Here is a 69605-nt window from a genome sequence, read left to right on the forward strand (position 1 = left end):
GGCTTCTCTGTGGTTCTCAGTCCGTCTGTTTCAAACGTCATGTCAAAAGGAGGGCTCCCCCAGTTAACTCCTCCATCCAGTCCTCGTGGGGCTTGGGTTGTCTCACATTTTAAAAAAAAATTTATTTGGCAGCTCATAGGGTCTTCAGTTGCAGCATGTGAACTCCTAGTTGCAGTACGTGGGACCTAGTTCCCTGACCAGGGATCAAACCCAGGTCCCCTGCATTGGGAGCATGGAGTCTTAGCCACTACACCACCAGGCAAGTCCCTCACATTTATTTTTGATTTGTCAGCAGTGGTGTTATTCTCCTTTTTGTCTCCCAACTCTAAGTGCAAGGTATAAATATTTTATATCTAAGAGAAAAATTGTGGGATTGTAGATTATGGATAAGTTAGAAATACTAGGAAGTGTAGAGGGGGGACTGGAGTTGAGTGTTTATTCCATGCCATTTCTAGCACTTGGAGAATCCAGCTTAATTTTGTTCCTCTTTTGTGTCCATTTGTGTGAAATGGGGTCTGCTTGTGATTGTAAATTGGTTTTTACTGATAACCATTGGTGGTGAGCATTTCTTTCACTGGGTAATTCATCTTCTGTGAAGTAGTTTCCTCACCTTGAACTCATTTGTATGTCTACTGATTTCTTATGTCTTATTTATATACTGTGGACATTCATCTTTTTTTCATTTCTAGGTATGGCAAATATGTTTTCCTAGATTGTGAGTTATCATTTCTCTCAATTTTTTACTTTTTAAAATTCATTGTTGGGACTTCCCTGGTGGTCAAGTGGCTAAGACTCTGAGCTCCCAATGCAGGCGAGCCAGGTTCTATCCCTGGTCAGGGAACTAGACTCCACATGCCCCAGCTAAGACCCAACACAGCCAAATAAATAAATAAAAAGAAATACTTAAAAAATAAATAAAATTCATTGTTAATTGGAGAATAATTGCTTTACAATGTTGTGTTGCTTTCTGCCTTACAAGAAAGTGAATCAGCCATAAATATACATATATTCCCTCCCTCTTGAGCCTCCCTCCCACCCCCACCCCAATTCTGGGTAATTCTTAACTTTAATAGACTTGGATTGAATTTATCCATCTCTTCCTTTGTAGCTTACTCTTTTTTCCATATATAAGAAAACTCATCCTACACTCAAGTGTTTCCCTGTAGTGTCTCATAGAGTGTCCTGCTTTCTTCTTTCACAGTTAAGTCCACAGTGAATTGGTTATTGTACATGTAGTTATAAGAGAAAAGATTTCTTACTCCCCTGGAGATAGCCAGAGGCTGCTGCCCCATGTGTCAGTAGCCCCTCCCAGCAGCACGTGCCCTGGCATAGATCCTTCTGTGCATTGTGATTTTTTCCATAGGTGTATCTAGCCGTCCCTCTGTTAACGCCATCCTGTCATAATCACTGTAGTTTAAAACATTTCAATGAACATTAGGAAGCATCCCACCACCTTACTCCATAGAAAATCTTGGTTGTTTTTAGAAATTCGTCTTTTATTTCAGTTTTTAGAAGTGGTTTTTAAGTCAAACAAAGCAGAACAAACCAACCCTAAAAGAAACCTTGTTGTGCACTGGAATGGTACTTTCATAAAATTCTTAAATGTTTGGGAGAAGGTGACATCATGGTCTCTTCTGTGGATATGGCTCACCTCTCCATTTCTTTCTTTTTACTATTGTCATTAAACGTTTTGGAATTTATCCACTAAAACATTTTTACAGACATAATTGAGAAAGAAAACTAGAATTAGTAACAATCAGTTTTTACTTTTAATTTAAAAAAAATGTTTTTTTCCTGTGGCATGAGTCTAGCCCTGTTGTTTTGGGTTATTACCCCAGTGCCCTTTTGACTGTCTCTAACCTTCTACCCATTACACTGCCAGTGGTAGCCCTGATGCAGTCCTGGGTGGAGTAAGGAGGGGGCCAAATGAAACAGAGATGTGAGGAAGGCAGGGGTGTCTGGGCTGGGTGGCATTGAGAGAATGGGCTGGATGGCTCATGCTGGGACTCTCACTCATTTGGGGAGCTCATGGGGCAGTGGGGAGGGCTGCCTGGGATGGAGGAGCCAAGTAGGGCACATAGATGTGGGGGGAACACTTGGGCTGAGGGCCAGATGACAGCCTTCTGCTCCTGGGACACACACACACTCAGACACCACTCTCAGAAGAACACTTTGACACACATAGCAATACGCTTCTTCACCTGGACCCTGCCCCCAGCTCCCTGTCTCTCACCCTGCTCTCCTTTTCTATCCCACTTATCCAGCATCTTTCAGGATTTGAAATAGCTCAACTGGAATTTCATCACCTCCACTAGCTTTGTTAGTAGTGATGCTTTCTAAGGCCCACTTCACTTCACATTTCAGGATGTCTGGCTCTAGATGAGTGATCACACCATCGTGATTATCTGGGTCGTGAAGATCTTTTTTGTACAGTTCTTCTGTGTATTCTTGCTACCTCTTAATATCTTCTGCTTCTGTTAGGTCCATACCATTTCTGTCCTTTATTGAGCCCATCTTTGCATGAAATGTTCCCTTGGTATCTCTAATTTTCTTGGAGAGATCTCTAGTCTTTCCCATTCTGTTGTTTTCCTCTATTTCTTTGCATTGATCACTGAAGAAGGTGATAGAATTCCAGTTGAGCTATTTCAAATCCTGAAAGATGATGCTGTGAAAGTGCTGCACTCAATATGCCAGCAAGTTTGGAAAACTCAGCAGTGGCCAAAGGACTGGAAAAGGTCCGTTTTCATTCCAATCCCAAAGAAAGGCAATGCCAAAGAATGCTCAAATTACTGCACAGTTGCACTCATCTCACACGCTAGCAAAGTAATGTTCAAAATTCTTCAAGCCAGGCTTTAGCAATACGTGAACCGAGAACTTCCTGATGTTCAAGCTGGTTTTAGAAAAGGCAGAGGAACTAGAGATCAAATTGCCGACATCTGCTGGATCATGGAAAAAGCAAGAGAGTTCCAGAAAAACATCTATTTGTGCTTTATTGACTATGCCAAAGCCTTTGACTGTGTGGATCACAATAAACTGTGGAAAATTCTGAAAGAGATGGGAATACCAGACCACCTGACCTGCCTCCTGAGAAATCTGTATGCAGGTCAGGAAGCAACAGTTAGAACTGGACATGGAACAACAGACTGGTTCCAGATAGAAAAAGGAGTACATCAAGGCTGTATATTGTCACCCTGCTTATTTAACTTATATGCAGAGTACATCATGAGAAACGCTGGACTGGAAGAAACACAAGCTGGAATCCAAATTGCCGGGAGAAATCTCAATAACCTCAGATATGCAGATGACACCACCCTTATGGCAGAAAGTGAAGAGGAACTAAAAAGCCTCTTGATGAAAGTGAAAGAGGAGAGTGAAAAAGTTGGCTTAAAGCTCAACATTCAGAAAATGAAGATCATGGCATCCGGTCCCATCACTTCATGGGAAATAGATGGGGAAGCAGTGGAAACAGTGTCAGACTTTATTTTTGGGGGCTCCAAAATCACTGCAGATGGTGACTGCAGCCATGAAATTAAAAGATGCTTACTCCTTGGAAGAAAAGTTATGACCAACCTAAGATAGCATATTCAAAAGCAGACACATTACTTTGCCGACTAAGGTCCGTCTTGTCAAGGCTATGCTTTTTCCAGTAGTCATGTATGGATGTGAGAGCTGGACTGTGAAGAAGGCTGAGCGCTGAAGAATTGATGCTTTTGAACTGTGGTGTTGGAGAATACTCTTGAGAGACCCTTGGACTGCAAGGAGATCCAACCAGTCCATTCTGAAGGAGATCAGCCCTGGAATTTCTTTGGAAGGAATGATGTTAAAGCTGAAACTCCAGTACTTTGGTCACCTCATGCGGAGAGTTGACTCATTGGAAAAGACTCTGATTCTGGGAGGGATTGGGGCAGGAGAAGAAGGGGACGACAGAGGATGAGATGGCTGGATGGCATCACGGACTCGATGAACGTGAGTCTGAGTGGACTCCGGGAGTTTGTGATGGACAGGGAGGCCTGGCGTGCTGCAATTCATGGGGTCACAAAGAGTCGGACATGACTGAGCGACTGAACTATCCAGCATAGCCAGATAACATTTATAGTGTTGTTTATGGTCTGTTGTCCTGCTGGAAGGCAAGCTCCAGGAAGGCAGGGTGGTTGGCCTGCCTTGTCCACTGCTATGTGTCCACCTCCTTAGGCTTAAGTGCTCAGTAGGTAAGAACCTGGTGGCTCAGGTGGTAAAGAATCTGTTTGCAATGCAGGAGAATTAGGTTTGATTCCTGGGTCAGGAAGATTCCTTGGAGAAAGGAATGGCAACCTGCTCCAGTATTCTTGCCTGGAAAATTCCATGGGCAGGGGAGTCTGGCGGGCTACAGTCCATGGAGTTGCAAAGAATCGAACACCACTGAGCACAGATGCACGCAGATAAGAACTGAGCGAACAAGTGATCCCTGCAAATCACAGTCAGGTGTGTGCCACCTGGTGCCTACGCAAACATGCCCAGTGGCCCACAATACTGCCACAGATGTTCTCAGACATTGATGTTCTCAGTCACATGCATGCAGGCGCTTGCTCACCCCCAGACCGACATATCCATGCAACACAGAGGTACACGGGACCTTGCTCCCACTCACAGGTTCTTTCAGATTCACGCCCAACTGTCCAGGTTCCGAGGCTTGTCCTCCTGCAGACACACACCAACATGTCCCTCCTCCCCACCCTCTCAGCTTTTAAAAGTTGATTATATTTTTTAAAGATCTGTTTAAACATTTACATTTCATCTGCTTGTTTTGCTTGATCAAAATGCATTGAGATTTGTTTTTATGAGTTTGCAGTCTGCAATATGGTACTGCCAGTGGGCATCTGTGAGTTCTGATAATGTTTTTAAAGTTCATTGATTATTTTTTGCTACGGATCAGTACTTCCTTCCTCTTGTTGCCAGTAATATTCCATTGTGAGTTTAGACTGAATTTGTTTATCCAAGTCAGTTGATGGCCTTCTGAGTTGTTCGCATGTTTTAGCTGTCACAACTCGTGTGTGTGTGTGTGTGTCTGTGTGTATTCGTTTCTGTGTTGCTGTTTTACTTTCACCTCTCTTGGGTAGATAGATAGCTAGAGTGGAATTGCTGTTATATGGTGCTGTGTTAATAATCTTCAGGATTTGCTGGACAGTTTTCCAAAGTGGCTTCACTATTTTACCTTCTCTCCAGCAGTGGTTGAGGGTTCCAAGTTCCTCACATTCTTGCCAACACTTGCTTGTCTGTCTTACAGCTCTCCTGGTGGGTATGAAGAAGTATCTGTGGTTTTTATTTGCATTTCCTTGATGACTGTTGTCCCCCTTTTTTTTTCCCTTTGGCCACACCTCACAGCTTGCGGGATCTTAGTTTCCTGACTAGGGAGCCAACTGAGCAATCAGGCAGGGAAAGCGCTGAGTCCTAACCCCAGGACCGCTAGCAGACTCCCTAATATTCCACATTTTCAGGAGTTTGATTAGCAAACCCCAATTGCAGCCCAAGGTGAGGTAGCCTTGTCTTTGTAGCTGATATAGTGAGAATTTTATCATTTAGATTTCCAGAATATATCTTTGATTAAAATTCTAATTTATAAAAATGATCATTTGCTTTGTATTTCAGAGGTGTGGTGTCAGCCTATATTGTCCTAAAGATAATAATTAGGTGGGGTTTTTTTCTCTCTCTGTTCAAGTTACCTTCGACTCTGTTGCCATCAGATCTTCTGCAGCTCTTCTTTGTGGGGCATCTTCCTTGTACTCTGGGCACTTGGTTATTTATCCAAGAGACCCTGCTGGCTCGACCAATCCCTCAGGAGCCAGGCCTCCCCTTAACCTGTCATTAACTCCACGGTTTTCCCAGGCCCTGGACCCTGACCTGTGTCTGCGCCCTTGGTGTCCACTTGATCTTGATAGAGAGTTGTGTGTATGTTTCTGTCAGATATGAGGGGACCAGACCAGGCTTTTCATATGCTGTTTCAGTCAAAGTGAAAGTTGTTCAGATGCAGCAGTCCTAGAAAATCTGTGTCTACAACCTCCTGACAGTATGCTCCCATTCTTGGAGAATCAAGAAAATGACTTACAAGCAGGCCACATATCCATTTCCAAGTCATCTGAATGATGATTTCATTTTCAGTACTTGTCCAGCCTCATGATCTGCTCTGTTTCATTAAAAACAGTTCTTTTTTTATTATATGTTTATCAGTTATTGCTGTTACACTTTGCTTCAGTGTCCAGCACTCACCATCACTGAGGAACCTGCATTAGATTTGCTGGCATGTGATCATTTCCTGCAAGAGTGTGAGCTCAGGAGTCCTAGGAACTGAGTCCAGTTCCTGCCTGTTGGCCTCCCCATCCTTCCACACTCGGGGGTGAAGGAGGAGCCTTGCTGACACAGAGCATGTGGCTGTTTCAGGACTCAGTGGTCTTTGAAGACGTGGCTGTGAACTTCACCCTGGAGGAGTGGGAACTGTTGGACCCTGCTCAGAGGAAGCTCTACAGAGACGTGATGCTGGAGACCTGCAGGAACCTGGCTACTGTGGGTGAGGACGGCTTCCTTCCTGCACTAAGTCTTTAGCAAACAGTTACTTCTTACAATGTCCTTTCTTACAAGTGATGAGGATGGGAACATTTTGAAAAAAATGGCAAACATGGTCCCCACCTTTTTAGAACCTACCTAGAATAGATGGCTTTTCCATGACAGTGTTACTATACTGAATTGATTTTTATTACTCTTGATCAGAATCCTGAGGCTCCCTAATTTCACAGCTGTGAGCATGGTCTCCATTGTCACCTTGGGGCAGTGAAAGCAGCATAATGGTTTTCACCCTGTGAAAGTTATCCTGTGATCAGTACACACTTGAGATGATCTTGCTGCAGTTAAACCTACACTTAACCTGTCCTCCACCCTCCCCATGAGGAGCATTCTCTAGGAGCATTTTGGCAGCTGTACTCTGTCCCACCTCCCCGGGGCAGCTGGGTCCATGGACTTCATCCAGGGCCTCTGTACCTGCGATCACCAGGGACCACACCTGCTCAGGAGGAGCATGTTCTGGGTCAGGGAGGGATATTTGGATGTACCCGTTAGGAGCACAACTCAGGTCTCTGAGAAGGTGATAGGTGTCATTAACTTGGCTTCCCTCTTGGAGTTTTCATCCATTCTTGTCCACTTGAAGTCTTTTTGGAGCTCCTCTGACAAAGGGATCATTTGGGAAAGTGCGTTTTGCCCAGTTCCTTTCTACTTTACTTCTGTGAGGTACTTATTAGTGAAGAGACTGCCATTTTGACTCATTTTCCCTATGATGGCCATCACTCTCTCCTTGGGTTCAGTGTATATATTAATATAGCTTACAGAACTCAGAAACACGCTTCTTACTAGATCACAGGTTCATTATTAAAGGATATAATTGAGGAACAGCTAGATGTAAGAAATGCATCTAGATTAGAAAAGGAGTTTCCGTGCTTCTCCAGGTGCCAGTCTCACCACATCTCTATGTGTTCACCAACCCAGAAGCTCTCCAAACCTCTTTTTCATGCCTTCATTACATAAGCCTGGTTGATGAAGTCACCGGCCATTGCCAGTTGATTTGATCTCTAGCTGCTCCCCCACCCCCAGAGGTTTTGGAGCTGCTGGGGGATATGGGTGGGACTGAAAGTTTCAACCCTTTAATCACATGGTTGTCTTTATTGGCAATTAGTCCTATACTCAAGTTATTTGCAATAGTTTCTTTCATCAATATAAACTCAATTGGGATGGAAAAGGCTTGTTATGAATCATGGGAAACCTATTTCACCTTTCTGATCCTGAAGCATTTTCTGGAAATGAGCACAAGAGACTACATATTATTCTGTTGCTTTTATTGCTCAGGAAATTCCAAGGGTTTTGAGATCCCTGAGCAGGAAACTGTGGATAAGGACCCAGTTTGAGAAGTACATGTTGGTCATCTCAGTGACCAAATATATGTGTGTGTGTGTGTGTCTGATAGATCACAATATCACACATCGCCTTTCTTCCTTTATAAAATTATTTTATGTTTTTGAATGAGTCTATGGAGAGAAATCTAGATATGATCTCTCTTTCCTTTCCCCCACCATTTCTTTCTCAATGATTTAATTATGCTTCCAATTATTGCAGGTTCTTGCCCTCAAGTTAAGGTCAGTGTATCAAGTCCTCAGTGGGATGTTTTGGAGACTGAACTATGCATTGAACGGGAAGTTGTAAGATTCACAAGAAATGATTCTAGATCTGTTTTGGGAGAAAACTTGGCGTTTCATAACCTACAAGATCAACATCTAACTCAGGAGAGGCGTGTGAGGTGAGTGGCACTCCCACAGGGAGAAGGGGGATGAGGGATCTCAGCAGAGTGTTAGACTCATGTGATGGTAAAGAAAGGTGTAAACTTAGCTAAACAATTGTAAAGTTAGCTAATAAACAATTGTGTACTCAGAAATTTTACAAACAATACTTTTATAAGTGTGCTATAGATACTGAGCATCAGAAACTTAATTCAGTAGGAAACAATGATTAGAAAACCTCATGTAAAGAACACTGAAAGTTATGGCTCTCTTTGAGCCCTCAGCCAGAGCATTAACCTTTGTTGCACGTTGTCACATTGCAGAGAGTGCTGAAAACATGTCCATTCATTGAAAATCACAATATATAGTCAAAATAATAATGAATAACCATATCATTAATCCCTAATAATTCACTTTCTGTTTTGACCAGAAACCATTTGGTGGAAAGTCTCTGTGAAGGTAAAGATCATCAATCTCTAAAAACGCCGAACAGGATTATAGATCTTACTGTGCATGAGAGTTATCAGACTAAAATTCAGCCTCATCAATGCATTACATGTGGAAAAGCCTTCACGGATCATTCTTTCAAGAAGAATCAGCAAAAATCTCACATTGGGCCAAAACCTTATACATGTGAGGAATGTGGACAAACCTGCAGCTGTGTTTTGTGCCTCAGCCCTGCTGGGGAAACAGACTTTATAGAGAAACCTGATAAATGTCAAGATGCTGGGAGAGCATCTAAGAGATGCATGAAGAGTCACAGTAGTAAACAATCTTTAGACTGTAAAAAATCTGGAAAAGCTGTCACTTTTCAGGGACATAAGAGAGGTCAGTATGGCCAGAAAATCTATGTGTGTGATGTGTGTGGGAAATCTTTCAGTTATTATTGCCAACTTAAACGGCACGTGAGAACTCACACTGGAGAGAAACCCTATAAGTGCAAAGAATGTGGGAAAGCTTTTACTGGCATCTCACACTTCCGAGAACATGTCCGAATGCACACTGGAGAGAAGCCCTATGAGTGTAAGCAGTGTGGCAAGGCTTTCAGCTGGTGTACTTACCTTCGGGAACACATGCGAACACACAGTGGAGAAAAGCCCTATGAATGTAAGCAGTGTGGCAAAGCTTTCCCCTATCTCAAATCCTTGCAAGGGCATGTGAGGATACATACAGGAGAGAAGCCTTATGTGTGTAATGATTGTGGGAAATCCTACAGTTGTCCTAAGTACTTCAGAAAACACGTGAAAACACACAGTGGAGTAAAACCGTATGAATGTACAGAATGCAGGAAAGCATTCATCACTTCCTCATCCCTTCGAGAACACATGAAAACACACAGTGAAGAGAAGCCTTATCAGTGCCAGCAGTGTGGGAAAGCCTTCAGGTATCCGAGATCTTTGCAAGGACACATGATAACTCACAGTGAAGAGAAACCGTACGAATGTCAGCAGTGTGAAAAAGCCTACAGGTGTCTCATATCCCTGCAGAGACACATGAAGATGCACACTGGTGAAAAATTCTGAATACGAAGACTGGTGGGAAAGACTTCTCCCTTAAAACCTTATAAATGAAGCAGTCAAGGGGGAGAGACATTATGAATGGAAAGAATGCAGGGAAAGCCTTCAGCACTTTGTTTATTTTGTACTTGAAAACTCAGGGTTGGATGAATTTTTTTAATGGAAATAAATATAGTTTTTCCTTATAAGTGCCTCATCCTGAATAGGGATCCCAGTGTGTTAATTTCTAGTTCATGTTGCTGATCTGAACACTTAAGATGGTAATCATCTCTCTATGTTCCCATCATCTTTACTACTTGTGTTTTGTTACCTTGGACATTAAATAGACAATTATATACTACATGTCTCAGTGTCATTACAATGCCTTTTGAACCCAGAGTGAAAGTGTGTGTGTGTGTTTCATGTGGTATCAGTTTAGATGAAAATATTTTTGATCTTTACTTTGCCAGATGTTCATAGTATGTGATCATAATATTGTTGAAAAGTCTTTTCTCATCCACTGTTATAGATACTGGAATTTCCTGACTCAGTATTTACCTTCCGCTGGAGTCTTTATACTGAAAGGTATATCTTCCATGTTTCTTTTTTGCTAGTGGATACTGTATCTGTGTTCCTCACAGTAGTCAGTAATTTTGGAAGTTCTTGAAAGACCTTCTGTCTTGCCTGGTAATGTTTGTAATTTGGCCTCTGCTCATTGTCCTTCACCTTGGTTAGAAATTGGACACAAAACACTGAGTTAAGAAGAATGACTTGTTGGCAGGGAGATGAAAGCTGCTGTCTAGATGATTCTACTGAACTGTGTTGTCATCTTGGGTAAGGTGGGAAACTGTATATCCAGAGTCCTTCTGTTAGCGATTGTGAGTTAAAGTTCTTGAGAAGAGGAAGATGCATGAAATCTGGAGCTGGAGTGAGGAAGCCATGGTTCTCAGCTCTTCTGTACCCTCAGGAGACAGAGCTGCAGGGCAGCCTGGTGGCCTGAGCTCCAGCACTGCTTTCTCACTTCTGGCTCTGCCTGTGTGGAACAGCCTGAGTCAGACACATGTTTGATGTTAGTTACCTGCTGGGCAGTAGTGTGGACTGTGCTCAGCAGTGTGGACAAGGCCCCTCACCGTGGGTCCTCTTTGGTTTTCAGGTTCACACAGTTCCCTGCATGTTCCTGTGGCTCTTTGGGGTCCACCAGGCCACTTCTTCAGGCTTCCGAAGATCCCTCAGTAATTTTCTCATATCATGTGGCCCTCTTCATGTCCAAGGATTCTTCTAATTACATGATTTCTGTGGGAAGCATCTTGTTCCTCTAATAGGGGATGTTTCCTTCCTCCACCATGGCAGATGTAATACAGCAGCCACAGATGTGGGAAACCTCTTCCCTGGCTGCATTGTTGAGAGGCTGTAATGACACTGCATTTGTTGTTTCGAATACTTCCATAATTGAGATAAGCACTTTTGCATATATTTAGCCCCTGTAAACATCTTCTCTTATAGCTGGCTGCTCTAAATTATAAACCTACTATGTTTAATAGTTTTACATTTTTATATGAACTCTGCTATTTTCTGTTGTCAGATGTTTTCTTCATGTGTATCTGGCTGAGAAACTGACTCACTAGTTTTAGCCATGTCTCAATTTGAAACAAATGAAAAGGGGAATTTATTCCCAATTATAGATTGAGACTGGTTTGACCTGGGCCCCTTTGCTGCAGTGCTTTCAGCTCAACAGACAGCTCCCTGGAACAACAGGATACAGAGAAACTATATGGGAAACTAAAAATAACTGCACATATGAGCAGTTGGGGCAAATTACCAACAAGATACAAAATGAACAAAAACCCAGCTGCCACTTCTGAGGTGTTGGGGTCAAAAGCAAGGTCCTATGCATGATCCCTCCCCAGCACCCACAGGGGGAGAGACCCACTAAGCCACTCTTAGGGCTGACCCCTAAGAGTGACCCACCCTGACCCCTTTTAAGGGACCAGCACACCACCCCTCCAAGATCCAGCAAGGGCACCTGTTACTTGTTTTCACTCCCTGCTTCTGCAGCTGGAGTGCCAGTAATTCAGTCTCTTGCCTGAATTCTTCATCTGGCCTAGCAACTTCTGTTGAAGAGTCCAAGGACCTGAATCAGTAACAAAAATAAAAACATTGAGAAAATTGAATAAAATATGGTCAGAAAGAAAATGGTTAAATATGGCACATACAAAGCAAATGTCAGCAACTAATTACATATTCAAGTATAAACTGGTTCTCCACCAGGAGTAATTCTGCCCCTGGGGGGATGGGGGGGACTTTGGTGGTGTCTATTGTCACCCTGCTTATTTAACTTATATGCAGAGTACATCATGAGAAATGCTGGACTGGAAGAAACAAGCTGGAATCAAGATTGCCGGGAGAAATATCAATAACCTCAGATAGGCAGATGACACCACCCTTACGGCAGAAAGTGAAGAGGAACTAAAAAGCCTGTTGATGAAAGAGGAGAGTGAAAAAGTTGGCTTAAAGCTCAACATTCAGAAAATGAAGATCATGGCATCCGGTCCCATCACTTCATGGGAAATAGATGGGGAAACAGTAGAAACAGTGTCAGACTTTATTTTTGGGGGCTCCAAAATCACTGCAGATGGTGACTGCAGCCATGAAATTAAAAGACGCTTACTCCTTGGAAGGAAAGTTATGACCAACCTAGATACCATATTGAAAAGCAGAGACATTACTTTGCTGACTAAGGTCCATCTAGTCAAGGCTATGGTTTTTCCTGTGGTCATGTATGGATGTGAGAGTTGGACTGAAAAAGGCTGAATGCCGAAGAATTGATGCTTTTGAACTGTGGTGTTGGAGAAGACTCTTGAGTCCCTTGGACTGCAAGGAGATCCAACCAGTCCATTGTGAAGGAGATCAGTCCTGGGATTTCTTTGGAAGGAATGATGCTAAAGGTGAAACTCCAGTACTTTGGCCACCTCGTGCTAAGAGTTTACTCATTGGAAAAGACTCTGATGCTAGGAGAGATTGGGGGCAGGAGGAGAAGGGGACGACAGAGGATGAGATGGCTGGATGGCATCACTGAGTCAATGGACGTGAGTCTGAGTGAACTCCGGGAGTTGGTGATGGACAGGGAGGCCTGGCGTGCTGCGATTCATGGGGTCGCAAAGAGTCAGACAGGACTGAGCGACTGAACTGAACTGAGAGACAGTTTTGAACATCATGACTGACTGGGGAGGGGCTGCTACTGGAGCGTGCCTAGGGGCTGGGATTGCTGCTCCACACCCTACAGTGCACAGGACATTCCCACCAAAAAGCCATCTGGTACCAAATGTTGAATCTAAGAAACCCTGTTGTATAAAAACTGAATCTTAAAAATAACATTGCAAATACTTCCTTGGCAGTCCAGTGGTTAAGACTCCCCACTTACAGCACTTCCAGTGCAGGGGCATGGGTTTGATAACCTGGTCCAGGAACTAAGATCCCACATCCCCCATGTTGCAGATGAATTTAAAAAATAACATTGCAGGAAGAGTGGGGGAGGGGAAACCTGGAAGTAAATATGCACAATAGGACTGTTAACAGCAGTTTTTCAACACATTTAAAAAGAAATCCTATGTACACACAGACTACAAGACAACATGTCAAATTAGAAATGGCTACCTCTAGGCAGGGAGGAGGAGGAATTATCTGTACTGTTTTACAAATGCATGTGACAAATATGGCTGAAAGATAAAATGTGTAATACTTCTCTACACTTCTTTGAGTTGTCTCATTAAAAAGCAAATATGTAAATGGTGATTCATTGAGATTAAAGAATTACTTTGGATCTGAAATAAAATCATTTCTCTTTGAAAATTCACAATAATAAGGGGACTCTCCTGGCAGTCCAACTCCACCCTTCCACTGCAGGTGGCACAAGCTCGATCGCTGGTATGGGAAATAAGATCCCACGTGCTGTCGGGTGTGACCACAGAAGAAAATAATATGATACCTAATAAATATCTGGGGTTTTTCTAGCGGGTTAATGGTAAAGAATCCGCTTGCCAACACAGGAGATCTGGATTCCATCCCTGGCTTGGGAAGATGCCCTGGAGAAGGAAATGGCAACCCACTCCAGTAGTCTTGCCTGGAGTATCCCGTGGAGAGAGGAGTCTGGCGGGCTACAGTCCAAGAGGTCTCAAAGGAGAGGGACACGACTTACTGACTAAACAATGAATGTCTGCTCCACATCATGCATTACTTAAACAGGGTCTCTTGGTATCTGCTGTATTAAGCACTGGGGATAATTCTGAGTGGTAAGTGCAGCCCCATTCAGTATAGGGTGTTAAGAAGCACCCCTGGCTTCCACCCACTAGATGCCAGTAACCCCACCCTACCTGTCATGTGGGAGAAAATGTCTCCAGATAGTGTCAAGCCTGATGGGACAAAATTGCCCCAGGGATGAGAAGTCACTGATCTAGACCATTCATTTGATACTAGTCTTTTCTCTCAAATCCATGGTCAAAACTGCTGTCCTGCTACCTGCACTTAAGGGGGGGTCTAAGACTTTAGTGATATTTAACTTCTATGCAGAGTACATCATGAGAAATGCTGGGCTGGAAGAAACACAAGCTGGAATCAAGATTGCTGGATGAAATATCAATAACCTCAGATATGCAGATGACACCACCCTTATGGCAGAAAGTGAAGAGGAACTAAAAAGCCTCTTGATGAGAGTGAAAGAGAGGAGTGAAAAAGTTGGCTTAAAGCTCAACATTCAGAAAACGAAGATCATGGCATCTGGTCCCATCACTTCATGGGAAATAGATGGGGGAACAGTGGAAACAGTGTCAGACTTTATTTTGGGGGGCTCCAAAATCACTGCAGATGGTGACTGCAGCCATGAAATTAAAAGACGCTTACTCCTTGGAAGGAAAGTTATGACCAACCTAGATAGCATATTCAAAAGCAGAGACATGAGTTTGCCAAAAAAAATCCGTCTAGTCAAGGCTATGGTTTTTCCAGTGGTCAGGTATGGATGTGAGAGATGGACTGTGAAGAAAGCTGAGCGCCGAAGAATTGATGCTTTTGAACTGTGGTATTGGAGAAGACTCTTGAGAGTCCCTTGGACTGCAAGGAGATCCAACCAGTCCATTCTAAAAGAGATCAGCCCTGGGTGTTCTTTGGAAGGAATGATGCTAAAGGTGAAACTCCAGTACTTTGGCCACCTCATGCAAAGAGTTGACTCATTGGAAAAGACTCCTGATGCTGGGAGGGATTGGGGGCAGGAGGAGAAGGGGATGACATAGGATGAGATGGCTGGATGGCATCACCGACTCGATGGACGTGAGTTTGAGTGAACTCGGAGAGATGGTGATGGGCAGGGAGGCGTGGCGTGCTGCGATTCATGAGGTCGCAAAGAGTCGGACACGATTGAGCAACTGAACTGAACTGAAGACTTTAGTATGAGGATGACCACCACGATGACGAACTGACCCTATATAACACTTTACTGAGTACTTCCTAAATGCTGGTACTGTTATGTACGCTCGACATATTCCAACTACAGGCATCTTATCTTTGTGGTTCCCAAGGAAATAGGACCTGAGTCCACGATGCCCTCCAGAGCCGAAGTTAACACATTTGCACGTGGCCTGCTTTGCTCTGAGCCAATGGAAACTACGCTGTATCTGCCTCTCATCTACACGCACACCTCCAAAACCCTAAAGTGGGTCTGATCCGGGTCCTACAGAGGGTCAAACAGTCTCGCGCCCCCAACAAAAGCCACGGGAGTTCACTCCCGTGCCACCAGCCTCCAACTGACTGGCAATTCGAACTTCTAACAGTTCTGCCCTTTGAACTGTGTCCCGCCCTTTGATGCATTCCCGGCGCCGCCTGCCATTCCTCCAGACTCGGCCGGAGCAGACACAGGGCCAGCCTTGAGGTGGAGACAGGAAAATCCTCCCTCAGAGGAGGCAGCCTGGCGGGTGAAATTAAACGCAGCGCCGCCGCCGCCGACTCCCAGAACACCGCTCCTGCTTCCGGCTCCGGGGCTGCTGGTAGCGGAAAAAAGGGCAGGCCCAAGGCTTGGGATTGGTGGAGCCTCTAGGATGGCCGGGCCAACCGTATCCTCCAATCGCCGAGCAGAGAAACTTGACTTGTGGGCAGTTCCTGACTGAGCTGTCATCTCAAATCACAGCTCACTGGGACGCGATAAGGGCCCAGTGCCCGGCCTCGCCCCTCTCCTGCACTGTGGGCGTGGTTATTACCGGAAAGGTGCCGGGCATCTGGCATTATCCCTGAGCGCACTGGTTACACTGATAAGCAATGGCCACTAACAAAAGCAATAACTGTGTATTTCTCCGAACACTTTCTTCATGCTAACACACCCCTATAGAAACATTCCCATTGTTGGAATGTTTCTTCCCCGAAAATCTATTTCTTCCAGACATGGGGTCATATTTTATTTGTTTCTCTACGTTTTACTTTTGTTAATAACAACGTTGGTTGTAATAGGCCATCGTGGTCAGTGGATGGCAACCTAGCTCGTGTTTTCACATTTGTGGCTATTTTGTCTTTTGTACTGGGTGTACGCCGGAAAACAACAAAGCGTGTGGATTCCTAAAAAAAAAAAAAAAAGTGCTTGGAGAAGGAAATGGCAACCCACTCCAGTATTCTTGCCTGGAAAAGTCCATGAACAGAGGAGCCTGGAGGGCTGCAGTCCATGGGGTTATATGACTGAGTACACGGGCATGAGGGTGGAGGGAGATGAGCTGGTAGCAATAAACTGGTAGAACTAAAAAAAAAGTTTTTTTAAAATTGCCCATTAAGCATTTCTGTATTCCAATCTCTGTTCTCTGCATAGGGGAAGAAGAGTAAACAAAGAAAAAAATCCTTGCCCTCATCCTTCTTAGATTCCAGTGGGGAGGGGCAAAAAAATTAACCATATTGCTAAACAGCATATATATAATAGATATATCTCAGTGTCGACAGGAGAGTGGCAGTGAGCACTTGTCTCTTCTGCCTCCCCAGACCCTGCACAGATCTTTGATTCTCATCGCACACAAAGAAGCCTCTACTCTGCCCTAACCACCCCTTCTGAGGACCCAACCCTAGCCTTGTTCCATGTTCTAGGCAGAATGCTTCTGGTACTGGAGGGCTGCCAGAATGACTGAGGTGAGGCTGGGATAGGCCTGGGGACTCTATGGGTAGTTCCTAGCTGTAAGCTTGTCATCTCAGGCACTTAGAGAACCTCAGATATGTGGTGAATGGTGGCCAGTACATTCTGTGGTTGGTTCAATTTACATTAAATTAACAAGCCCCCAAGTCTCCCTCCCACCACACAAGAAAAGTAAATTAACAAGCTCAATTTTGGAAGAATTGGAAATTCTTAAAGGTCTTCCTTTTAAGAGCATATCAGTCTATTCAGAAACAATAACTTCATCATAATATAGCATATACATGTCAGTTCAGAGTGAATCATGGACCTGAATGTAATAGACAAAACTCTTAAACATCTAGAAATATAGGAGACATCTTTATGACTTTGGGTTAGGCAAATATTTCTTAGGTAGGATACAAAATGTGGCATACCTGCAAAACGGGAGACCTGGGTTCGATCCCCTGGAAAGGGGAATGGCAACCCATTCCAGTATTCTTGCCTGGAGAATCCCGTGGATGGAGGAGCCTGGCAGGCTACAGTCCATGGGGTCGCAGAGTCAGAGACAGAGCAACTTCACTTTATACGAATATTTTCAATGGAGAAAAACTGTGACCACAAGAGGGCGCCCTTTCACTAGCAAAACCTCGAAGTACTTTAGGATGAAAGCCTGTTATCCAACCAAATTGGGTCTGCTTAGCTGCTGGCAGTAAAGCCAATTTACTGACCCAGGTTATAATAAAAGAAAGGGCATCATTTATTGCAGGCACCAAGCAAGGCGTCCAGGCAACTAGTGCTGAAAGACCTGAACTCACTCCCCAACGATTTTCAGGGAAATATTTTCGGAGACAGGATGAGAGGGGATTTGTGGATATGTGTGATCATCTGGTGGACATTCTTCTGATTGGTTGGTGATGTAATCAGGAGTCAATATCATCAGCCTTCTGATTCCAGCCAATCTGGATTCTACCCACTTGTGAGTAGCAAGCAGTTAACTTCTTCCACCTGGTAGGGGTTTCAGTCTGAGCAAAACAACTCAAAGGACCTGCCTTAGAATAATAACTATAGCCTTTGAGGAACTTGACTCTTTTTTTTTAAGTCCTTGACTTTGTTTAATGACTAAATCGTTGTTATTTTGTCTTGCTTGACTGTTTTCCTTTCTTTCTGCATTCTCTCACTTCTCTGATTGAATTTATTCTTGGAATTCAAGGAAACTCTAGGAGGTTAAAGGTTTTTTGTTTTGTTTTTTAACAAGAGGCAGGTGGAGGACCTGGGTGGGGAGTGCAGTTGTCCTGGAAGTGTCCCCTCGGGTCCTGCTCTGTTCCAGAAGCACAGAATATACCTCCTGAGTTAAGGGGGGAAATATGCATAATTTTTATATATGTATGTATATATACATAGGCTTCTGAGGTGGCGCTAGAGGTAAAGACCTGCCTGCAATACAGGAGATCTGGGTTCGATCCTTGGATTGGGAAGATCCCCTGGAGAAAAGAATGGCAACCCCTTCCAGTATTTGTGCCTGGAGAATCCCATGGACAGAGGAGCCTAACAGGCAACAGTCTGTGGGGTCCCAAGAGACAGACACGACTGAGCAACTAACACACACATATATACACAGAGAAAATGATAAAGCAAAAGGGGCAAGCTATTAACATTGGGGAAAGTGGGTGAAGGGAATATTCAGAGTTCTTCATCTGATCCTGTAACTTTTTCATAAGCTTGAAATTATACCAAAATAAAAAGTTACCAAGTTATGCCCTAGTTCATACTAGAAAGCATAGATAGCCAACCAGTGATCAAAGAACATAAGTGATAAATTTTAATTGAGACCATTAGCTTTCATTCATTTTCCTGTATCTCTGGTTTGATTGCTGTGTTTTCCAAGAATATAACTGGTGATATAATCTCTTTAAGGAATTTTATTTTTTAAAGATTTATTTTATTTTTGGCTGTGCTGGGTCTTCGTTGCTGCTAGTACGCGGGCTTACTATAGTTGCAGGGGGCAGGGGCTACTCTCTAGTTGTGGTGCACAGGCTTCTCGTTGCAGTGGTGTCTCCTGCTGCGGAGCACGGGCTCTAGGGGTTCAGGTTTCAGTAGTTGCAGCCCATGGGCTCAGTAGCTGTGGTTAGGGGGCTCTACAGCGCAGACTTAGTTGCTCTTAGTTGTGGTGCACAGGCTTAGTTGCTGTGGGATCCTCCTGCACCAGGGGTCAAACCACTGTTCTTGCATTACAAGACAGATTCTTAACCACAGGACCACCAGGGAAGCCCCCTTTAAGGAATTTTATAATAGCTTACTTGCGTTGAAAACAGTGGGTCCCAGATGAAGCTGCTACCCCAAGTCACGTGAAAGCTTTTCTTTTTCATCCCAAATTTTCTTCTCATGTTTATTTCCATAAAGGATAAATTGACACACAGATTGGGTCAGTGATGGGGGACATTCTCCAACATCACGTGGAATTGTCATGTCCCTCACTGAGAACTCCTGGAGAACACAGGCTCTTGCAATGGGATGACCAGACCAGCTGCATCAGCCCCACCCCCACCCCTGGTCTGGCTAGAAGTGCAGATTCTCCAGCTCTACACCAGAACTTCTCACCAGAATCTTCAATGCTAGAGGCGAGCCATCTGTGTTTTAACAACTCTCCCTGGTGAAAAAAGAGAATCACTGACTCAAAGATATGAAGGTAAGTACTCTAAGAAAAGAAAAATAACACAACAGATTCCAAGGAACCCCACTGAGGACCCAGTAGAAGATGCTCATTTGTCATTTGAGATCTTTGGGTTCTCTTTGTTTTATTTTGTGTGTATATTTAATTGAAATCTGGTTAATTTACAATATTATATCAATGTCAGGTTACAGCATCATGCGTGATTTAGTGTTATTGCAGACAACACACCATTAAAAGTTATTACAGAAGAATGGATTTATTTCCTATTTAGAAGCAATGCATCAGCGTACTTCTTTGTGGAACTTTTTTTTTTAAGTATCCTAGATGCTAAATAATAGAAAGATGGATAAACAAATGAACTGAAGGGTCAGGGGTCCACCCACCACAAGGACCCAGACCCATTTGACTCTGTGATTCTGGTGTCCAGCGTCAGAAGATGGGCAGAAATGAGCTTCAACATCAAGGCTGGAGCTGGACAGCCTGGCGGCTGATGAGGACAAGCTGGCATCTGGCCACCAGGAGACTCTTTCTGAGAAGAACAAAATTCCTGCCACCAGGAATCCCCTAATGTAAGAGTTTTTCCCACTGTGAGGATGTGCAGCAACTGGGCCCTCAGGCTCTGCTGGTGGGGAAAGAAGATGGGGCACCCACCTTGGAAAGAGCCTGGTAGCTTCTGAAAAAGTTAAGCAGACACTGATCCTACCATTCCTAGATCATAGGCATCCCCCAGAGACAGATGAAAGCAAATTCCAACACACATACCTGCACACAGATGCTCATAACAGCTTTACTCATGATCACCCCAAACTGGAAACAATGTCCATCTGCAGGTGATTGGATAATCAAAGCAGTCCATTCATGCAGTAGAATAAATAGCATTAGGCCATAAAGAGGAATCAAGTATGGACCCATGCAAAAACGTAGATGAACCTTAAAAAAACATGCTCAGGGAAAGAAGCCAGACACAAAAGATCACAACCTTATAACTACATTTAGATGATATTTCCAGAAAAGGAGATATCTACAGGGACAGAAAGCTATGGACGGGAGCGAAGGAGAGAGCAATTCAAGAGGGAGGACTTTTTGGTGGTGCAGTGGTTAAGGCGCTGCACTTCCAATGCAAGGGGCTCTGTTTTGATTCCTGGTCAGGAGACAAAGACCCCCACATTGCTGTACGGTGCGGCCAAAAAAAATTGTTTTAATTAAAAAAAAAATGACAAGAGGGAAATTTCTGAGGTGACGGAAATTTTCTGAAATTGGGTCGTGGTGATGGTTGTCCAATTGGACCAATTTACTAAAAACCATTGTGGAACCCTATGCTGAAAAACTGGTCAACGCACGTTTTCTAAATTACACTTCAATGAAGTTGTAATAAAAAGTTTTGCCAGGAGAGGGTACCAGAGACCACAAATTCAACTCAGACCCGGCCTGGGGAGGGGGGTCTCCTTTACTGGCTGCCGCCTTCTTTTACCATCTCATAGAGGGAGTGAGCTGGACTCCCGGGGAGATGTTCTGCAGCCTCTCCATGCCGTGGGGTCTCGCTGGAATAAAGTCACCCCCTGCCTTTAGATGACGCCGTGGCAACGAACAACTGACCATCTGGGGGGTTGCCAGGAAGCCCTCAGCAGTCCACCAGCCTTGATCTGGATGAGCCCTAAATTACACCAGGTGGAAGGATGCCCAAGTCTCTTAAGCACGAGTTGGGGGAAGGAGGTGATGTTGAGACATCCCATGGATCACACCCCTTCACTAAGTCCCAGAGTTAGGGTCCTTACAGGAAAAAATATGAATTGGAATGAACTGACACTCTCCTGTTGGCTTCCCTGGTGGCTCAGTGGTAAAGAACCTGCCTGCCCATGCAGGAGATGCTGGTTTGATCACTGGGTGGGGAAGATCCTCTGAAGGAAGAAATGGCAACCCACTCCAGTATTCTTCCCTGGAGAATCCCATGGACAGAGGAGCCTGGTGGGCTATAGTCCATGGGGTCACAGAGAGTTGGACACAACTGAGCAGGCAGGCACTATGATAGATTTTAGTCATAACCTGCCCTCCCCCCACCCCCACCGCCCCGCCACCACACACACAGACACACACACACACACACCTGGGAATGGGACTGTGTTTGGAAATAGCATCTTAGCAGATGAAGTTAGTTCAGATGAGGTCCTACTAGAGGGGGACACTAAATCCAGTGACTGGTGTCCTCATAAGAAGAGAGAAATTTGGGGACTTCCCTGGTGGCTGCTGCTGCTGCTAAGTCGCTTCAGTCGTGTCCAACTCTGTGGCTAAGACTCCACATTCCCAGTGCCGGGGGCCCAGGTTCTATCCCTGGTCAGGGAACGAGATCCCACGCGCTACAATTAAGATTGAAGATCCTATGTGACGCAACTAAGACCTGATGCAGTGAAATAAATAAATACTTAAGAAGAAGAGTGAAATTTGCACACAGATGCTGTGCGAAGACAGAGGCAAAGCTCTAGGGGTGATGCTTCTACAAACCAAGGACACTGAGGAGGCCGGTAAAGCCAGAGGCTGGAGGAAGCAGGAAGGACCCTCCCCAGCAGCCTGCAGAAGGAGCAGGGCCCCAGGCTGCCAAAGCCTTGATTTTGGACTTCCGGCCTCAAGAATGCAAGAGAATACATTTCTGTTGTTTTAAGCCACCCCGTTTGTGGTTATTGGTGACAGCAGCTCCAGGAAACAAATACAAACCTCCTTCCACCAGGTGGCACAAAGCAAACCTGTCAATTCTTAGTAATTTGATCAATTCACTTTTCCTGGGGCCAGGCTAAGATTAAGGGGATTCTTACAGCAGCTGAGAGTGGGGCCAGCTGGGCACATGGGGCTGTGAGCAGACCCTAGCCCAGCCAGTGACCCGGCCATTCTGCTGTTCAGTCACTGTTCTGCTGCTTCTTGGTCCTTCGTCTGTTGCCTGGAGGCGAAGGCCGTCTACCTGCTCCGGTTGGTCACTTGGCCATTGTCTCTGGCCCACAGGGCCCTCTGGAAGGTTCTGGGGATAGCAGAGAGAACATTCGGGGACTGGGGGTTGAAACTTGTCACCACCTCCCTCCGGTCACTCCACCCTGGCCTCTCTCTAGAGACTTCTGTTGGGTCCGCACCCAACCCAGGTGACCCTGGGGCCTCTGGGCAGCCAGGTTGGAGATCTCCAAGGCGCAGGGAATTCCAAAGCTTTGGAAATGCAAACCCACTTTCTCTCAAATGTTCATCAGACCTTGGTTTTCCAAAGAAAATCACAGCAACTCAAGAGCCAAGAAGGAAATCTTTGCTTCCTTCCCTCCTCACTGCTGTGTCATCTGTCCCTTTCCTGAGGGCTCAAGGAGGTTGCGTGCCTGTCAGACAGGCTGGAGCAAGAGGGAACAGTAAAAGGAAGATGCAGAGGTGAGACCACACCAGCCAAAGGGCCCACCATGACCCCAGCCACGGGTGCAGGGGGCTTTCCATGGGTGAGAATAGAAGCGCTGCTATGAAATGCCTCCCATTTCTACATGGACCTAGGAACTTCTCTCTCTCTCTTTTAAAAAATATTTCTTGGGTTGCGCTGGGTCTTAGTTGTGACACTTGGGATTTTTTTAGTTGTGGCAGGCAATCTCTTAGTTGCAGCATGTAGGATCTAGTTCCCTGACCAGGGATCAGACCCGGGCCCTCTGCATCAGGAGTGTGGAGTCTTAACCAATGGACCACCAGAGAAGTCCCAGGAATTTCTCTTGTTTTTTTAAGAATTTCAGATCTATGAAACTAACACAAAATTTAGTAAATTAAATGTTTAGTAAGGAACTAAAGAGCCTCTTGATGAAAGTGAAAGAGGAGAGTGAAAAAGCTGGCTTAAAACTCAACATTCAGAAAACTAAGATCATGGCATCCGGTCCCATCACTTCATGGCAAATAGATGGGGAAACAATGGAAACAGTGACAGACTTTATTTTCTTGGGCCCCAAAATCACTGCAGATGGTGACTGCAGCCATGAAATTAAGACACTTGCTCCTTGGAAGAAAAACTTTGGCCAACCTAGACAGTATATTAAAAAACAAAGACATTACTTTGCCGACAAAGGTCCATCTATCTAGTCAAAGCTGTAGTCATGTATGGATGTGAGAGTTGTACCATGAAGAAAGCTGAGCGCTGAAGAATTAATACTTTTGAACTGTGGTGTTGGAGAAGACTCTTGAGAGTCCCCTGGACCTCAAGAGGATCAAACCAGTCAATCCTAAAGGAAATCAATCCTGACTATTCATTGGAAGGATTTATGCTGAAGCTGAAGCTCTAATACTTTGGCCACCTGATGCGAAGAACTGACTCATTGGAAAAGACCCTGATGCTGGGAAAGACTGAAGGCGGGAGAACGGGACGACAGAGGATGAGATGGCTGGATGGCATCACCGACTCAATGGACATGGGTTTGAGTAAGCTCTGGGAGCTGGTGATGGACAGGGAAGCCTGGTGTGCTGCAGTCCATGGGGTCGCAAAGAGTCGGACACAACTGAGCGACTGAACTGAACACAACACTGTAAATCAGTATGTGCCTAGTCATTTAGTCACGTCCAACTCTTTGCAACCCCATGGACTGTAGCCCACGAGGCTCCTCTGTCCGTAGGGTTTGCCAAGTAAGAATACTGGAGTGCATTGCCATTTCCTTCTCCAGAGGATCTTCCCCACCCAGGACTGAACTCATGTCTTCTGAATTGGCAGGCAGGTTCCTAAGCACTAGTGCCACCTGGCAAGCCCCAATACTGGAGATTTTCTATACTCCAATACAAAATCAAAATTAAACAGAATCTCAGACCTGCACTAAAAAGTGGAACTTTCTAAGACGATGGGAATGTTATAGATCTGCAGAGCGGCCAGTCGTCCCCAGCCAGGTGCGGCTACTGAGCGGTTGACATTGATTCAGCCTGTGGCCCCAGGGGAACTGAGTTTGAAATTTTATCTTGTTTTAATTCATTTTCATTTAAATAACCGCAGGTAACCAGTGGATATCGTGGGAGACAAGACAGCCCCGGATAATAAACTGGTGTGTCCGGCTGACCCTCTACAACCACGGAGAGGAGTGGAGCACGCAGAGGGAGGCAATTAGCAGGCTGGACCATAAATAAAATACACTTCAATTATGGGCCAGTGGAGGGATGGTGGGCAAAAACCTGTATTTGAGGCTTATACATGGCAGCTCTCACTTCGTCCTCCACAAACAAGCCACAGAACCCAATTTGTGTGTTTACATCTTAACCGCTGGGGGCTACACGTCCTAGGATCCGAACCCTCAGTCACCCGTTTCCCTCCCACGTCTACCCCCTCTCCAGGACAAAGCTCGGACTTTGGTAGGGAAGGAGATTTCTCTGGTTTGTGTGAATCCCAAGCCTGCCTACCCCCGCGCCCCTTCACCACCACTCCCCTGGACCCCCCCTTCCCCACCCCAGTGCCTGTGGCCAGGTGCAAACACATGGGAGAATCAGCATTGTGTGAGTTTTGATCACAGCAGGGTTTAGGGCTACGGAGATTACAAGATTAGCTTCAATATAAACCAGATTTGGAGAAAAATAAGAACTGTGTCTGGGGGATGGATGCCTTCCTGAACTGGTGACCTCCAAGCTAGAGTTGAAGGTGAAGTATCCAGCCGGGGGAACAACCCAGGAGGGAACAGCCAGGGCGAAGGTTCTGGGGAGGGTACAAACTTTACCTCTCACTCCCACACTCTGCACTGGCCACTTCCCATCTCAAGCAGGCCATTTCACACCAAAAACAGGACTCCTGAACCTCTCCACACACATCCCACCCTTATCTCTGAGGTCACCCTCAAACCTAGAGTAGAACTAGGCTTCCCTCCTTGGCCTTGAACCTGGAAAAGTGTACCAGTTCCAAGGCCTTCGCAGTTCCTGCCTTTGGTTCTCAGATTTCTCAGAGCCTCAGTCCCCGGGCTTGGAGGGCTGCTGGGAAATTTCGTTGATAAAATGCACAGCCCCAGGCTTGCCTCCTAGGAGGCTGGATAAAAGGGAGCCTTTGAATTTTCCCCAAGAAAGGGGACCGAAGCTTCGTTTGCATTACACGTTATTTAATACTGAGGAGGTGTTTAGCCCGTATCTAAGGATCGAGTGAGAGTGCTTCCCTTCCCCGCCTCACCCTCAGCCAGGAGCCGCTCCAGGGCAGGACGAAAAATTGACGTGGCTTCTCACAAAACAAGAATACACACCTCCCAGTCTCTCCTCAAGCTGCACCTTGTGACCCCAAGCCCCTTGCCTTAACTAAATATCCTCATCCCTGCCGGGAGCCCAAATTGCTTACAACTCTACACGCTGCCCTTCCCCACCTCGGGACCGCAAGGGTTAAGCGCAGGCGCCGGGCCCGCTGATTGACAGCCCTTCCGGCGGCTGAGGAGAGCCGACCAATCAGAGGCGGGAGTTGAGGCCCACGTGGGTAAGCGCCCTTACGATTGGTCAGCGCCGCCGGCGGCCGCCTGCGGAGCCCGATCCCACGTGCAGCTGCTGCTAGTTCATTGACCGGCTTCGTGGTGCAGGTGGCGGCGGGGCGGGGCCGGGGCGGGCAGGGGCGGGGGCGGGGCGGGGCGGGGCGGGGCGGGGCCGGGCCCGATGGGTCAATTGGCCTCCGGGGAGGGGGGTGCTTCCTGTCCGCCTGAACTTGGCTGACCCTGGCGGCTTCCTTCTGGGCCACCATCCTAAAAGAGGTGGGTAGGCCTTTAGATCTCTTGGCAGACCCCAGAGTCCCTGGGCTGGGGAGGAGGCTGGAAGGGTGCTGAGGGGCAGAAGTAAAGGAGTTTAGTGCCGCAGAACTGATTAGGTCTCTTCTGAGAAATTTCTAATTCACCTAGCCAACTCTTATTCATCCTTCAAAACCCCTTTCCAAATGATGTTCTCCGGTGCTTTAGGAAATTGTCTCAAAACTAAATTTGAGCTTTGATATCTTTCTCTGGGGTTCCTCCAGCCCTGGCTGCTCCTAGAAGGAAGTGTATATGTTTGGCACCATACCCTGCACCCCACCTCATAGAGTGAAGTCCTAGGGGGCTCCCCACCAGGAATCAGCACATCTGGAAGCCCCAGAGAGAGGTGAATGAATGAACATCGGATGTAGAGAATGCAGTGGGGTGCTGGCAGTTAGGAGATTGGAGGCCCAGGACTCAGTTCTAGAGGGAAGATCAAGGTGGGCCAATGGTGGGGTGGGGCTGGTTGTGTCTCTGTTCCTGATCAGCCTTCTGCGCTCAGGATCTGTCATCTCCTTGTTAATTTTAGAGTCCCTGGCTAAAGTCCTTGTTACTGCAGCCTGAAGAGTGACCTCTTGGGGTCATCTCAGCCCCCGCGGGCACCCTCAAAACATGGTGAGGCATTACCCCTAGGGGAGGGGTGAGGAGGCAGCAGCTGGGCTCAAATCTCTCTCTCCTGCTCCTAAGGGAGAGACATGGGCTGGCTGGCCAGGCCTTTAAGCTGGGGATACTAAGCCATCATACTTTAAGCACTTTTGTTTTAAAATTAAACATTTTATCACCCAGGTGATAAACACCTGGCTACATCATCTATTCAGTTAATATTTTACAAGTCCCTTCCCTTTCCTGCCCCTGACCCCATTACTTCCCAGAGAAAACCACTTCTAACAGTTTAGGCCAGGGGCCGGCAAGCTTCCATAACAGGCCAGAAAGTAAATATTTTCAACTTTATGCCAAGAATCAAGATGGAAGATACTGGGTGGGTACTTAAGTAATAACAGAGAGAGAGCAAATGACCTTCAGGTCTCAGGAGGTCCCACCCTGCGCTCTCTGGGGCTGATGACCTGACAGCAAGTATGCTGGCAGTCTGTGGGTTTCATTCATCCCCCACTTTGACTTCTCCAGGCGCATCCTGAGGCCAACTTTCCAGCCCGGAACTATCAGGACATCCTGGATCAGCTCAAGGAGCATTTCCCCAGGTGAGGACAATCCCTGGGGGCTAGAGGCACCACTGTGGCCTGAAGTCTCATAGAGGGAAAGAACCCAAACTTTGTCTCCATGGCCCAAAATGCAGGACCAGTGTGGGCAGCGACCATGTTGGAGGGTGAAGCAGAAGGAAAGGAAAGCCAGTAATACCAATCCTGGCTTTCATTTCAGTTTTTGACTGTATGGTTCAGTGTGAATTTGCTCACATTCAATTATATTTTATAAAATACTGCATTAAAATCACGTTCGTCTTGACACTGCCTTCAGTGTGGCACGTGGAAGGGACTAGCTCCCTTAATGGAACTGCCCTGCTGGGGGACTGAGGGCAGGGTTCATTCTGGGGAAGGGTCTTGAGGCCTCCACTTCCAGCAGGTCTGTCTTCCCCACCAGGTTCCCCACTCACTTGACGACGCAGGTGGACCTCGCTTACGGCTTGGTGAGCCCCGCCCCCACCTGTCAGCCCGTCTGGAGCCACCTGGAAAGGCTGTTGTGTTTAGTCTCATAATCCGGGTTAGGGGACACCGCCTCTACTTTGCTTGCTTTAGGCAATGCAAAGAACCCACTGAGCCCCATCTTCGTGTGTTTTTCTTCTTTTAAATGGAATTCAGTCATAGACACTTTTATTTTTATTTTTTATTTTTGGCTATGCTGGGTCTTTGTTGCTGCTCTCAGGCTTTCTTTAGTTGTGGCGAGTGGGGGCTACTCTTTGCAGAGCACAGGACTCGGTAGTTGTGGCTTTCAGGCTCAGAGCTGTGGCACCTGGGCTCAGATGCTCTGAGGCATGTGGGATCTTCCCTGGCCAGGAAGTGAACCCATGTCTCCTGCACTGAACCACCACTGAACCACAAGGGAAGCCCATGTGAGTTTTTCTTAATTAATAAAAACCTTGCTGTGAAAACAAGCAATTCCATATTTAAATTAAGGAGATGTTTTTTCAGGCCACAGTTGGTCAGTTCAGCAGTTTATGTTCCAGTGTGTGCTGTCTTCTGGAACTTTCCATGATGTTAGGAATGTTCTCTATCAACAGGGTCCAGTATGGCACCCACCAGCCCCACGTGGCTACTGTGCTCCTATAAGGAGCTGAATTTTTATTGATTTAAAGTTAAAGAGTCTTATTTGACTGGTGGCATCCTCATTGGACAAAGCAGCTCTAGGGGGAGGAGGGAGACAATATGTAACTAGAGAAGCAAGATTTCACAAAAATGTAAGTGCTTAAAAGAAAATAGAAGGGGTGAAAATGAGTCAGGGTTTTGAGCCCAGGTAGTCAGGAAGGGCTTCTTGGAGGAAGTGACGTGCTCAGCGAGACATCAAAGATAAGGAGTTTCTGTCACCCTAGAGAGAACAGGGAAGGTTGTTTCAGGCAGCAAGCATAGCATGTGCAGAGGCCCTGGGGAAGGACTGTGCCTGGTGTTGGAGAAACAGTGAGGAGGCCCATGTGGCTAGAGCAGTGAGTGAGGGGGAAAGAGGGAGGCGGAGAGGGCAGGGAGGGGGCAGGGCAGGTCACAGCCCCCTTTGGCCTTCTCTTCACATCTAGAATGACAGTCAGTTGTTGTTCAGTCGCTCAGTCGTGTCCGACTCTTTGCGACACCATGGACTACAGCGTGCCAGGCTTCCCTTGTCTTCCACTATCTCTGGAGCTTGCTCAAACTCATGTCCACTAAGTGGTGATGCCATCCAACCATCTCATCCTCTGTTGCCCACTTCTCCTCCTGCCCTCGATCTTTCCTGGTATCAAAGTGTTTCCCAATGAGTTGGCTCGTCGCATCAGGTGGCCAAAGTATTGTAGCTTCCGTTTCAGCATCAGTCCTTCCAACGAATATTCAGGGTTGATTTCCTTTGGTGTTGATTGGTTTGATCTCCTTGCAGTCCAGGGGACTCTCAAGAGTCTTCTTCAGAACCACAGTTTGAAAGCATAACAGCCAGGGGTCTCCCTAATTACCTCCCACTCTGAGTATGGTTGGCCGTATCCCATTTGATGAGAGCAGAGACCAGAGAGGTATCACAACTTGTCCAGGGTCACACAGCTGGGGAGAGGGCCGCACAGCATTAAGTCTTGCACTCTTGCTCGTGTCCGTCGACTGCCTCCTCATATGATTGCTGGTGTTCTTTGCAGGTCCTGAAAATCCAGCAGGGGATCCAGGAGCATCTCAAACAGGTGAATGAGTGACGGGAGCTTGGGTGGTGAGGGAGGGCTGCCCTCCTTGCATGGCAGGAGAAAGGGGGAGAGAGGGAAGAGGGGAGGCCAGAGAGGGACAGGGCAGGTGGTGCAGGCCCTAGCAGGCTGCAGGGGAAGACTTGGGCTTCCTCCTGCCCCCCGGGAGGTGGGAGGGTTGCAGATAGAGGGGGTGAGGCCTTAAGTGGAACCCCAGGATATGAGGTACCCCCACATCTCAGGAGTGCATCTCCAGTCCTGTGCCTCTCTTTCTGGGCCTGTTCCCAATCCCCATGGGGCTGGAGAAGGCCAGGGGCCTGTCAGCACTTCGCAGGTCAGTTACTTCTGCTAGGAAGGGGCCGTTATGTGCCAGGCACAGCCAAATGCAATCTCCATGTATCTGAGGTTCTCAACGGCCTGGCTCACATTGGCAGGGGAGAGCAGGCCTGCACCAGGCCTCCCCTCCTCCCACATGGGGCGCCTTGCCCAGGCTGAAGCGCAGCTTCCACCCCGCCTGTCCTCCCGCCACCTGGCTCCTTTCTCCTGGGCACTGGCAGGACTTTTCCGCCTGTGCCACATGTGACTGGCGGAGGGCCAGGGCCATGTCTGCGACTTAGCAGAGCCTGGGGTGAGAAGCTCAGGGAACAGGGAAAGACAGATCCAGACTAGAGCAGAGTGGAGAAGGAGGGGCCAGGAAGCAAGCAGAACACGGTTATTCATTCAACAGATATTTATCCATCACCTCCTTGCCAAGTACGGTTGTAGGCGCCAGGGAAATAGCAAAAGAGAACACAGACAAACCGCTGCCCTTGGGGTGAGAGGAACTTGGTAAACAGAAGTGTCAGATGGTGGGACTGGGCATGGTGGGAGGTGGAATTGAGCAGCCCCAAGGAGAAAGCAATGGCACCCCACTCCAGTACTCTTGCCTGGAAAATCCCATGGACAGAGGAGCCTGGTAGGCTGCAGTCCATGGGGTCGCTAAGAGTCGGACACGACTGAGAGACTTCACTTTCACTTTTCACTTTCATGCATTGGAGAAGGAAAAGGCAACCCACTCCAGTGTTCTTGCCTGGAGAATCCCAGGGACGGGGGAGCCTGGTGGGCTGCCGTCTGTGAGGTCACACAGAGTCAGACATAACTGAAATGACTTAAAAAAAAAAAAAGGGGATGTGGAGGGAGGGGGGTACCAAGGTGGCAGTGGGTTACAATTCAGGGCGGTCAGGTCAGGGAAGACTCTGTGGCATTTGCGCAAATTCTTGAAGGAGATCAGAGGAGGAGGGAGGATAGGTGTCTGAATGAGGAGGAGCCCTGGCAGAGGCACAGCCTATGCAAAGGCCCTGCGGCAGGACTGTGCCTGGCCCTCGTGTGTTGGGGGAACAACCAGAAGGGCCCTGTGGCTGGAGCAGAGTGAGCCAGGGGGAAAGAGGAAGGAGAGGAGCGAGGGAGGGGATGGGGCAGGTCGTGCAGGCCCTTGTGGGCTCCAGGAGGACTTGGGTTTTTGCTCTCCGGAAGGTGGGAGCCCTGGAGGGCTGTGGGCAGAGGAGGGGGCGGGCCCTGACTCAGATGCTCACCAGCACCCTCTGGTGCCTGCTGTGGGGAGGAGGGACAGGAGTTGGGGTCCAGTTAGGACTATCCAGGTGTGGGAAGCTGATCACTGGGAAGGTTTGGTGGTGAGAAACAGGCAGAGTGGGGATCTGTTTGGAGGAGGAAATTCATAGCAGGTGCTGAGCATTGAAGGGTCTGAGGAGGATCCCAGAGGGTCTCCACCAAGCACCTCTCCCCCCACAGAGAGCCCCAGGTAATGCTTACTCCTGGTTCTGCACAAACCACTGCCTCCTCCCCTGTTTTCAGTCCCTCCTCTACCAGCTTCCCTCAATGCACATTTAAAATCCGGAGCAGCAGCAGCAGGGCCCCACGCTCCCCAGCCTGCCTGCACACAGCTCTCCCCAGGGAGGGCCAGCTCGCAGGCAGGGGGGAGCAGCACTTTTCATGCTGAGTGCATTAAAGTGCCAGTAAATTGCGCATTAACGAGCCAGGGCGAATTGGGGAAGGCTCCCCTGGGCCTTGTGCTGCTGGGAGGCCCAGCTGGGGAATCCATCTCTGGCTGCCCTAGGAAGCAGCCGCCTGGAGCTACGAGGGCTCAGGGAGGGGGTCCTCATCCCAGCCTCTCCCTCCCCTATCCTGTCCACCCCAGTGACAGGCAGGAAATGGGACAAGGCTGCGAGTGGGGACAGGTAAACACAGCCCAGCCCCCGCATACCCTGACTTTGGAAAATTGACTTTGGGGCTCTGAGCCTCATTTTCTCATCTGCAGGATGGGAACCTCAGTGGTACCTATTCAACAGAACTGAGAGCCACGGTCAGCACTCACCCCACATTCCTTAGCAGTTATTTCTTTCTGTGAATTAGAACATTTCCCCAGGATTTCGGAATTCACCCTGAGCCAAAGGGTATCTTGGTATCCACCACGGAGAAGAGGCATATGCATTGGTAAGGCCCATGGGCACTGTCTCCAAAGCCACAGGCCAAAGACCAAACCCGTGTCCTCCTCTGCAGTAGACATGGGACACGTGTGGCTATTTACATTTTAGTTGGCAATCAAGTGGCACCGTCCACATGTCAAGGACTCAACCTTAGCAGGCAGGTCTAGAACATTCTTAATATCACTATATTTAGTCTTCCTGGACTAAATATAGCGGCATATACGCACATTCTCACAGAGCCTTTTATCAGCCCAAGAAGGTGGGTCTCCACAGTGAATTCCTGGCAGTACTGTAGGGGGGCTTCCTGTCTTGGATGGTTTGTGTCCTCGGCTGGAGGCCAGGAACATTGTAGGAGCTGCTGCTCTTGGTTCTTTTAATTTTTTTGACTCTACCAAGTCTTAACTGAGGCATGGGGGATCTAGTTCCCCTGACCAGGGATCAAACTGAGGCCCCTTGCATTGAGAACTTGGAGTCTTAGCCACTGGTCCACCAGGAAAACCCCTGTCCTTGGTTCTTGAGCCCTTGGATGCGGCCGGTGGGCCTCAGGGTTGCAATTTATTTTATTTTTTTGACCACGTCCTACTACATGTGCAGTCTTAGTTCCCTGACTAGGGATGGAACCTGTAACAGCTGGACCACCAGGGAAGTGCCCGCATTCTTAATTATACTTAACTTTATATTTAGCCACCTGCAGCCGGTCTGTGCAGGGCAGCACAGTCTCAAGGAAGGAGAGGTTAAAATCGATTCTAGTACTTGGGCCATAAAAGCTTTGTGGAGGAAAGCAGTAGGACGCACCATAGGAGGGAGCCTATCCTAAAGGAACAGATGGGCAGCCTGCTGGGAGGGAGAAAGAAAATTTAGGGAGCCTTCCATGACCACAGAAACTGATGACTTAAACCTGGAATTGGTAGCAGTCACATTGCTTGACTTTTTTTTTTTTTAATATTTACTTGGCTGTACCAGGGTCTGTCTTATGGCATGTGGGATCTAGTTCCCTGACCAGGGATTGAACCCAGGCCCCCTGCATTGGGAGCACAGAGTCTTAGCCACTGGACCATCAGAGAAGCCTTAAAGAAAGAAAGTTAAGTCACTCAGTCGTATCCAACTCTTTGTGACCTCATGGACTATAGCCCACCAGGCTCCTCCGTCCATGGGATTCTCCAGGCAAGAATACTAGAGTGGGTTGCCATTTCCTTCTCCAGGGGATCTTCCGTACCCAGGGATCAAACCCAGGTCTCCTGCATTGTAGGCAGGCGCTTTAACCTCTGAGCCACCAGGGAAGCCCCAGAGAAGGCTTGGCTCCACTTTAAATGTAAAATAAGTGACCAGCCAGGTTCCCTGGCTGCCCTGTCCCCAGCCCTGCTCCTGAAGAGGAAACCATCGATTTCTTAGGATCTTTGCAACATTTCAGCAAATTCAAATGTCAGTCCCCACCCGGGGTGGGGGGGTGGTGGGTAACAGGGCTTTGCTTCTTGAAGCCATTTTAAGTGGCAGTGGCATTCGGGCCCAAGAAAATGTGAGTTTGATGACTTGACCATCTTAGGGTGGTGACTAGTCGTTAGGGCTCAATTTTTGTCAACTGCGGCCACGGTTGCCTTCTGGGTACCAAGAGCTTGCTTTTTGCTGGGTAACCACAAATCCACCCAAAAACGTTCAAGGGAGGTGGTGTACCCCATATTGCCCACAAGGAGACTGGCTTGTTGGAACGGGTTTGTCCTTAAGGTTCTTTTTTTTTTTTTTCTCCTTTTAAATTATTTATTTGACTGCACTGGGTCCTAGTTGCAGCGCACGGGATTTGCAGTCTTGGTTGCAGCATTTGTTGTTGGTGTTCAGTGGCTCAGTCGTGTCTGACTCTTTGTGACCCCATGGACTGCAGCACACCAGGCTTCCCTGTCCTTCACTATCTCCTGGAGTTTTTTCATACTCACATCCATTGAGATGGTGATGCCATCCAACCATCTCATCCTCTTTCGTCCCCTTCTCTTCCTGCCTTCAATCTTTCCCAGCATCATGTGTGGTCTTTTCCAGTGAGTCAGCTCTTCACATCAGGTGGCCAAACTATTGGAGCTTCATCTTCAGCATCAGTCCTTCCAATGAATATTCAGGTTGATTTCCTTTAAAGGGTTGACTGGTTGCAGCATGCTGGATCTTGAACTACAGCATTTGAACACTTAGTTGCAGCATGTGGGATCTAGTTCCCTGACCAAGGATCGAACCCAGGCCCCTTGCATTGGGAGTATGGACTCTTAGCCACTGGACCACCAGAGAGGTCCCCCAGGGCTGTCCTTTAATGAAGCTTTAATGGGATGACCTCCTCCCCTCCAGGCAGAAAACTTCCTACAGATGATGGAGACCTGCAGCCAATCCCTAGGCTTCCAGCTGGGGGAGGTAGGTTCTTGGGTCCTCCAGGAGGGTGGGGATGGGCTCAGGGCAAAGGGTGCACCCTTGTGTCCCTCACCCACAACCCTGCGCTTCCAGAACCAGGGGAGCCAGGCCTCCCTCAGTGAGCAACCCAGCCAGGACCACCAGCACCCAGGGGCCACGCCCCCACAGACCTCCGGTCTCCAAGATCTAGACTTCGAAGACGTCCTGGTCATGAGGTCATCTGACTGGTTCCAGCAGTCCCCCAGAGTGGACAGTGACACAGTCCGCCAGCGAGATACACAGCCGTGCTGGGACTCAGAGCCCCAGTTTCCACAGGATATTCTGACAGAGCAGCTCTGGGAGATTTTTGCTGGGACCCAGGACCAGGGAGAGCACCCAAGACACAGGAGTGAGTCTCCCTAGGGGTGAGGGGACAGGGGGGCTCAGGCCACATGGAGAGGCAGCGTCTGTTGAACTTGGTTGCCCTGCCTTCTCTCCCTTATCCCTTCCTGTCATCGTAGCGACAGACCAGGTGCCAGGCCATGTAAGTAACTGGAATCCTCAGTACCCAGAGGAGTGGGCTTTGTCCTTACTGGGCCCCCTGGTAGGGACCTCTGGGTGCCTGTGGGGTTGGCCTGCCCACCCCCTTACCCCTTGGAGACCCTCAGAGAATACCTGCAGCTCGGCCTCAATGGAAGGATGGGACTCCTGGCAGCTAGAGCATCTTGTCTACACTGCTTGGACCCTCCCACCGTGTTCCGCTTCTCAGACTAACCCTGGCACATCCTTTGGTCTGAACTGATTCCCCCAATTCCCATGGGCAGGAGAGCCAGGAGCCAGGACCACGATACTTGGGAGTGAAAATGCTTCCCAAGGACACTCTGGGTAATCCAGGGGGAGAAGGGCAGTCCGCCCTGGCGGGGAGGGGGCATGCTTGCCACTGATTCACTCTTGTCTCTGCCCAGTTTTCCTCCCACCCACGCCCTCCCCCAGCTCCTCTGAGGGCTCCCGAGAGGGAAGCCCAGGACTGGGTGCTCTAGGACAGGGGTTGTTCTCCTACATGGCCCAGGTAAGACCTTGCACTCCACACAAAAGCTACGGGGGAGGTGGTCAAGACATTAGGGGGATGTGGCTCAGGTGTGACCTCATCCACCCACAGGAGCTTACCAGGAAGACCTATCAGTTTCTAAAGCCCATGTAAGTATGTCCCAACCTGTGGTCTGAGGCTAGGGGAGCTGAGATGTAGGGATGAGAATACTTCCTGGAGGAAGGGGCAAAATGCTTAGGGTCTTGAAGGATGAATAGGAGTTTGGGATAGGACAAAGCATTCTGGGCGGAGGGGAGCAGTGTTCCATTACAGGAAACAGAGAATACTTGGAGGAATGTGTGTAGGACCTTGGGGGATGTAGAGTGTGCTGGAGAAGTGAGGCTTGAGAGAATCCATAAACCTGAAAAGGAAGGAAGCCCTTTTGGGGCTTGCTGGGTGCTCTACTCTAGGCAGAGGCTCTCAGGCAGGTTGCTGATTCTGAGGCCTTCTCTTTCAAGATGCTGGGACCCCGAGGACTTTGAAAACACATGGAATAGGCCTAATGTCTTGCCCTGGCAGTCCAGGAAGCTGGCCGTTCCACACAGAGTGGAGAAGATGCGGAGACTAGAACATGGGGAGCCTGTGCTGGCCACGGCCGTCAGCAGCTTCACCCGGCACGCCTTCACCTGCAGCAGGGGTGGCGTCAAGGTGTGGAGCCTGGTGGGCCAGGTGATGAAGGCCAGGTTTCCAGAAAGCTTCTTGAGAGTAGAGGTAAGGGCTCTGGGGCGGGGCTCGTGGGAACTGGGAGTGCCCGGCCCCCGGCAGGGGAGGAAGCTCACCTCAGACTCTGCCCACCCCAGACACCGGGGGCCTACCTGCGCACCTGCCTGCTGTTCTCAAACAGCACAACCCTGCTCACGGGCGGCCACAACCTGGCTGGTGTGAGCCTGTGGGACTTGACGGCGCCTTCCCTGCATGTGAGAGCCGAACTGCCCTGCGCGGGCCTCACCTGCCAGGCCCTGGCTGCCAGCCCGGAGGACAGCCTGGCTTTCGCTGGCTTCACCAACGGCAGCGTCAGGATCTGGGACCTGCGGGACTGGAGTGTGGTCAGGTGTGGCCCGGGGGAGGGGGAAGAGCCTCTTCCTGTCTCGGCCCCTGAGCAGGAACCCAGCAGTTTCAAGGCCAAAGCCCCTTCCTTTGGGAACTCTTACATTGGAGAGTTGGAGACCTGGGTTCACATCATGGCCGGGCTGTTTGTTTGAAGCCCCATTGTGGGACTTCTTGTCTGCCTTGGTTTCCCCATCTGTCACCCTGATGTGATTGGGCAACATAATTTTTGGTTGGGGAGCTGTGCCAGGCCCTGTGGGGTGCTGAGCAGCATCCCAGCCCCTACCCACTCAGTGCTAGGAGCACAGATATCCCCAGGCATGGTCCCCTGGGGCTTAGACTCACCCCTGGGGAGTATGATTGGGTGGCTCCAGGGGTGCAGAGCTTAAAGTCTGAGCTCTGACCTCCTTCCCTATGCCTCTCCTGGGCCAGGGACCTGCCGGGACATCCAAACGGTGCCAAGAGCATTGCTGTTAAAGACCAGTACGTCTGGACGGGGGGTCTGGATGCCTGCCTGCGGTGCTGGGATCTGAGGGCCACTGGGGAGCCCCAAGAATACCAGTTTGAATCTCAGGTGTGCAGCTGGGATGGGGCCTGCTTGGTCAGTAGCAGCTGGGCCTGGGACTGAAGGAGGTTGATGCTGGGGGAAGGGCAGGGGGAGTGGTACCTCAAGTCTCTGTGATGCTGTGAAGAGAGGGTTGCTTAGCTACATCCCCCTCCATTGCCTAGATAACATTGGATGCTTTTGTACTCTGTATCAAGGGATCATATTCTGAGTCTCTGTGATAATCTGGTAAGGTAGAGAGGACCACGCTCATTTTGCAGATGAGCCAACCTAGGCTGGAAATGTGAAGTTGCTTGTTGGTGCCTCCCAGCCAGGAAGCAGGCAGGCGGTCAGGCCCCCAGGGGTGGGTTCCTGGGCTCCTGTCACCTCTTGACCTGGCTGGGACTTGACCAATGTTTTCCTTGCTGTCTTCTCCCCAGATAATGAGCCTGTCACCCAGCCCCCATGAGGACTGGGTGCTGGTGGGCACGGCCAACGGCCAGCAGTGGCTGCAGCCCAGCCTTGGGGGCCAGAAACGCATGGTGGGGTGTAAGGACGGCACCATCCTTGGACTCAAGTTCTCCCCTGTGGGTGAGTAGCCAGGAAGGGACTGGGGAGTCCCCCGTGGGCCTCAGTGATCCTCAGCCTCCCACAGGGCGCTGCCTCACTCAGACCCACTCCACCCAGCCCTTTCATCTCTTTTTTTACTATTTATGTATTTGACTGCACTGGGTCTTAGTTGCGGCATGAAGGATCTTTAGCTGCAGCATGTGGGATCTAGTTCCCTGACCAGGGATTGAACCTGGGGCCCCTGCATTGGGAGCATGGAGTGTTAACCCCTGGACCACCAGGAAAGTCTCCTGCTCAGCCCTTTCTGACCCTTCCTGACCAACCTCCCTGACCATGCCCTTCATCAGCAGGAACTCCCCTGAGAGATGCTATCTGCAGGGGCTCACTCCGGGAGGTGTGAGGGGCTCCAGTTCCCAGATCCCCAGGGGAAGTCCTCAGCTGCCAGCTTTCTCTGACTGGGGGCCCCTCTGCCTCTTCCCAGGCCAGTGGTGGGTGAGTGTGGGAACAGACAACCTGGTTAGCATCTTCAGCATGCCCACGGGGACCATGGCAGTCCAGGTACCAGGGTAGGGCAGGAGGGTGGTGCGCGTGTGTCCTGGGTGCTGAGGGGCCAGGTCTAGGGGTCCAAATGCAGAGGCCCACCACCAAAAGGGACCACGTTTGAATGGATGGACAGATGTTAAGAACAAGAATGGGTGAGTCCCTCGCTCTGCCCCCCAACCCTCCCAGGTGCCCGAGAGATCCTCTGTCATGTGCTGTGACGTGTCCCCCAGCAACCACCTGATTGTCACAGGGTCCAGGGACCACGCCTCAGTGTACCAGCTCACATACTGAGGGTTTGCCGGGGTGGGCGGGCTCGCACGATGAGTGATCTTTGTCATGTGTAATAAAGCAATTGGAAAAAGCACTGGTCTGGTGCTGTGTCCTGTCCCCTGGCACCTCATGGAGGTTTGAAGGGACTTTGTCCAGCCCAGGTCTCTACATTTGAGTCCACCTCTCCTGAGAGTCAGGTCAGAGCCACTGACCTGTGCCGTCAAGAGAACTGGACATGGAGCCCCCTGCCTTTTTTTTACTTCTGAGTGTGCGGCACAGCTGGAGGAGGAAATGGCAACCCCCTCCAGTATTTTTGCCTGGAGGATCCCATGGACAGAGGAGCCTGGCAGGCCACAGTCCATGGGATTGCAAAAAGACTGAAGCGGCTTAGCACATGCAGCATGAGGGATCTTAGTTCCCCAACCAGGCATGGAACCCATGCCCCCTGCAGTGGAAACGTGGAGTCTTAACCTGTGGACTGCCAGGGAAGTCTTTGGAGCCCTTCTTCCTGCTCCACTCTCTTCTGATCTCATAGAGAGATGCTCCCAGCCTTGCCTGCACAGCCCCAGGAGTAGGTCCTCAGTCCTTCCCAAGATACCCATGTCCCATTAGACTAGGGCTTCTTCTCCCTAGGGGTGAGTCTAAGCCCCAGGGGACCATGTCTGGGGACATCTGTGCTCCTGGCATTGAGTGGGTGGGGGTTGGGATGCTGCTCAGCACCCCACAGGGCCTGGCACGGCTCCCCAACCGGGAATTATGCAGCCCCAATGTCAGCTGTGCCAAGGAGAGACTGGTTTACAGGGAGTGGCTCTTGCTGGCCAGCACTTTTCCACCCACTAAGTAAGGTTCTGAAATCACCATTTGCTCACCCTGTCCCTCCAGGATGAGCAATGTCCCCAGTTCCCCAGCCCAAAACAAAAAGGCAGTTGTGATAAATACATTTATTTCCCCAAGGTCCTCCTGTGCATCTGGCCCCACATCCAGCAGGGGAGGACACGAGGGCTCAGCCAGAGCATGGATGAGATTTAGGGCTCGTGGTAGGACTAGGGGGGAGGTTCAGAATGACCCTCCCCTGGGAGTCAGGCCAGGGGTGCAGGAAGAAGGGGGTCTCAGTAGACCACCTCATACACGGTGGCCTTCTTGTCCCCAGAGCCTGTCACGATGTACTTGTTGTTCCCGGAGATGTCACAACTGAGCACAGAGGAGGACTCCTTGGACTGTGGACAGGAGGGGGCAGAGGAGGGGAGAGTGAGGCACGGCCAAGGCCAGCACAGTCTGGCTCGTGCTCCTGACCACCTGCACATTCAGAGGAAAGACACAAGGCAATTGGGGCAGCACCTGTCCCCAAGGGTGAGCTCTGGTCAAGGCCGGAGCTGAGACAGGACTTGGGGACCCAACATGGGGAGCCTAGCCGTGAGGAGAGAAGGAGGGTAACAGTTCTTCCAGAGAAGAGTGATGATGCTCCTGGGAAGAGCCAGACCTCAGTTCCCTAGAACAGCAGAACCACCATCTTCTGGGAAGCTTAGAGAGGGTGTGTATCAGACATGAGGTCACACAGCACAGAAGAGAGCTAAGGCTTAAAGTAAGATGACCTACACCAGCAAACTGTTTCTTTTTTTAGACCATGCAGCTTGAGGGATCTTAGTTCCCTGACCAGGGATTGAACCTAAGCTCTGGGCAGTGAGAGCACAGAGTCCTAAGCAATGGACCACCAGGGAATTCCCTCGGCAAACTACTTCTCAAAGGGGCCCAATACAATTTCAGGCTTTGACCTGAAAGCTCATTTAAGTCCAGTGAGCTCTGGCCGGTAAGTGCAAGGACCAAATCAGTCAGTGTTACATCATCTACTATTTTTTCCCCCACAGTCCTTTAGAAAATGTAAAAACTTCCTCATCGAGCAGGATAGCTCTAAGAGAGATGCCAGAGTAAGTGTTGTGGAGGATGGAGAGAAATCGGAACCCTTCCATATTGCCAGTGGGAATAAGAAATTTGGGAGAGAGTCTGGCAGTTCCTTCAAAGATTAAACAACTCTCAGCAATTCCATTCCAAGATATCTGCCCAGGAGAAATGAAAACAGGCAGGCGCAGGAGGATGTACATGGATGTTCACAGCAGCGCAATTCACAGCAGCCCAGAAGTGGAGACAACCCTAGTACCCGTCAACAGGTGATGGATGAACACAGTATGGTCCATCCACACAGTAGAATATTAGTCTCTCTATTCCTTAAAATGGAAGGAGGTTCTGACACCTGCTACATCATGGATGGACCTTGGGGGATGTGATGCTCAGTGAGAGAAGAGACACAGAAGAATAAATTTTGTGTGATCCCACTCACATGAGTCATCAAATCCACAGAGACAGGAAGTAGACGGTGGCGCCAGGGGATGGGAAGTCAGTGTCTCATGGGGACAGAGTTTCAGTATGGGAAGATGAGAAAGTTCTGGAGATGATGGTAGGGATGGTTGTAGGACAGTATGAATGTACTTAATGCCACTGAGCCCTGCATTTTAAAATGGTTAAGATGGTGAATTTTATATGGATTTATCACAACACTTCCCTGGTGGCTCAGACGATAAAGTGCCTGCCTACAATGCAGGAGACCCGGGTTCAATCCCTGGGTCGGGAAGATCCCCTAGAGAAGGAAATGGCAACCCACTCCAGTATTCTTGCCTGGAAAATCCCATGGATGGAGGAGCCTGGTAGACTACAGTCCATGGGGTTGCAAAGAGTCGGACATGACTGAGCGACTTCACTTCACAACTAATAACACAAACAGTTTGTGCACAGATGTGGCCTTCAGGCTGACTGTCTGCTTTAGTAGCTCCAGGCTGGTGAGGACACTCCCCTATTCCACCCCCACCCCTCTCTGGGTCCTGGGGCACCTGGTGTCCTGCAGTGATGGTGGTGGGGTGGAGACTTCAGACATGCAGTACCTGGAAGATGCTGGCCCCGTACGGCGTCCTCCAGGCATTGAGGAGGTTGTCCTTCCCTGTGCTCACGAACCACCGCCCTGGGGGAGGAGGGTGAGGAGTTCAGGAGGGTGGTGGACTGGAAGAAGCCAGGGCTAGGGGTGGCAGACAGAGACAGGGCAACCTGGTCTGGCCTCTCCCTTCCTTTCCTGCACCTCTGCCCTCTCCTGGCAGACAGGAAGCCCCTTTGCTGAGGCTCCAGCCTTCCCTCCAAGTGCCAGATGGTAAACCCAAGGTCCCAAAGAGCTCCAACTGACCTTCAAGAAAGGGGAGCCCCAAGAGAGGGTGGTCAGATAAAAACAGGGTGCCCAGGGAGTTCCCTACTTGTCCAGTGGTTAGACTGTGCTTTCACTGCTGAGGGACCAGGTTCAATCCCTGCTCAGGGAACAAAAATCCCAAAAGCTATGTGGCGTGGCCAAAATGCGGGGAAAGAAGCAAAACAAAAAGAAAACCAGGGTGCTCAGTTACATTTGAACCTAAGATCAACCATGAATCATTTTTAGTACAGGTGGGTCCCAAATAGTTCATTATCTATTTTTTAACAAATATGTATTTATTTGGCTGTGCCAGGACTTAGTTAGGGCATGTGGGATCCAGTTCCCTGACCAGGGATTAAACCCAGGCTCCCTGCATTGGCAGCCACTGGGCCACCAGGGAAGTCCCTCTGTTTGTTTTAAATATATGTAAGTTCCATGAGCTACTTGGGATATATCAATACTGAAAACAACAAACAAAATTAGTGTAAGTATATCCCACGCAATATTTGAGATCTATCTGCACTAAAATAGTATAAATGATAGCTCATGCATTTTGGGGACATACTTATGCTAATAAATTATATGCTGTTTAGTGTACAAGTATATCCCACAAGGTGCTAACAAATTCTTTGTCCTTTAGAGCAGCGGTCCCCAACCTTTTTGGCACCAGGGACTGGTTTCATGGAGGACAATTTTCCCATGAGGAACAAGATAGAGGGTGGCTTCAGGGTGATTCCAGTGCATGACATTTATTGCGCACTTTATTCCTATTATTATTACATCATCTCTACCTTAGATCATCAGGCAATAGATCCTGAGGTTTGGGACTTCTGGTTAGAGTATGTCCCATGCAATACTTGGGACATACTTCTATTAAGGAGTGATGTGTTGTTTAAGATTCAAATGTAATTGGGCATCCTCTTTTTCTGTTGTGGGTTTTTGTTGTTGTTGTTGTTGTGATTTGGCAACCCTGCCCCAGCGCCCCAGCTCCCAGAGGCCCCACCCAAGCCCCAGAGACGCACCGCAGGAGGCAAACTTGAGGGACAGCACGCAGCTCTCGTGGAGATGCAGCTGGTATTTCTCGGGCTTCCGGACATGTAGGAGCTCCACACTACTGCTCTCCATGCCAACGGCCAGCCAGTCCTGGTTAGGGCAGTGGCCCAGGGAAAAAATCTAGGGGTGAAGAGATGAGACAAAAAACCCCTTGGCATGTGGTGGGGGGATGCCCAGAGCTGCGGGGCCCGGGGAGGAGGGGAGCAGTCCAATGTTCTCCTGCTGCAGCTCCTGCATGGAGAGGCAGCTGGCCCTGGGCCTGGAGCAGAGCGCAGCAGGCAACTGCGTGTCGAATCATTAATATTAATCAGAATTACACGGAGCCCCGGGGCCTCACATCCATTATCTTCTCTGAACGCACAACAGCTCTGGGAGGGAGGGAGGGAGAGAGGGAGGGAAGGGGTGAAGCCAGCGAGGACCGCAGCTCCCCTTGAGCAGATGGTGGAAGGGAAGCTGAGGCCATGTCCAGCTCAAGGTCACAGAGCAAGTCCGAGAAAGACCAGGCCTCCCAACACCCAGCCTGGAATGTTCTCTACTTGCCAACACCTCTTTTTACTTTGATTTGAAAGGATGCAGTGCCCTCATTGGTCTGTGTGCCACGTCAAGCACAGCACAGAGAACTAGTAAGGCCCTCTTCACTCCTAAGCCTTTCTAAGTCTTCCTGATAAATTAGACACATGTGGAAAGAACCATACATTCACAGCAGAGAGAAGAGTAGAGGGTTTTGTGTGTTCCTGGCCATTTAGAAGCGTCCCTGTATAAAGAAGAAGGTAGGCTGGGGGGATGGGAGATATTCACCATGGGATCACCAGATATGAAGTCACCCATCTAAGTGTTGGGGACAAGGGATGGACAACTGTATCCACCTGCACTCCTGATGTCCCTATCAAAGGAAGCTTCAAGCTAAAGAGAAGGTAAAATGAGTTTGGAAGCTAGTTCTCAGCAGGCTTCAAGGAGGAGACAAATTGGAGATGGGTTTTGAAGGATGGGTAGGAGTTTACCAGTTGCAGGAAGGAAGGGAAAGGCATGTCAGTCAGAGGGAACAATAAGTGGGAAGATCTAGAGGGGTCATAGGGCATGGTGTGTAAGACTAGAGCACAGAGGCCTTAAAAAAAACATGCCAAGGAGCTCACAACCTGCCCCCAAAGCAGCAGGAGACAGGATCTGGGTCCGAGGTACCTGAAGACCTGTCCTTGGTTCAGCCCCTGAAGGCTCAGCCCCGGGGAGCCCCATGATTCTGCCCAGCTCCTTTACTACATCCTTCAGTCTCGATTTTCAGAACACCCCTAACAGAGACCTCTCTGTGTCCAGCTCCTACATTAGCTTCTATCTATCCCCTGGGGTCAGCAGCTCCTCTGTGATGAGTCCTGGGGTGGGGGTAGGTCAGGAGGTCTCAGTAGGGTCAAGAGGTTGAAGGCTGGGAGGAGAAACCAGCTACACAGGAGAAGACAAAGGAACAGGGGAATGGCTTGGCAAGGTCATCCGGGAAGATGATCTGAGGGTCTCAGTAGCCTCACAGCTTGATGTGAATCATCTCCTTTGTGCTTCCCTGTGTCTATCTCTGAAGGACTGATTAAAGAGGAATGACTGTGGACATGTCTCAAGGACAAGAAGGATGGACACAGAGGGTAGGTGTCTGGTCCTGTCTGGCATCTGGGTGCCTCAGGGGGAGAGGAAGGGAGGCTGGATTCCTGGAGCTTGCGTCCCACTTCTGCCAGACCCTGTGTGGCACCTGGGAGCTGAAGTCATGCTGCTGCAGCTGGCGCCCCTCCCGCAGGTCCCAGCAGCGCACAGTGTTGTCCAGGCCCCCTGTCCAGAGCCGAGTGCCATAATCCGAAATGTCGATGCAGCTGGCCCCATCCGTGTGGCCCTGGAACTGCCTGGAGAAAGGAGGGCCCAGGTGTCAACCCTGGAGGCAGTGCCGCTTTAGCGTCTTCCCAGGCAGCACCAACAGAAGAGGGCAGGAGCTTGCCCGAGGTCACAGGGCACCGGCCACCCACCTGACCATGGTCTGGTTCTGCAGGTCCCAGACCACGATGTTGCCATCGCTGCAGCAGGAGAAGCAGACCTTGGCGTCAGGACTGACGGCCAGGGCATAGCAGGCGGGCGCCGAGGAGGTCAGCTCCGCCTTGATGCGAGGCGTGGGTGCCGCCAGGTCCCAGATGGACAAGGTGCTGGCTTCACCGCCCACAATCAGACTCCGGCCGTCAGGCAGCAACTTGCAGGAACGAATGTAGTTGTCCCGGTTCTGGGAGGGGAGAGAAGCGAGGACAGGAGGTGGGACCTCTAGCCAAGCCTGCAGGAACCCAGCTGAAGAAATCATCCCACTGGCCTATAAGCTCTGCCCCTGGTTGGCCCTTAAGTTCCACCCACTGGCCCATAAACCCCATCCCTGTTGGGCTATAAATCGTGTCCTGTGGCCTATAATCACTTGTCGGTGCCCTAAGAGCTCTGCCCCTAATTGGCCAAAAGCCCAACCCTGGTTGGCTTATAAACTCCAGTTTAATCAGTCCTTGACCTATAGCCTCACGCATAGGTGGCCTATAAGCCCTGCCCCTCTGGCTGCAGGGTCCCCCTCCCTTGTCTGCAGGCCCCGCCCCATGTGTCTACAGGCCCCGCCCCATGTGTCTATAGGCCCTGCCTCATGTATGTGCAGGCCCCGCCCCACCCTCACCAGGCAGTCCAGCTGGGCCACTGGCATCTTGGCGCCGGGCTGGCCCACGTCCCACACCTTCACGCAGCCCTTGCCACCCGTGTACACGTGCTGTGTGGAGCCGCTGATGGTGACTGCACAGACCACCTCGCCGTGTGCCAGCGTGTGCAGCTGCCGCGCATGCCGTGGGATGCCTGCGCCTACCAGTGCATCGGAAGGGAAGGGCACCGGCTGCATCTGCCCGTCCGCAGACACGTGGAAGGAGTAGGCCCTGGACGGGAGGTGGGGCATGATGCACAAGGAGCCTGGACCCTCCTTACCCTCAACCCCCAGGGTAGGGAGGGGTCCTCCCCTGCCTGTGCCCCCATGTGTTAAGGGACAGGGTCCCAGGATCAAAGGTGACGTGGCATGGCCAGCGCAACACAAAAGAGGAAGTGGTCCGGCTGTGGCCTGGTGCGTGGGAAGCAAGCACTTAGTAGGAGTCGGTGAAACAGAAGATCCAGGAAGATGCCTTGTGAGTTTCAGACGCAGTCCAATAGCAGCCACACAGGGCCAGTTAAATTTAAAGAAATGTAAAATTTCAGTTCCTCAGCTGCAGTGACCACATTTGAAGTGCTCAATAGCCACAGATGGCAGATGGCTCTCAGATCAGACAGCCCTAAGTATAGAATGTTCTCCTCATGGCAAAAAGTTCTACCAATCTTGGGGCCAGCTCATTCTCTGGGGTGGGAGGCATTATTGGGTATGGAGCAACATCCTTGGGTCCCATGCTTCTAGAGGCTAGAAGCATTGGGGTGTGACATCCAAACATATCACCAGACTTCACCAAAGGTCCTGGGGGAGGGGCAGCACAAAATCTATGCCCTGCTGAGAACCCCTGGTCTAGATCTTGCTTGTTACATATCTCTTTATCCAGACAGCAACTCTGGGAGCCCCAATTATCTTACAGAAGAGTCTTTTGCGACAGGCAGAGGGAGAGCCCAAACCCCCACCCCACTATATAAGCACCTCAGAGGAGGCAGGGAGCACCACCCTGGTACTCACGGCTTTCCCCCAGGGATGGTGGGCAGGGAGGAAGAGATGGATGACCCTCGGAGATGTGGGTGAGACTCAAACGCCATCTGCCAAAACACCAGTGGGGGTGTCGGGGAGGGTGACTAAAACCCGTGTCTGCCTCTCCCACGCTCACTTGCTACATCCCTCTCTGTTTATCAGAGGACCCCTCCCCACCAATTTGTTTATCAGCTCCTCCCAAGAAAGGGGAGGTGCCCTCTTCTCTACCTGTCCTACAGATGGGAAAGTAGAGGCTTTCATGTGAGGGAACCCCAAGGTCTCTAGCTGGAGAATCCTAGCACCCCAGAGTTGGAGGGATCCTGATGAATCTCCTGTCCAATGCTCAGAACAGGGGTCAGCAAACCACGGCCCCCTGCTTGTATTTGTAAATAAAGTTTTATTGGCACACAGCCATACCCATTCCTGTATATATTGTCTAGGATGGTTTTGAGCTATGAAAGCAGAGTCAGGTAGTTGTGATAGGAACCAACTGGTCTGCCAAGCCAAAAGTGCTCACCATCTGGCCCTTTACAGAAAACATTGCTGACCTCTGTTTTACAGTGTCACTTGCAAGTGCCCATCCAGCCTCTGGCCTGGGATAACTCCAGTGACAGACCTTTTATTCCCTCTGGAGGCATCTACACCCACTTCAGGATGGCTCACTCTAGCCAGCGTTCATCCCGGTACTGGGGCCCACATGGACCTTGTCTCCTCGCCTTGCTGCAGCTCGTGGCTCTCATGCCTCCTTTAGCTCCTCCTCGTGGACATCACTTCTGTCCTCTCCCTGGGCTAGTCCTTTCTCTGCAATCTATCAGGATCGTCGAAGTCCCTCCGAAATCGGGGAAACTACTGTACACCATCTGCCGGAAGGCTGAAGGGGCCCCTCACATTCCATGTCTGGGCTTTTGTTTCTCTCAATGCAGCATGATCACAGGTGTCTTTTCCGTAGTCACAGGTGCTTATCTGTACTAAGCTTGTGGGGCTACTGAGACCGTCAGATCGTCTTCTCACCTGCACTCACCAAGCCAGGATGCCTCTCACTTTCCCCATTCCCTGGTCTTTCCACGTGCAATTGGTTTCTCCTCCCAGCCCCCAGCCCCTGGGTCCTGCTGACATCTGGCATTGCTCACCCTGAGGACTCACCATGGGAGAGCGTCCGTACACCACAGAGCCGCTGACCTGGGGGGACAGGTGGAGGCTGACATAGGAGCTGGGCACGGAGAGGTCCCCGTTAAGGGCGCTGTGGGAGCCCAGGCTGAAGGATGTGGTGAAGGGACTGGACAGGGTCAGGGGACTCCTCAGGGCTGAGTAAGAAGAGATTAAGACAGGTTTTCAGACACATCGGGCTCAGGTCCAGCTGCCTTAGGGGAGTTCCAAGGCTCTCATGTTCTAGCACAGCATCCAACATACCCTGTCCTATCTCTAAACGCTTAACAGATGCTGTTCACTCTGGCCAACAAGCCCTTCCCTTTCCTTTTTCAGTTATCAAACTCCTACTCATCCTTCAAAACCCAGAGTCAATTGTCCAGCAACATCTCAGGAACACCCTCAAACCTCCCCCACTCTACCCCTAACCTCCAACCTTGCCCATCTTGAGTCCCTCCCTCTATCCCAACCCCCATAATAACGATGGGGAAAGTGAAGCTCAGAGAAGTCAGGTCACTTGCCCAAGGTCACACAGCTGGTAAGTGTCCAAAGCTGACCTCAAACCCAAGCATGTGTAACTCCAAAACTTGTCTTTCTAGGGTACTGGAGCCCCCAAGAAAGTTACTTCCCCTCTCTGGGCCTCAGCTGACCCCTGCCACCATCAAGCCAAGACAATGAAGAAGCAAGAGGCCCAGCATGAGGCAGTGTCTAGCTCAGAGTCATGGAAAGTGCAAGGTAATGCCAGGACTGTAAGCTAGACCTCCTGCCTCCCCACCCCCATTGTCAAGAGCTCCCCAGAAGGGAGCAGGGACTCACCAATACTGTCTGTGGAAGGGGCAGGCTTGGCTGCTAGCTGGCGGAGGTGACTGGCCGAGCTGGGCCCAGGGGTGGATGCGTCCTGGGGCGGGGAGGAGTCGCAGGATTTGGAGGCGGGAGTGCTGGCCGGAAGATCGTTCTGGGGGATAGGGCAGGACTGAACACCACCAGACACTTGGTGCCTTGCAGCCCAAGGATCTGGGCGGAAGGTGAGAGCAGGTACACCTGGGGCAGACCAGGGCTCATGGCAGGCATACACAGACACCTGGGGACAGGCCCCACAGGTGACCCCCTGAGCACGGGGCCCATGTGAGCATCCGTGCACATCCGAATGCCAGATGGACATCTGAGCATCGGCCCACGGGGTGCACACACAGGAACCCACGCAGTCTTGGGAGAATCGCGCATGTGTGTGATAAGGCATACGATGTAGCCGCAGGGTAAAAAAGGCGGTGAACATTCACACACTTGGGGCAAGTTGGGCCCATGGGGATCATGAGAGAAGGCAGTACACAGACTTAGAGGGTGTCACATCCTTTAGGACAGAGGACCAAACTCTAGGATGGGCTCTCCAAGCAGGAGACCACAGCGTGTTCCCAAGGCAAGACCCTAGTACTGCTGGGCACCCACTTGCTCCGCACGAGGAGGGGATGTCCCCCACTGCTGTCCCTCCCCATGGGGACCCTGGAAGAGAGGGGAAGCTGAGCCTCCATGTGGGAACAAGCTCCGTCTCAGCTTTCTGTCATCGCTTTCTTTGCCTTTCAAGAAACTTCACATCCTCATCTTGTGTGGGCTGCACCCTATCTTTCTTTCCTTCACAGGATCACACGTTTTGTGACAACCACATTCACACACCCATGGCAGGGAGTAGTTGGGGCCAACATGGGGACGGGGGGCCTTCTGGGGGCTTCTCTGTTAAAATAGCACTGCCCCTCCCACTCCGCATCTTTTTGGCATGGGAGGAGGGCACAGGAGATGCCATGGGAGCCCCAACCTTGGCAGTTGCCATAGCAACCTGCTGGGAGGGGAAGCCTAGAAACCGACACAGTCTCCCTGGTAAGTGCAGGGCAGGGGTCTGGGGAAGAATTGGGGGCAGGGACAAATCTAGCTGAATTGAGAATGCCTGGGGGGGTTGGGAGGGTGGGGGAGTGCTTTCAGGTGGTCCCCTACACCTGGCATCAAACATGAGGAGAAGCAAGGAGAAAGTTTTTCTGGTATGAGTCATCTTTCCTTACAGCTGGGGCTGGTGTGTGTGTCCTCAAGGCCTTAACACTCCCAGGGCTGGAGTCAGCCTGGCCAGTTGCCAATTCTATAGTTTCACTCACTATGTTTATTTTCACTGACTTCCTATCTATTGCTAGAGACACTTGTTTTCCACATAAGATGGTGAGTTCCCTTTTAATATTATTTACAAAGTTGCCTTTTCAGATTTATTGAGATTCCACGGAATGAGTCCACTGAGGAAAAATTTCCAATGAGTCCACTGAGGAAAAATTTCCGGGCTAATGCAGAGGTAGATTTTTAGGGACGTAATAATCAGGAAGGGAATGCTGGAGCACACCAGCCTGGCTCATTTCTCTCATCCCACATCTAACGCGGCAGCCTGTTTTCAGGTCCCTGGGATGAATAAAATGAGTTTCAAGCCCCCCCGCCCCACTACTTACCAGGACGAGTTCCTTCGCTCTGGGGAGTGGTGAGCCAAGGCTGGAGGCCAAGGAGGCTGGACTGTCCACGAGGTCCCGACGAGCAGGGATGCAGGTAGGTGCCTTTCCACATGGGGTGGTTGCTGGGCTGGGGGGCTCGGAGGGTTGGTCCTGGGTTTGAGGAGGTGACGATGAATGGGGGTGGCACCGAAGTGCAGAGGAAGGAGCGCTCCTCTCTATACCCTACCTGTGTCCCACCCCGACCTCTAGAATGGACATCTAGGACCCACCTTGGGAGGATTATGAAACCTCCCTGTGCCTCAGTTGATTCATCTGTACAGTGGGCTTAAGGACATAAGCTACACAGAGCAACAACTCTATATGGGCTTGGTTTTCTTTCCCCTCATTGAATAGATGAGGAAAAGTGAGGCCAGGGAAAGGGTGTCACTGCCCCGAAGTCACGCAGAGAACCAGGGCATGAAGCCACTTCCATTGCCTGCCTCTGGGGTTCCCTGGGCCTCAGTTTCCCCACCTATGCTATGGACAGGTCAGCCTGGGATGTCCTGGTTTCCCCTACTCCCCTTGGCCCCATAGCATCCCCATCCCAGCCATTCCACAGAAAGGGGAACACAAGGCCCCCCAACTCTCCCAGATAACCCACTGCCTGCTCTGTGCCCAGACCAGACCTGAAGTCAGAGTGGGAAGAGCCTGGACCCTGACTCACCTCGTCCACCACCAGGTTGTAGTCACTCTTGTCCTCGTCACTCTCCTGGGGGGACATGGGGGGAAGTGAGCTCACCGTGGCCCTACCCCTGCCTCCACACCCCCTTACATCTCCTTGGGAGGGTCTGATTGGGATTCTGGGGCTTAGTTCATTTGTTCAATACAAAGGAGACCAGTGGGGGAAATCTCTCAACATAGAATGGAGAAGATGAATCTGAGCACCCAAGAGGTGCAGTGTGGCCTCAGTTTACCCCTCTTTGCAGTAGGGGGAGAGCCGGAGGTCAGGAGCATCCTTACCTCCTTCCCAGCTCTCGACCCACAGAGGCAATCAACCTCTCAGGCTGGTTGGCCTCACCCACCCCCATCTGCCCACCCAAGTCCATGCGCGCCTCCCTCTCTACTCACATAAGGTCCTGACAGATCCTTCTCCTCGGCTCTCTGCTTTCCATTTCCACCCAGGCCGCTGGGCCGCTCCTCTTCCACCACACTCTCCGGGGGTGAGGGAGACACACTCTGCAGAGCCACAGGGGCCAGGTGGGAGAGAGTCAGAGCCCGGAGCCCAAGACCGGGTCCTGGCCCAGCCAGAACCGAGGATCCCCATCATTGTTATTAGGACCTGTGCCCCAAGCTTCTCATCTGGAAAAAAGGACCTTCCAAGGGCAGATTCAGTGGTGTTGTGACAATCATAAATGTCCCCAGATATCACCCAAGGGCCCCTGGGGGGCACCCGTGCAAACTGAAATAAGCTCTGAGTGCAAAATGCATTCAGAGCTTGGAGACAGTAAAGATCCCATTAAGACTGTTTTATGTTGTGAGTTTGGGTTCTGAGGGAGGCATGAGCCAACCTTGCAGGTCTCTTTGCATGGCCCTGCAATAAACCTTTCTCCGCTAAAGAAAACAAAACAAAACAAAACAACCTTTTATGTTGATTACAGGTTGAAATATTGTAGATGCATTGTGTTAAATAAAATTTACTGTTGAAATTCATTTCACCTGCTTAACTTTTCTAATGTGGCTACTGGAAAATTCATAGTGATGTTTACAGAAAGTTAAATATGTGATTGAAAATGCATGGAAACACACACACACTCAAGTGCGTGTAAAACCATGAAGTGGGAATAAGCCCTGTGGGGTACACCCATGTCCATTTTCTGACTGTGACACTATTTTAGTTCTGAAAGATGTTATCACTGGGTGAGGGGTACAGGGGACCTCCTTGTACATTTCTTTGCAACCTCCCGCACATCTGTAATGATTTCAAAACTAAACAATTTTTAAAAACTACCTACAGGGCTCACATGATATTTCTGTTGGGCAGTGCTCTTGTAGATGATAAAAATGGAGAGGATGAGGGATAAATTAATGACAGAGGAATGGATGGAATGCTACCCAGGCATGCATTCATTTATTCTATTGCAAAAATCGCTTGAGATGGAAAATTTGAAATAAATAAAACTCTAGTCTTATGGGCAGGCCCCTACCCCCACCCCCCAAAATACAGGCTACACAGTGTGAAAGTGGGATGTGGTCTCCTTCTGAGGCCCCAACAGCTCAGAACAAGCAGCTTCAGCCACATGTGAATACAAAGCAAATGTTAGATAAGAGGGCAAGTCCCCCGAGCCCCTCAACTTACCCTGCTGGGGACTCTCTCCACTGGCGGGCGGGGGTGGGGTAAAGGGAGAGAAAGGAAAAGAAGCGGGGGGTTATATCCCACGGTGCTAGAGCACTCAGCCGTCCACTGCACATAAAGCCCTCTTCCCAACTCAGAAACTCCCTCCTCCTTCTAACACCCTGGCAAGGAGTGGACTGTCCCTTCCCTGCACCATTCAGATAGATGCCCAGAGAGGTTTATAACTTGCCCAAAGACACATAGCCCACGGAGAACAGAATGGAACCTGCAACTCTGCAGCCCCCTCCGTTCCCTCACGTTTATTTTTAAGTTTTGTTTATTATTTCTTTTAAGGCTGTGCTGGGTTTCCGCAGCTGTGTGGGCTACTCTCTAGTTGAGTTACGCGAGCTTCTCATCGCAGTGGCCTCTCGCTGTGGCGCACGGGCTCTAAGGAGCGCAGGCTTCGGGAGTTGCGGCTCCTTGGCTCTAGAGCACAGGTTCAATTACTGTGGCGCACAGGCTTCGTTGCTCCACAGCATGTGGGATTGTCTTGGACCAGGGATTGATCCTGGACCAGGGATTGATCCCGTGTCTCCTGCATTAGCAGGCAGCTTCTTTACCACCGAGCCACCTGGGAAGTCCCATCCTTCTCATTTAGATGAGTTTAGTGGTCCTGCTACCCTCTCCCCACGCCCCCAGCCCCTGCCATCGGGGATGTCCACTCACCTCTGGACCCCTCCGCCTCCACACCTGCCCGCTCCTCCTTGGTGACCGCGGCCAGCTGAGCCTGGGCGGCCAGGGCTCCCGACAGGGCCAGCAGCCCCGTAGCACTGCTGCCCACCAGCCCCGCTGGGCGAGGGGTGAGGGGCACAGGGGGGGCGTGGTGGGCCAGTGGCTGGAGCTGCTGCTGCTGGAGAGGAGGGGGGTGGGCCAGGGGCGGGCAGGGGCAGGCCCTGGGAGCCCCCGCTTCCCCTAGCTGAAGCCGGAGAGGCTGTGTCTGGGCAGACAGGGCCCACCTTGGGGTCTCCAAGGCTACTGGAGCACTGGCCAGCTAGCTGCCCACCCAACACCCCCAGCTTCACCACCGAGGGCAGGGCGGGCGCCAGACGACTCACCCCAATGAGGCTGTTCAGCTCCCCGACTGTCACCTGCTTGGCCCGCTCCACAGCCTGCAGGACCTGCTGTTGGTGCTGGAGGTGGGGGTGGGGTCAGGGGCGCTCAGGAGAGCTCCCTTATCTGATCAGAGACCTCACCTCTCAGACAACACCCTCTGGGACCCCCCCTTTTTTATCAGTCACACCCTGCAAGCATGTGGGATCTTAGTTCCTTGACCAGGAATCCAACCCGCGGCCCCTACGTTGGGAGTACTGGACCATCAGGAAAGCACCTGCCCCTCTTCTTCTCTCACTTGCTCTTTCTATTATATTTTCTTTCTCTCCTTTCAAAATCAGGAAACAAAGCACTGCAGTGCAGTTCAAACCAACACTTAGAAAGCGGAGTTTATACATCAGAGTCCCTGCCTTTGGCACCGCTGACGTCGTGGCTGGGCCACCGTGTATGGGGACCGTCCTGGGCACTGTGGCGTGTGGAGCCCCATCCCTGCCCCCAACACTCACTGGATGCCAGAAACACCCCCAGTAGTCACAACCACAAAGGTCCCCACCATCACCCAGTGTCCCCTGAGGACAGAATCACCCCCAGTAAAGAACCACTGTCCAAATAAGCAGCCATGGGCCAACCACCCAGGTCACAAAATACAAACCGGCCGTCTCTAAAGGTCCCCCATGCACACCACCCTCATCCCGCCCTTGTTCCCTCCTTCCTCTCCCCCCTTTCACATGGTGATAAAACATCCTCAGCTTCACTGCTGGATACAAAAGCCGTTTGCAGCCACTGAGCACTTGAAATGTGGTTGGTGCAACTGAGGAACGAGATGCCTCCTTTAATTAATTTGACAGAAATTTACATATTAATTTAATGTAATATATTATAAAAGAAATAAAAATTAATACAGATGTAAATGGCCACACATAGCTAGTGGCTCCTGTGTTCTCTCTAAGGCCACTTTTGCACCCAAACTACCCAGGATGGAGATTGGGGCTGTTCCATTAAGGAGGTGTCAGGATACCGATGGGGTGTCCTGTATGGGGCACACCTGTAAGGGTGTGTCCAGGCCAGGGACTGGTATGTTTTGACTGCAAAGGGCCAGAGAGTCAATACTTTTGGTTTTGTAGGCCACAGGGTCTCTATGGAAACTACTCAGCTCTGCCATTTTATGGGGAAAGCTGCCATAGACAACAAAAACATGAATGGGCATGGCTGTGTGCCAATAAAACTTTATTTACAAAACAAGTGAAAGGCCAGCGATTTAGCCCTCAGGTTGCTGTTTGCTGACTCCTGGTCTAGAAGCATGGAATTTGCCGGGGCACATATGTGTGTCTTAATTCACTCCTTCCCAAAGTCTTTTTACCCCATTTCCTACTGTAGTTTGGCCTCTGTCATGCTGGGCCACCTTGTTCAGACACCATCTCTAAATCCAAGAGCAGACAGAGTGAATCTCACTCCGTCTCAAGAGCCCAGAAACCTTGATGGGGTCCAAACCAAAAGGAGCATCTTTCCCCTTTCGTGGTCTCCAGCACAGTGAGGGCCCCCTGTGTAGCTACCTTGTGTCAGAATCTGTCCTCTCATCTCTCTGGAGATAGAATGTTCCAGATGGAAGCAGGAATGGGGGTTCAAAAGTCCTGAAGAGCTTAGGGCATTTGCACAAGGGCTAACTTTATTTTTTAAATTTCAATGAAGTGCTCACACTCTCTTATCTGTCCCTTTCCACATTTTTGTATTATTGTGATTACAAGTACAGAAGAGTTACCCTTTAACCATGTTTAAGTGGTATTAAGCACGTTCACATTGTCCTGCAACCATTCCCACAATCATCTCCAGAGCTTTCTCATCCTCCCAAATGGAAACTCAGTCCCCATAAAATACTGACTCCCTGTTCCCTTCCCCACCCCTTGGCTCTACCACCTACTTCCTGTCTCTGTGGATCTGACTCCTCCAGGGACCTCCTGTGAGTAGAATCACATAGTATATGTCCTTTTGTGACTGGCTGATTTCCATCAGCATAATGGACGGACTAAGTACCAGGGACAGACTTTTATTAGGTGTACTAAACACCAGCATCATCCTCACCACCTTGTATGTAGCCGCTGTTCTAAATTTTATGACCGAGGCACAGAGAGGGCAATGTTCTAAATTTTATGATGGAGGCACAGAGAGGGCAAGCCACTAGCCCAAGGCCACATGGCCAGGATTTGGACCGAGGCAGCCTGGCTGCAGGCTTGAGCACCAACCCCCTTCCCTCTCAGCCAAAACCTGCCTCCATCCCGAAAGTCCCAGCCCAGCCAGTGCCTAGACTCCCAGGCCAAATCCTTCTTCCAGTTCCCCTCCCCCACCTCCACGAAGCCCACTCACCTCCTGAGTCAGGAAGGGGATAATCTGAGCACAGATCCCACTGAGACGCTTCACAATCTCGGCCTGGCAGGAAGCAACAGGGAGGAGGCTTGGAGGTCAGGCTGTCAATCCACAACCTCAACTCCAGGGCACAACAAGCCTTGCAAAGCTTGGGGTGAGGGGTCTGTCTCCCACAGGTGCAAATATGGGACACAGGCTGAGAGTCTGGCAGAGAGGCTGTCCACCTGATGTCCAGTGCAGCGTTGAGCTGAGAGACAGGATGGATATACCACCTGCCAGACCCACTCAACAGAGATTCCCAGAAAGCAGGTGCAGCCACCCAGTGCAGACTGGGACCTACCCCCGCTCCCCCAGGAGCTTTGAGTTCAGCATAAACAGAGGGAGTGGAGCCCCCGCCTGGAGTCCCAAGTTCAAGCCCTGGCTGGTCCCAGGTCTTTCCAAGGCATGGCCCCTCTCTCGGTTGCCCCTGTGCCCTGTGGCTGCAGTCAGCAGGCCATCCCAGTATACCACACTCAGGAGTGTGATGCTATAAGAAATACACATTATGGGGGAAAGAATTTGAAAAAGAATAGCTACATGTATATGTATAGCTGTCCCTTAACACAACATTGTTAATCAACTCTAACCCAATATAAAATAAAAAGTTAAAAAATGTATATATACATTTGCTCTTTGCCTTGTTCTTGGCACGGAGCTCCTACAACCCTAGGGATTTCAGAATAGTAGCGGCAAGAGGAGCATCTTTTGTCATTCAGAATAAGTCCATGTCACCCACACTTGAGTGACACTTAGGGATGGAACTTCTCTCAGGCCTACCCCTAACCCCTGACCTCCAAGGAGGGGAGAGGGTCTGGGGGGTGGCAGAGAGCTTCCTGGTGGGTGGATGCGTGTTTGTGGAGGGAGACAGTGCCCCGAGAAGGCACAGAAGCTCCAGGCCCTTCTCCATAACCTTGTCCTGTGTATCTCTTCCATCAGGCTATTTCTAAGTCATATCTTTTATCATAAATGGGTAATGTAAGTAAGAGCTTTCCTGAGTTCTGTGAGCCATTCTGGCAAAACATCAGACCAGGGAGTGGGTTATGGGAACTCTGATTTATAGCTGGCGGGTCAGAAGCCCAGGAGGCAGGGGCAGTCCTGTGGGGCCCTAATCCTAACCCTGAACCACTGGGGTTTGCACTGACTCTGGGTAGGTGCGTTAGGGTTGAACTGAAGCATAGGGACACCCAGCTGGTGTCAGATTTCCAGAACTGTTCTGTGTATTGAAAACACACACATTTCGTGTCAGAGAGTGGGTTAGAAATAGTGTGGTTTTACTTGTAGGTTTCATCTGGGACTGGGGCTGGGCAGAGAGTGCCCCATAGAGGCTGAACAGAGGGGAAACATGTGAGTGGGTGGGGAAGGGGGTTTTCTGTCAGTCTGTGCTTTGCCCCTGCCTGAGTTACAGAGCTGCTGGATGCACCTGGGTGAGGCTGTGTCTTCCATCTCATACCAGGAGGGTGGAACCAGGCTCCCAGAGTTGGGACCCTACACCTTGCCCTCCACCCCATAAAGAGGTCTATTTCATGCACCCATAGGACCACACCATGCTGCAGGCAAACAAGCCCCCTCCTACCCACACCAGACCTAGGAGAACCCACAGAGACCCAGAAAAGCATGCCAAGGCAGGCTCCCTCCAGGCACTCCCAGGTCACCCTCACTTCTTCCCACCCACCAGACAGACCCTAGGCTTTGCTGATTAATTCTAATATTCTGATGGACAGAACCCAAGATTCCATCAACCTTAGAATCTCCAGGTCCCTCTTGTCCTCTTAGAAAACATCTGGGTGCATGGGTGGTTCTGTGATAAAATTCTCACCTCCCCTTTAGAAACCATCAGAAAATCTTAAGGTCAGTCTCAGGATCTGGGGGTTAATCTCGGGCACATGGAGCCAATTTCAGAACCTTCAGGTATGACTCAGAACCCTGAGATCACTCTCAGACATAGAAGACAGTCTCAGAACCTTGGATCATTAGCATTAATCTTAGAACCTTCAAAACAGCATCAGAACCTAGGGGTTCCATCTCAGACCCTAAGGATCCATCTCCGGATGTCAGACACATTGGGCTGAAAGGGACCTCTAAGACTGTCTGTTTGTCCCCTTCTTAGGACAGAAGTCCCTCCCCAGGCTCCGTGACCTGGCTGTTGGCCTCTGCTACAAGGAAGCCTGGCCCTTATCTGCTGCCCACATCTCTCCTGGACAAAATCTCCAGAAATTCATTTTCAAGGCTGAAATCTGGCCCCTAGTCCCAGAGGTTTCAGGATAAGACGTCTGCTCCCTGGGCCTGTGACTGCTGGAGATCTGGGTCCCTCTCACAGCTTCCAGATCCCCCTCCTCCCACTGGACACTCTTACCCTCAACACGGTTACCTGCTTATGCATTTCGATGTTGAGCCCGTAGGACATTTCATAGTACTGCAAAGGAAAGGCCGTCTGGCAGTGTCCATCATAGCCACGGATGTCCAGCTGCACTGGGTGACTGGGTCTTCCAACAGCCCCCAGACTCAGGGGATCACAGCAGGACCCAGAGCCTCCTAGATCCTTGGGGGCCCAGAAAGGGGGCCCAGAAAGGGAGCCCAGAGGAGAAAGCAGGACTCTCCTCCCTCCATTCTCTCCAGGGGGTAGGGTAGATGAGTAGTGCCCAGAGACCTCAGCCCCTCAGAGATGCCCAGGAGGAGAGGAGGTATCCTTGATTTATTGTTCCAAGAGCTGGCAGACAGCCTGGAACCCCAAGCAGCCTATTTTACAGATGAGGGAAACTGAGGCCCACAGCCGGCTGGGGACATGTCCCAGAGCGGTACTGGAGTTGGGGTTCATGCCCATCATGTTTCAACTCACAGACAAGCCATCTTCCCCACTGCCTCCCACCCAGTATGACAACCCCCTCACCATGACATAATGTCGCTGCATTTCTGTCTTCTCACTGGCCAACTTCTCACACTCCAGCTTGAGGCTGGGAAGGGGACGTAACATTGGGATTCCATCCTCCTTGCCCCCCAGCAGAGACACCCACGGACCCCTTCTGAGCCAGCTTCCACAGTGATGAGATTGGCTCTCCCCGCCCCACCTCCACACACCCACCCCCAACTCCCGCTCCCAGGCCGGCCCCATCCTTTCCCAGGCTCCAAGTGTCCCAGCACTGGACGGGCTGTCCTCCTCACCTTCGCTTCTACCTGGAAGCCCTCCTCTCGGCCCTGGGGTCCCTCCGTCCTCCCAGCACGCTGGTGACCCCGCCCCTCTGCCCCAGGCGAGCCCCTGGGGAGGGGCGCCCCGGTCCCCAACCCCTTACCTGTGGTACTGAGCCTGAAGAAACTGGAATTCTTCTTTGATGCGGTCGCAGATCTCCAAGATCGAGAACTTGAAGGGCTGGCCGGACTGAAGCGGGGTCTTGAGGGGGGACGCCCAGGTCTGAGTTCCTGGACGCCCGGCGCCCCCAACCTCCCCGCAGCCCGGGCCCCCACTCACCGGGTGCCTTCCCTGGGGGTACATCCTGCCGATCCGGGAGGCCCTCCGCCACGACTCCGGAGCTTGACGATCTGCGGGGGCCAGGAGAAGGCGAGGTGGGGGAGAGGCTGGGGTGGGGGGTCTGCCCGAGAAAGAAGGGGCAGCGGCGTGGGGCAGGGGACCCTGGAGTTCCCCCGCCCCCCGAGTGAGCGCTTGGTGTCGCGGGGACCAAGGGGCGCCGAGGCCCCCGCCGGGCGTGGGGCGCGCGACCGGCGCAGAAGGTCGGGCGAGCGGCGGCCGGTTTCGGAGGCGCGGGCAGCGGGCCCCGCGCGGAGCCGCCTCCCTCCGGCGGGGCTCGGCCGGGAGCCGCGGGCAGAGCCGCCTTAAGGTGGCGCCGCCGCCCCCGGCCCGCCCACCCGGCCCGCCTGCCCCTCGCGCCGCGGCCCCGGGACCACCCCCTCCCTTCCACCCAGGACCAGTAGGGAAACTGAGGCTACCGTCCAGCCCCGCAAACGTCGCCACTCCCCACTCTCCCGAAGACCCAAGAGAGAAAAACCAGTTAAGCACCTAGTGACCCACTGTGAGGGTAGCTTGGGGCGGGGAAGACAGGAGGGGGCCAGAAATGGTCTTTCTGAGGAAATGGGCTTAGACTTAAGGATGGGGAAAACAGCCTGCCAAGCGCTGGCTGGAGAACCTGCCTGCAGGGACAGAGTCCAACCTGCAAAATCATCAGAGGAGGGTTGAGCTTGGGGGCAGAGCCAGGCCCGTCCACCCTCCCTGGGCCTCGGTATTCGGTATTCCCACCTGTAAAATGGTCAAAGCAGGGGCTATTTTCCGACTACACACACAGGAACAGCCCTCAGCCTGCTCTGGAACGGAGTAAACTTCCAGAGATGGGAGTTGGGTTCCCATGGCCACACCAGTGGACCTGGCTGTCTCCGCTCTCAGACCATGAGCTCCTAGAAAACAGAGGTCCCACTGAGGACAAACTCGGATCTCTGCCATCAGACTGAGATCTCTCTCAAGGTGGGACTCCATCTCCCATTGCAGACTGCACATATCCAGTGAGGTGGGAGGTAGGACATTCTTATTCCCATCTTGCTCATGAGAAACTTCAGGGTCGTTTGTTAAGTCAATCAACAAACATGTGTGCAGAGCTTAGTGTGGACCAGACACTGCTCCAGGCCCAGGAGTTCAACAGGGAACCAAACAGAGAAAACCCCTGGCCTTGTGTTAATATCTGCACCCGTGTCTGTAGGTGAGCGAGCAGAAGCATACAAAAGCCCTGTTGAATTTATTGAGCACCTATGACATACCAGGCCTCCTTCTAGGCAGACAGAATACAGGATGGATGGAGAACAGATTTCTTGCCTTCTCTGAGATCAGTGGATAAAACAAGATTGTAGCTAGAAAATCATGAAAGTGTGTGTGTGTACAAAGAGGCTTTAGGGGGGCAATTATGGAGATTAGAGGGAATCTACTTATTTGGGGTGTCTGAGAGAAACCTCTTGGAGGAGGTTGACACATGAAGGCTAAAGATGGGGAGTCATGGGAAGGAGGAAGGAAGATTCTAAAGATAAAGGATAAAGATACGTGTGTGTGTTGTGAAAATGTTAGTCGCTCAGTCATGTCTGACTCTGCAACCCCATGGGCTGTAGCTCACTGACTCCTCTGTCCATGGAATTCTCCAGGCCAGAATATTGGAGTGGGTTGCCATCCCCTTCTCCAGGGGAATCTTCCTGACCCAGGATCGAACCCAGGTCTCCCGCACTACAGACAGATTCTTTACCGTCTGAGCCACCAGGGAAGCTGGAGTATAAGTATTCTATGGTTCCCTATTGCCATCAAGAAAAAAGCCAAACTCTTTCCTCTTCCCACAAGGCCCTGCACAAACCCTCTCCCCACCCTCCCTTCCCTGATCCCAACTCACATCACTTTCACCCTCTTTCATTCCCCTCCAGCTACGCGGGCTTCCCCTGCTGTTCTTCCCAGACACCCAGTACAATCCTGCCCCAGGGCCTTTGCACTTCCTGCTCCCTTTCACTGGAATGCTGTTCCGTTGCTTCTTATTATTCAGGTCTCAGCACCAAGGTCAATTCCTCGGAAAGGCCCTTCCTAGCCACCCACTTAAACAATATTCACCCACCCACTCCACCCTGTTATTCTCAAACACTGCATCTTGTACTCTCTCTTGCTCTCTTGGCCCTATCAGAGTTTGTTTCAACATGATTGTGTTTCTTTGTGGGTTATTCCACTCATTCTTCTCCCTCACTCAGCCATGTTGGGACAGAACCTGTCTTAGTGCCTGCAGAACCTGGCATACAGTAAGTACTCAATAAATGAACAGGCAGGGGCATGAGAAAAGAGTGGATCCAGCTAAAGGCAGATATCACTGACCACACTCCTGCTGGGGAATTCTAAGAAACAGAGGGTGCCAGCATTCCATGACACCAAAAGTTCATCATTCCAAGTTTTGGGACATCTGTGCAGTCCTAATTCCAAAACCTTTCCAGGAGGTAGCTTACCTCCCTGGGAAGACAAAAGCTCCCTACTCTGGGCCACTTCCTCATCCTCTACTGCTTCCACCTCCTGAAGTCCAACGGCTCCTTCTTGACCCTCACCTCGGACCTGTGCACAGAGTGGACTTTCCCCTCCCTGCCCTCATGTCCTCCTAACGTGCTGGCCCTCGTTCTTCTCTCGGGCTGGTCTCTTTCCTCCTAGCCTTGTCATCTGAATGTCACCTTTGCCCACACCTCTGGCTGCCCAGGCTCTGAGCCACCATGTTCTCTTAGAGGCTTCAGGCATCACCTTTAGGAAGATGGCTCTAAGCTCTGGCTCCACCCCTGGTCCCTACCCCGAGACCCAGCCCTGTGAGTAGAGTCCCCACTAATGGATGTCCCCCAGGCCACTAGAGGCAGCAGCTTTCCCCAGACCTGTCCGTCACCCGGTCAGACCCCAATCACCTTGATCCTGCAAGATCCTAGAGCATCATCCTAGTCCCTTCTCACCTCTTCACCTACCACGCACCCTTGCTTCCCATCCCCACACCCCTTGCCTGCATCAGCCCTCCTTCTTCTCCCATCTAGACCTCAAGCCACCTTCTCACTCTGAGTACGTTTCACTCTTGTCACTTTCTGAGTCTGGCCTGCCCTCACTTAAAGCTACCCCATGGCTCCCTATTGCCCTTGGGACAAAGTCCCAGATCTTCAGGCCAGCATCAGATGCCCTGCACCACCTGGTCTAAGCCAGCTTTACCTCCCTCCATCAGTTGAAACACTCTGCTCAGGCCACACCAGCCAGATTACCTCATCTGTGTTCTTTCCTACCTCTGGGCCTTTGTTTTTGTTATTATCTCTTTCTGGAATCCCCTCCTACTCCTTTTCTGCCTGGAGAAAATCCATTCCTTCAAAGTTCAACCCAAAAGGCACCTCCTCCGGGCAGCTTCTCCAAAAGGCATCTCCCACTACACACATACTGAACATAGACTGTTTAAAATCGGCAGGTTCATATTTATTCTCTAACCACCTTCTAATGGGGAAGATGCTGGGGCCTTGGTGAGGGCCAGCCCCAGGCCTTGCTTGGGAGGCTCCAAGGGGTAGGGGGCATGAGACAGAGCTGAAGACACCCTGCAAGTCAACATGAGCAGTGCCAGGACAAAGGAGTACCCAGAGGAGGAACAGGAGCTTTGCCTGATGAGTTCAGAGAAGGCTTCCTGGAGGAAGGGACCTTTACCCATAAGTCTTCAGCTCCCTCAGCCAGGCACACTCCACATGGGAGGGTAAATACACAGATTTGTGGATTGCCTGAGAAGCCACAAAACCACACACACACACACACACACACACACACACACACACACACACACACACACACACACACACACACACACACACAAAGTCAGTGTGTATAATTTGCCAGGAAGGAGGAGATGGTTTGTTCTGAGCAGAAGCAACCCCAGCTTTGGGAGCAGCAGCTTTGAGTTTGGGAAGGCTCAGCAGAGAGCAGTCTGTGACATGGGTGGAGATGATGGTGGGGGGGACCCCTATGTGGCCGATTACTTGATAACTCGCTGAAATGCCACATCCGGCCAGACAGGGAGGCAGGGAAAGGACTGCCAGGCATGAGTTACAGCCTGGGCAGTCTAGCACAACCTTCTCACTTCACTAGACAGGCTTTCCCCAGCTAACTCATTTGCCATCCAGGGCTTCACGCCCCACCCCTCTGGGTCTCAGTTTCCCCATCTACAAAACCCTGGGAGAAGGGCAACATTGGGGAAAAGGACTTAGCTTTTGACCTCTTCCCTCCCACTGCACAGAAAGACTCAGCCCCAGTTCCTGGCTGGGTTTTTATGATGTGGATGTGGAGGTTTTTTTTTTTTTTAAAGGAAAAAGCTGAGAAGCAGCACTGGGACCCGGTATTGCTCAGACCACCTTAAATCAGCCTCGCCGCCCCAGCTACTGTGGAAATTCCTTTCTCTGCAGTGGTTGGCTGGGCACGCCAGCCAATCCGCCTGCGGCGCTCCCACATGGGTCCGTGACGTCACAATGGGAAATGACCAATGGGGATCAGGGATCTGGCAACCAATGGCAGAAAACGCTAGGATTGGCTGGGCCAATCGGAAGGCGGCAAGGCGCTCGCAGTAGGGTGTGGAGAGTGTGGCTCCCCTCCTTGAGAGAAGCCTGAGATCCTCGTGGACGCCTGATTCTGCCCCGGTTTGGCTTTCGGGGGGGTACTGCAGCTCGGTTAGTATCCAAAAAGCGCGGGGAGAAGCGAGCCACCTCCTAAGCCTGGCTGGTCTTCCCTTAAAATGAAGAGTTCCGTAGTCCAACATACTACTTTGCAAAAAGCCTGGCCAGCTGGCTGGGCCGACTAGCACTTTTCGCCCTATTTCACAGGTGGGTAAACTGAGGTAGAGACGTCAAGTCACTCCAGATGCCCAGGGAAGAACTGAGACTCTCACCCGAGCCCGGAGGCTCCCAGCACGTCTCAGTTTCTCCCATCAGGTCGGATGGGAAGGGATGGGCCCAGGTGTAGGCGAAGGGAGAGGGTTGCTGGTCCCCAAGACTCAGTTTCCCCGGGCGCGAAAGGGCGAGGAGATGGGAGCAGGGATTCTCAGAAAGACTACGAGCCCCAGAAGCTCCCGCGCGGCGCCCGCCTGGGCTGTCAATCAAAGTAACGTGGGTCCCTCTCCGGCCCGCGCTCCCCCTCCCGACGCCTCTCTCCTGCCAGCTCCTGCTCCCTCCCCGCCGGCTCCGGGCCCGGCGCGGTATAATTACAGCCCATTGATCCGACCCGGGCCGGGAAAGCGGCTCCCTCGGGGAGGCCAAGCCTTTGGCTTCCGACTTCGCCAACCTCTGCCTACCGCCCCCCTAGCCGAGCTGCTGGGCCACCAGCCAGGCCTGTCCCCTCCCGCTGGCCAGGGCTTTCGGGTGACCTCTGAGCCTCCGTTCCCGCCACGGTTGGCTGTGAGCCCCCCTCAGAAAAATTACACACGTTTCCTTCCACCCATGAATACAGGGAGCCTTCCTGCCCTGTTCTAGCGCCCTGCCCTCTACCTCCTCATGTGACCTAGGGACACTTGAGCGCATCTCTCTGGGCCAGTTTTCTCACCTGTATAGTGAGACGGTTGCACAAGATTTATGCATGAAACCAGTGCTTTTTGCTGCTCCCAAGCTTGCAGCCAGGGCTAGGCCATGCAGGAGGGGTTCCCAAGTTTGGGGAAGTGGGAGGAGACCAAGCACCAGACTCAGCCCCTTGAGAGTGGTCTGGGCTGAGGAGAAGGGAGGACCTGGGGTGGAAATGGGGGTGAAGGCAGAGCCAGGAGTGAGGTGCCTATATGGAAAGTTGGAAAGGGATGCTAGATGTCTGGTGGGGTGTTTAAGCTGAGGTTCTGCAGGGTACATAGGAGTTGCCTCATTTGAACTGTGCCTTTATATAACCCTAACCCAACATGGAGGAGGAAAGATGGGGCAACTTTAAACCCTGCCCTGGGGTTGAGGAGCCTTGAGGTCTGACCTCTTGCCTTACTGAGTGGGCCTCTGAACATTCTCTGGCTGTCAAGCTGAAGCAGGGAGTGAACACAGCATGGCTGTAATATCACTCTGCCTACTTTCACAAGGGTCTGCAAAATCCCATTCAGCTCTGGTTAACGGGGGACAGGGGAAACAGCAGCCAGTGGCAGCAGGCTCTGGGATTGGCTGAGGGCTCCAAACTCCAGCCTTCCCCTGGGCAAGAACTGGACTGCAAAGGGGAAAAAAAGAAAGGACTTTTGGGAGTCCAGGATGGACCTGGACTCAGTGGGTATTCTCATCTGGAAAAGGAGATTGATAACAGAATCTTCAAATAAGTTCAGGCCTATCAAGTACTTAAAATGCTTAATAGTAGGGACTTCTCTACTTAGTCCAGTGGCTAAGACTCCAGACTCCCAATGCAGGGGGCCTGGGTTGGATCCCCGTTCAGGGAACTAGATCCCATGTGCCTCAACTAACACCTGCCACAACCAAATAAATAAATAAACAAATAAATAAATTTTTTAAATTCATAGTAAATGCTGTAAACAGGGTAGCCATTTACACTTCCTTTATGCCCCAAACGGCCCTTCTCTACCCAGCCTCACTTCGCACCCAACAGCTGGGCTAGGCACTCACTTTTCACTTTTCCCACATCTTTGATCACCCATGAAATGTGAATCCAATCTCACCCTTCCCTCTGCTCAGGAATCTTCCATAGCTCCCCGTCACCCTCAGAATAAAATGCAAACTCTTCACCTCTGTCTACAAGATCTGACACCCCCCCCCATCACTTTTCTCCTCCTCTCATCACTCACTCCCCTCAGGCCTCCTCCCTGTTCCTCCAACACTGCAGGCATGATGGTCCTGCCTCAGGGCCTTTGCACAAGCAGTTTATTTTGCCTGGACCATGACTGGCTCATCTCTTAAGCTTAGATCAAACATCACCACTGAGGGAGGGCCTGGCCTGGCCAGCCTGGCTCTAGCTGGCCCCAACCTCCCTACCCGGTCAGCTTCTTTCATTTTATTTCCTTTGGAAGCCTAGTCACTCTCTGAACATTTACAACTTCTTTAAAAAAAAAATTTGGCCATCTCCAGTGGCATGTGGGATCTCTGTTCCCCAGCCAGGGATTGAACCGATGCCCCTGCAGTGGAAGCGTGGAGTCTTAACCTCTGCACTGCCAGAGAAGTCCTGAATGCTCACAGTTTATTTGTTTAATGTTTATGGTCTGTCCAGGCCCAACCGCACCTGTTCCACATGTGTTGGGAAGCTGAGGGGTAGAGCCTCTGCCAGGTCATTTGACATGTGGGGCAGAGTCCCAGAGCCCCTGCCAACCTATCCAGTGCTAACCCTGCCAGTAAGGCACCTCTGCAACCTGAAGGTCTGGGTTCAAATCCTACCTTGGCCACTGTGCTCCTGTGACTCTGTAAAATGGGGATAATGCCAGATATTTTCTCATCGATGTCACAGAATCAAAGTATGACAGATGAGACAGCTTCAGCTATTATGATGATGTCAGGGTGTGCAACTGGGGCAAACAGAGTTGGAGCTCACACTCAAAAGGTACCCCACTTTTTTTTGGTCAAACCTCAGGGCATGTGAAACTTCCCTGGCTAGGGACCAAACCCATGGCTCCTGCAGTGAAAGTGGAGTCTTAACCATTAGACCATCAGGGAAGCCCGAGGCATCCCCTATTTTTAAAACCCAGGGGTTTCCTGGTCAATGTATCTATCCTAGACCCCATATCACCAAACTCACCCCCCCACCCCACCCCATGCCAAGCCTTGACCTCACCCTCTGGACTTTGCCACGTGGCATCTCTGTGAATTCTACTTCCATCTCTCCCCTGGGGAGGGCACTCCTTGCTGGACCTGAGACTCCCCTAGTCCCCCTGCACTGCACAGGTGTGAGTGGAACATTGCGACCAATATGAATCTCCCTCTCCAACTTCTGATGTGCAGCGAGTCGTTTTATCCACCCTGGGCCTCAGTTTGCTTATCTGGAAAAGGGGGCTGTCCTTGGTAATGGTTCTCAAGACATTGATTACTCTGAGCTAGCTGCTTTATTCACTTGACCTTGTGTCTGATGCTCACAGCTGCCCTGCAAAGTAAGGAATGAGACCCTGCAGTTGACCAGGCTGAACTGCCTCCAGGCTTCTGCCCTGGACTCCCTTTACCTGGAACACCTCCCCCCATCCCCTGTATGCAGACTCCTGTAGTTATCCAGGTCTCAGCTCAAATGTCACCTCCTTGGAGAGACCTCCCCCCATCTCCTAGCTTAAGTAGCCTCCTGTCATTTTCTGTCTCCTGCCCCTACTGGATTTTTCTTCCCAGCACCTGACTGTTCTCGGAAATTATCTTATTCATGGGTTTATTTGTTGTCTTCTCTACCTGCTGTGGGTTCCACTAGGGGCAAAGAGGGGTGCTGTCCTGAGTCCAGGGCAGCCACCGCAGAGTCTGGCACACAGCAGGCGCCCAGTAAATTCCGGTTGCCGGTGGCTGGTGGGTCTCGCTTGGGAGTCGGGGGTGGGGAGATGGAGGCGACCAGGCCCAGAGACGCCGAGGGACCTGTCTAAGGTCACACAGTAGGCGGCGCTCGGGGTGAGCACTCGGTGGCTGTGGTCCTGGGCCCCCGGGGCCACCCCTCCTGCTTGCTGGGTGGCCGCCCCCTCGTCCCCCCGCCAAGGAACCACGGGTAACCCCGCAGGCCGGACCGACGTCACCCAAGTGGCCAGGTCAGGTCCAGCAGGGGACACGGAGCAAGGGTACCGCCCCTCCCCCGCCAGGGAGGCGGGAGGCCCAGAGGGGAGGGGGAGGAGGAAACGGAGGGGACAAAGGGGGAGGAGGGGCGGGGGAAGAGGAGAGGGTGAAGGGGGCGGAGGAGGAAAGGGCGAAGGGGCGGAGGAGGAGGAGGGGGAGGAGGACGCGAAGAGGCGGGGGTCAAGGGCGGGGAGAGGCGGGCTTCCTGGCCTGGCAGGCGCCCAGCAACCGGGCCCAGGGGCCCTGGGTGGGTGGGAGAGGTTTGTAGTGGGAGCTGGAGGCGGGGAGGACCAGCGAGGTCGACTGAGAGGCGGAGATGGCGGGGAGGGAGCATAGTAGGAGGGAGTGTTCGAGGGGGAGGAGAGAGGTCTAGAAAGACCTTGAAGGACCGAGGAAGAGAGATACCGAGACCTGGAGGTACCCGGAGGCAGAGGAGGTGCAGAGATAGTCGGAGAAGGGCAGACCCCGCGAGAGCTATGCAGAGCAGAGTGCTTGGGCGTTTGGCAGGGCCTTGGGGTACAGGCAGCGCCCTCCTGCAGCCCCTAAAGTCAGAAAATACCTAAATTCCATGCAGACCTAGTCCTGGGGTGCTGCCTCCGTTTCTCCTCCAGACCGGCCCCTCTGCGACCCCAGAAGATCCTACTCATCATGGGTGTGGCTGCACCCCTCCTCTGCTCCAGCACCTTCCGTAGCTCCCAGTGGCCTAGGCCCACCCATCTCGCTGGCTCCTTTGCCATCTTCTCACTTTCTTCCTACATCTTCCCTGAACACCTGCTGTGCGCCAGGCAGCAGTCCAAGCCCTAGGGATTCAGGAGTGACCCAAACAGACCCAGTCCCTGTTGTTGAACTCATCTCCGGTGTGGGTGTGGGGAAAGGCAGAGGACAGTGAATATTTGTTGACCTAAGTTGTTCACAGCGATCAATGCTGTAAAGATAAAGCCAGCGAGCAGGAGAGAGGGGGTGGTGGTGATGGCCGGAGTGCAGTGGCTGTGGGGACAGTGTGTCCCACCATGCAAAGGGTTGCCCAGAGGTGGCACCATGCTCAGTCACCCTCAGACTGGAAAAGGATGCCGATTAGAATGAAGGCCCTGAGCAAGGGGAAGGGGCAGAGCTCTGCCCACCTGCGCTGGGTCCAGGCTAAGATGTGTGTCTTTCAGTATCCAGGTTCTCTGCTGTGTGCCCCTACTCGACGCCTCAGTAGGGGCGTCACTTGACGCCTCCGGCCTCAGTTTCTTTATCTGTAAAATGGTCCTTCCTTCACCAGGCATGTTCAAGAATTGTTTGAGCACTGCAGCTGAAGCCCTGAGCCAAGGTCAGAGCATAATAGATGTTCAGTGGATGGCAGCCATCTATGATTTCTGTTATCCTTATGATCTGCA

The 69605-nt window shown here is 50.9% G+C and overlaps 3 protein-coding genes across 10 annotated transcripts in view; 2 read left to right on the top strand and 1 right to left on the bottom strand.

Annotated features, from left to right (window-relative positions):
• Positions 1–10148, top strand: part of LOC102180305 (zinc finger protein 77) — a 16418-nt gene extending 6270 nt beyond the window's left edge. Inside the window, exons 2-4 of the mRNA XM_013965315.2 lie at positions 6415–6541; positions 8134–8314; positions 8725–10148. Coding sequence (XP_013820769.2) covers positions 6415–6541; positions 8134–8314; positions 8725–9817 — 1401 coding nt within the window. The 3' untranslated portion in view covers positions 9818–10148. The remainder of the gene's footprint in view (positions 1–6414; positions 6542–8133; positions 8315–8724) is intronic.
• TLE6 (transducin like enhancer of split 6) lies at positions 26203–38678 on the top strand. Of its 5 annotated transcripts, XM_018050790.1 has the most exons (17): positions 26203–26285; positions 26848–26933; positions 27444–27517; positions 27915–27960; positions 29638–29679; positions 34485–34547; positions 34638–34932; positions 35045–35067; positions 35348–35408; positions 35489–35592; positions 35683–35720; positions 36069–36321; positions 36411–36661; positions 37090–37231; positions 37642–37792; positions 38253–38329; positions 38501–38678. In XM_018050790.1, the coding sequence occupies exons 2-17, from the start codon at positions 26931–26933 to the stop codon at positions 38603–38605; spliced, it is 1728 nt and encodes a 575-aa protein (XP_017906279.1). In that variant the 5' UTR covers positions 26203–26285; positions 26848–26930; the 3' UTR covers positions 38606–38678. The 5 variants fall into 5 exon arrangements, with proteins under 5 accessions (XP_017906279.1, XP_017906278.1, XP_017906280.1 ...); XM_018050789.1 differs by having other exon boundaries at positions 35489–35720; XM_018050791.1 differs by lacking the exon at positions 27915–27960 and having other exon boundaries at positions 35489–35720.
• TLE2 (transducin like enhancer of split 2) lies at positions 39507–59816 on the bottom strand. Of its 4 annotated transcripts, none has more exons than XM_018050798.1 (20): positions 59480–59816; positions 59304–59401; positions 58904–58967; positions 58385–58429; positions 55978–56040; positions 53622–53696; positions 53233–53413; positions 52531–52550; positions 51303–51410; positions 50899–50943; positions 50196–50345; positions 48532–48670; positions 47713–47873; positions 46561–46637; positions 45538–45787; positions 44864–45111; positions 44596–44743; positions 42833–42983; positions 41518–41594; positions 39507–39801 (listed from the first exon to the last, which is right to left on the bottom strand). In XM_018050798.1, the coding sequence occupies exons 1-20, from the start codon at positions 59501–59503 to the stop codon at positions 39694–39696; spliced, it is 2232 nt and encodes a 743-aa protein (XP_017906287.1). In that variant the 5' UTR covers positions 59504–59816; the 3' UTR covers positions 39507–39693. The 4 variants fall into 4 exon arrangements, with proteins under 4 accessions (XP_017906287.1, XP_017906285.1, XP_017906286.1 ...); XM_018050796.1 differs by having other exon boundaries at positions 39511–39801; positions 48532–48688; XM_018050797.1 differs by having other exon boundaries at positions 39511–39801; positions 53233–53416.

This window comes from Capra hircus, chromosome 7 (assembly GCF_001704415.2).
Source record: "Capra hircus breed San Clemente chromosome 7, ASM170441v1, whole genome shotgun sequence".
Taxonomy (NCBI): domain Eukaryota; kingdom Metazoa; phylum Chordata; class Mammalia; order Artiodactyla; family Bovidae; genus Capra; species Capra hircus.

Coding starts and splice junctions, on each gene's coding strand:
- TLE6 (XM_018050789.1), top strand. Junction 29,680..34,484: donor TCCAGGAGCATCTCAAACAG/GTGAATGAGTGA, acceptor CCTCCCCTCCAG/GCAGAAAACTTCCTACAGAT. Junction 36,322..36,410: donor AAAGCTTCTTGAGAGTAGAG/GTAAGGGCTCTG, acceptor TGCCCACCCCAG/ACACCGGGGGCCTACCTGCG.
- TLE2 (XM_018050795.1), bottom strand. CDS start 59,503: ATGTACCCCCAGGGAAGGCACCCG. Junction 53,417..53,621: donor AGCTGAACAGCCTCATTGGG/GTGAGTCGTCTG, acceptor CCTCCTCTCCAG/CAGCAGCAGCTCCAGCCACT. Junction 48,689..50,195: donor GAGCGAAGGAACTCGTCCTG/GTAAGTAGTGGG, acceptor GGTGGTGTTCAG/TCCTGCCCTATCCCCCAGAA.